We start from the raw sequence: 72,089 nt of genomic DNA on the forward strand, positions 1-72,089 counted from the left end.
TACAGAGAATGTGACACGTGCATGTTGTGACTAAGTTGCTTGGAAGGGACCTTTGAGTAAAGGAGGAAGGTAATGTAACGAGTAATGTGACTACTGTTGCTGAGTAATAAGTTAGCTATATTATCACTTTTAAATTAGTAAGTTATGATATTTTGCCAGTAGCAAAGCAAGTTTATAAAATACAATTTAAAAAAGGAAAGTAAAACAAGCTCTTGGGGTACCTGTTTATTTCCATGAGAGAAATAGAGTGAGGGAAAGAGAGACAGAGATGTTATAGCATTGTCCTTCAGCGTAGCAAGGTTACAGTTTAATGGACCCGACACAAATGCCTCTCCTGACAAATCCACCCAACTATGGCTATCTATTAGTAAAGGGACAGAGAAAGAGAGAGAAGGACAGGGCAAGACAGAGCAACATAGACTGACAAAGAGTTTTGAGCTTTTAAACAATCATTTATTCAAATAAAAACTAATCTACATTTATAATTGTTTACAACAAAGGCAATCACAGAACTAGACTCTTGAAAACTAATAAACAGTCACATCTCTGTCCTCTAACCATTTTTTTTCTCTACTTACATAAAATGCCAACTTTGCTTGACCAAAAAGGAAATTCAAAAGTTGACCTTATTTCTTTTTCTTTTTTTTTCACCATAAGAAAAACTAAATATGAACATCTGTTTAGTCAAATGCTCTCCAAAAGACATCAATAAAGTACTAAGTGTTCCAAATAAGGGCATTAATTTAGAACATTGTACAAAACAATAAAATATTGTCTCTCTTACTGAGCAAAAAGGACAATGATCTGAGGCTGTAGGATTTAACCCTGATACAAATGCATTCACTGTCACAATTCCATTTAAAACACTTCATTGTAAATCACCAGCATTTTTTGTTAACAGTGGTTTATAAAGCATGCTCCATACAGGTTTAACTTCAGATTGGATTTTTGAATGCTCTCTCCATGGTGTGCCTGCTCTGTCTTTAAGTTTTTCTCATTTAAAGCCTTGACATACCCCCAGTAAAGTGTTTTCCCCCTCACAGAGTCCAGTGACATCCATACTTGACTGTCCACTTCCAGCAGAGGACCCAGTCTTTCACAGTCTGTAAGTTGTGGCCTAATGCACAAAAAGTCAGAATCATTAAGTGTTAGTTGTCCAGTAAACCACTCTGCTGGCAGCACTCTGTCACCAGCCCAAATATTCGAACAGATCAGACCTCCAGTCTTCTTGCCAGGGTAACAGCATTATCCATGTGAGCTCCAGCCAGTTCTAGCAAATGTTGGACTGTAGTTAGCCCTTTATTTATTAGTATTTATTTGTAGTAAATTCCAGACATCATCAGTACCTTGCCCCAGGAAATGCCTAAATGAGCACCCTTGAGAATTGGCTCCATTAGCAGCCAGTACAAGGATGTATTAGGGCCTAGTCTACCCGTTTCCATCAATCTCCATATTTTTACTGCACTGACGTCAAATGCCGACAAACAATTCAGATTGAAACTTGAACAATCAAAAGTAAACAGTGTCTTTCCAATTCCTAAATTACCAATCTGACCAAAAATAAACTATTGCCTCCACTTGCCACTTGCCCACATGATAAATTTTGTAGTCCATAAAGAAAACTTAAAAACCCTAACCTAAATGCTGCTTTCATACTTGACTGGTGAACCAAACCCTGTCCTCCTTCTTTGGTCAAAATAAAACACTTTGAGGTATCCAGTGTAGTCTATCCCAAAAGAAGTCCACAATAATAAAGTGGAGGCCAACGGATTATTGATAATAAGTGTACACCCCCTATAGGACATCAGTGTTAAAGCCAAAGCCATTTCTTTAGTCTTCCTTCCATCTTTCCACCACTCCCTCCCAGTTTTTCATAACCTCAGAATGATCACCTAGGTGAACTCCTAAACACTTGATCCCATGCTTCACCGAATTAAATCCATCAGATAACTTAGGCTCATTTCTTTGCCATTTACACACTAACAAAGCTGTACTCTTATCCCAATTTACTTTTGAGGGGGAGATTTTTCCAAAACACTGTAATATTTATTACCTTTTGGACATCACTATCATCTGTTACAGCCACGATAATTTCATCTACATATACAGAGAGGCGCAAGGGTGAAAGATTATCCCTTAATTTTACCCATCTTAACTCTTTTCTGATCTGACATAACATGGGTTCAATGGCTAAAGAGTAACGTATACCAGACATTGTACAACCTTGCTGAATACCCCTGTTTAACCACCATTAACCTGTAATACACTTTCAGTGTCAAAATCAAATAATCATGGCAACAAAGCCAGAGAACCCAAATGCCTCAAAGGTGTTCCATAAGTATTGGTGCTTCACCGGATCTAATGCCTTTTCTTGCTCAAGGGAAATCAGCTAGAGACCTCCAAATAGTACCAAGTCAGGGATATGTTATCCATAATTGATCTGCCAGGGATGCAATACTACTCCATCATATGCTCTGCTCCATCACTTTTCCTAACCAGTTTGCCAGCATTTTCAACACTTTTGAGAGGATTTTATAAACAGCACATTTAATCAACACTCACTGGCCTCCAGTTCTTGATTTCACATAAGTCTCCCTTTTTAGGTTGAAGAGTGAGGACTGCTCTTCGACAGCTGAGAGGTAGTCTCCCTCCAGACAAACTGCCACTCATGACCTCTAGCAGATCCTCCCCTAACATGGACCAAAAGGACTAGTAAAAATCCACAGGAAGACCATCTATTCCTAGAGCTTTGCCATTTACCGTGCTCATTAGCGCCAACTGCAGTCTCTTGGTCTGCATTGGCACTGATACCTGTGGTGAGTAAAAAACTGCTCTGACATCAGCAAATCATCTCTGTTCTCGCTGGCATAGAGCTTTGAGGAAAAAATCCACAGCTCTTTGTCTTATCCCAGTTGACTCTGTGATCACCTCCATCAACTGATCGAAGATAATGAATAAGTCGATTCTGACCATTCTTCTTGGAGGACTTGTCGGCAAAACCCATGCACGTGTTCTGTAAAAATGAAATACAATGAGTAAAACAAAAGGCTGAAGAAAAGGAACAAGAGGTTTCTCAGAAAAAAGAAAGACAGGAAAACTAAAGAATGGGACATAAAGAACAAAAAAACTAAGAAAAAGAAAATAACAACAGATAGTATAAGAGTAAATAAAATCACCCTGATAAGAACAATGCTCAGAATGCATGTGTGTGTATATGTGTTTAAATGTATGAGAGTTTCTTGAGATTTTACCTTGTTCATTGGTGTAGAGTACTCAGCCAGTTTGTGTATGCGTGTAGGTAATAGGTATATGTTTACAATGTGAAAAACTGTGTGCATTAGGTAAAGGTGTTAGAGCACTCAGCCAGATAACAAGGTGTGCATAAAGATGCTCTTTCTGTAGTGTTTGTGTACATAATGTGTGTATGTGTCAAGTAAGTAAGTGCTCGAACAAACAAACTGTGTATTAGTGTGGTGTGAGTCAGATAAGAAAACATTCAACATGGACATGAGCAAACAGCAGAAAGAGAGAAAGAGTTTGAAAGTTAGAGTATTTAAACACTACAAATCAGGTGGATAGTATGTTTTAATGAAGTTAGAGGGTTAACACTGTTATTCAATTGAAACAGTCCCTGGTTATTCTAGTCAAGATGTAGCTTTAAATGTTGCAGCTTGAGTAAAATACTTGAAGGTCAACTATAATTGGCAATTAATCTAATAACTTCAGTCTATTATGCCACACGGGCTGCCAATTCACTGCAAACCTACTAATACACAACATCTAGATCATTGATATTTCTACCATCAAAGTAACAAACACTGATGGAAAAAATGTGTGTTCCTCATCAGCTTTCAGAAGTGATCATGTGTGTGTGTATGTGTACGTGCACCTGTCCGTGCACGCATGTGTGTGCCTGTAAAAGCCCAGATTCAATCAGTCTCGTTAATTAGAAGCAGATGTGTTGCTTCCCAAATTAGAAAGTGATGATTTAGTGAAAGCGTACCAGCCCTCTGCTGTCTTCCTCAACTCCATTATGGGGGACAAAAAAGGCAAAAGAAATCCTTTCATTTATTGAAACAAGGTGCTTAAATGAACTTTTGTACATTATTTATTTAAAGAATTTTTTTTTCATATTGTATGATTATAATGGTATATAGGAGATGATCAAAATATCATATTCCCACAAAGTACAGCCTTAAAATTTACCAGTTGAATCAACACATGGCTGGTGCACATACTGGGTATTTTCATTAAAACAGATCAAGCTAGTAACAATAACTAAATGCTCTGGTGCTCATTAAATGACAATACATGTATTTAAAACTACTTGCCATCCAGCACTGAAAGCAAAGATGTAAAACAGTCAAACAGCATTTGTTTAATAATACAGTTTGGCCTTGCATCCACTAGTTTCCTATTGACTGGTGTGCTTATTAAAAGTTGGAACTGGGGTAAAAACAGTAATTATTGCCATTGTTGCACATTTTTAGAAGGTAAGATGATCCAATTGGACATACTGTATGTTTCCCTAAAAGATGCTATTATACAGCCTTTTTCAACACTTTGTCATTGACTGTATATTTCCAGTGCTGTCTATGGTTCACTGAGTTAGAGTTGCTGTTAAACAGTTTTTAGGACTCTCAAACGGTTGTGGCATGGAACCAAACTGGTCATTAAAGAATTTTATAGTTTCAATCACTGAGGCGTGTGGAGCTGAGCACTGCGGCATTACCACCTTCCTCAGTTCTCTAGTGGAGAACGGTATGGGAAAGCAGAACACAGCAAAAGTTATGGCATAGCACTACATGGAAAATCACATGGAAAATCACATTTCTCAGCATGATGTGGTACTGTACAGCATGAAAGACCACAGCACAGTAAAGGACGACAAAGTATAGCATAGGACATTGGCTTGCTTAACTCCAGATAAAACAGGATGCAGTGATCTGGCACACATCACTGCCCCACCGTGCTCTTGCTTGAAACGGCATGTTAAAGCTTGACACGGCATAGCATGGCACTGAACTGCACATATCAGATCTGCACAGCCAAGAGAAGAATTCTGAATTATGCATACTCCAAAGATGACAATGTTAAGCGTTTGTGGCCTCTCAGGAAGCAGATCTTGAGGTCAAACCAACTCAGCTGGCACGACAAGTAGGTTACGTGAAACCTGAGGGAGGGGGGGGGGTCAGTCAGCCCATGGAGTCACCATGAAGTCCCTTGTTTTTACAATCTATGGTTGGTGCTTTACAAAGTGATGTAGATGCACAATTGATCTTTAAGTGTTTATGTGTTTAAGTGGAGATAGCACAACCGCGCCTCTCAAGTGTAGAAGGCGTGACGTGACTGCAGGGCAAAAGCTCAGAGAGAGAGCTCAGAGGAAGGTTTTTGTGTGCAGCGCTGGGAGAACGAGTCACAGTGCAGGTGCATCCGCATCTGTTTGGGAGTATATCAGAGAGAGAGCGCACGAGAGTGGGGTGTACAGCTCCAAAAATAAAAAATCAATTTGTGGTGGGCAAAGTTTTATTGTGGCATGCCACCACAAATAAATGAATGTATGGGAAACCCTGTAAAGGTATTACAAAATAATCTTCAACTTAGTGATTTTCTTTGCAAAAGGGAAAACATAGCCGCTACCTTAACTACCACAATATAATGGTTTCTTCAGTTGTATGAATATTACATTGATTTCTTTTTACAGTAACAATGTTTTCTGCAGTAGTATAATATTACTGTGATTTTCTACAGTAGTATAATGGTTACTGCGATTTTCTAAAGTAATATAATGGTTACTGTGATTTTCTAAATCGATATAATGGTTATTGTGATATTTCTATATTAATATAATGGTCACTGTGATTTCCACTAGTAGTATAATGGTTACTGTGGTTTTTCTACAGTAGTATAATGGTTACTGTGATTTTCTAAAGTAATATAATGGTTATTGTGATATTTCATAAAGTAATATTATGGTTACTGTGATTTTTTTCTAAAGTAATAAAATGGTTACTGTGATTTTTTTCTTAAGTAATAAAATGGTTACTGTGATTTTCTACAGTAACATAGTTGTTTCTGCAATAGTATGAATATTACTGTGATTTTCTACAGTAGTATAGTGTTTATTGTGCTTTTCTTCAGTAGTTGGATTATTACTGTGATTTCTACAGTATCATAATGTTGATTATTGTGTTTTTAGGCCTAATACATAGCACTGTACTGTAAAAATATTCACAGTAATTAACTGTGCAGAAACATGGTAAATTACTGTGGATTACACAGCCATTTTTTTGCAGTGTACCAGTATGGTATAGAATTCAGGGAAGACTGAAAACAGAACAGGTGTGAGAGAGAGTGGCAACAATGTACAGCAATAGGTGGTACTCTGGACCTGGACTCACAATGTGACAAGTATGTGAGATGCCCCTGCTGCTCTACATAGCCCTCAGCCCTGCTGTGCTCTGCTCTGTTCCGTGCTGAGGCGTTCTGTTTCATGCCAAGCAGGCTAACTACATTGTTATGCTTCGCTGGTGCAGAACGTCAGCTGCATCTGCTACACTGCCCTGGCTGCTTGTGTGTGTGAGTGGATGAATAAGTATGATGATAAAATAAGCAAGTGAGACCGAAAGAAAGTTGAGAGGTTAGGCAGAGGGTGAGAACTGTAGAGAAAGAAAACAAGAAAAAGCAGAAACGGAAAGTGAAGAAGCTTATAGTTTATAGAGGTAAAAACAAAACACAATTTCATGAAGAAATGAGAAATATAAAAAGCAGATGGAGAAAGAAGTTAGACAACAGAACAGTGCTCAGACTATCCATTCCATTCTGCAATCTGTTTTTTTGCTGGATGAAACTGTAACTATATGTTCTGGAGAGATGAGACCAAGAAAGATTTCCAAATTTTTGACTACATGTCTACATCACTGATATGGCTCACATCTCTATGTCATCTGTCTGTCAACCATCTGTTGCTGTTTAATGTAAAAAAAACCAAAAAAAACATTGATTTTCAAGCATTTTTTTCAAAGTTTACCACAAGTTAGTTTCTCTCTTTCCCCTCTGGGTCCATTTACCCTCACACACTGTCCTCTGATGCTCTCGTGTCTGCTGTCTCTCACATGAGCGTCATGACAGGCTGGAGTGCTGATCCTGAGGGGTTTTACTTACAGTAGTCCAGCACAGAATAACTACCCAATAAAGAGAGAGAAAGCCTTATGGGTAATTCTTGAAATCACATAGCCAGTTTTAGTTTTGAGACAAATATACTGATGAACAGATGGCGTTAGAACTGAGAATAACAAAGAGAAATACCCCACATATACATGAAAAAACATCAGTGTTTGGCATCTTGTATTATTGATGGTCTTCCCTGAGTAGGGTGAGCAGCAGCCATACGAGGGTCTGTTGACTCCTGCCCCTGGGTCTGTTTTTATGGGCTTTCCAAATAGCTATCTGAACCCTCCTGACAGGATATTTATGGAGACCTGTGCAGGTTCCTCCTCCAGCATAATTGAGAACATATAGAGAAAGAGACATAGAAAGGGAAGGCAAACATGCACACACAGATAGTAGATGTACAAGGCTTTATACATACACAACAGAATACTGCCACAAATAATGTCACAAAAATGACTTAGTTAAGGCTACACTAATCAATATCTTTATATCAACTATGGGTCACATGACTATGTATAAGATAAGATAAGATAAGATAAGATAAGATAAGATAAGATAAGATAAGATAAGATAAGATAAGATAAGATAGAACTTTTTTACTACAAAAAGAAATTCTTGTTCCAGAGATTGCTCAAAAATGAGTTCAGTCAGAGGCTGAACTGAACACAAACACACAGGCACACTCCCACAAACACGGTCAGTGCATCTGTTGCAAGCTAGCTTATAACTTATTTACAGTTGGTATTTTGGCCATTTGGGGCAAATAAATAAATGGTCCAGCAGTCAAATATGCACGGGACTCTGCAGTTCCCTTCAGAACTTCAGAGTCTTAAGTTCTGAAGGGAGCACCGTGCTGTGTCTGGGGATCAATGCGCTGTGGTCGAGGAGCAACGCGCTGTGGCCAGGGAACAACATGCTGCGGTTTTGTTGTGAAATGTGTGCTCATTACCAGCTTTGGACTACCAACAGAAAAAACAAAAGGGGTAAACTATGTTCTGCTATCGCTCTGAAGCATGTTTTATGCTCCTTTGTTGAGGAAATAATGTTATTTTAGCCGTGTATGTGTGGAGTGGGTGGCTTGTCATTGCGGGGGTATTTTGTTGTGAAATGTGTGGTGGTTGATGGAGGCAGCTAACTGTCTCATTAGCTGGAGAGCTAATATCTACAGGGTTTTTCTAGTCGGACAACTCTGTTTTTGTTGTGGTGTTGATGTTAGCGGGAGAAAGGCAAGGCACTCCAGAGCACGCAAAAACGTCAAACCCATTAGTTTTTCATGGAAAATCGGCCCAGGTCCTTCATATTAAAATATTTTGAGTAAATATTCTAGCTGGGCAAGCAACTGGCCATGGCAGCTGACAATCTGGGAGTGTTGAGCATCGCTGTGGCTAATACACCACTGGAGCAGAGAAGACCTCCTGGGAGCTCCCATAGCTCCAGATGGGCTTTTTGGGTCCATTTCCTCTGTTACTTAGCGCTTCAAGAGGCTGGAAGAGGAGACAGAGCAACTGAACCATCATCTGCCCATTGCACTTTCTTCCAGCCAGAGAGGAGATAAGGTGCTGACAAGTGTCAGCTGTGGTACCTGTTGTATGATTTGTGACCACTGTGAGGTTAGGCCATGGTTACACCCAGTTTATGTTCATGTTAACTGAGCTTGGTTGGGCCCCCTACTGCTCCACCTAAGCAGCTGGGATTATAAAGTAGTAAGAGGGCCGCAGCGACTAACCTTTAGCCGGTCGGGCTTAGTGAGGCAGTCTGATGACATGTCGCGGAAGGGCGAACATTCATCAGGCAAACATTCACCAGAACGAAGGTTGTGATATTGTAACCCTAGTTCTATAAAAACAGGCAGACCCCTCTATCTATAGACCCTGCCACTCCTATGTTCTTATAGAACTAGGGTTACTATATCGTAACCTTCGTCTTGGTTCACTCTCACTGCTCTCATTAACCAGCCACAACTGACAGGTGGTGTAATAGTGAAAAAGAGATGGTAGAATGAGGTTTTGCATAGATGTCTTACATGGTCATCAAAAGTCAGCTGAGGGTCAAACTTAAAACCCAGATTAGTGACTGAGGAGAAAAGGGGGATGTCTGGGCCATAAAAGGTGAGATGAGGTATGGGGGGTGACTGAATCTGGTGTGGAGTGCCAATAAGGACAGCTTCAGTTTTGCTACTGTTTAATTGGAGGAAATTCATGCTCATCCAGGCCTTTATCTCCTTAAGACAGGTGCTGAGGTGTGACATGACTGCAGAAAAGCTTGGGGCAGTTACAGCTGAGTATCATCAGCATAGCAATGAAAAGACATTCCAGAAGGTTGATGACAGGAGGAGGCAGAGAGGAAGAACTGGACATCAGAGAGTAGAAGTTGTTGATCTTGGTTCTGAAAAAGTCAATGAAGCTGTTACATCACTCTTCTGTAGCCTAAATTGGGGAAGATGATTGTGGCTTCAGGAGATGATTTATGGTGGAAAAAGATGCTTAGGGCTGCCAGAATAGTTATTAATTAGATTTGAGTAGAACTGTGCCTGAGCATCTTTAAGGGACTTTGAGTAATACCTTTGATGTTCACGGAAGGCTAGTTTATGGACAGTTCGCCCAGAGCGTCTGAAGTGTCATTCCAGGATATGTCCAGCTGTTTTTATTTTCCGCAGGTCATGAGTGAACCAGGGAGCAGAGCGTGAAAAATTGACCTCACACATCTTGACAGGGGCATGAAGATCAAAGACACTGCTGAATTGTAGAGTGCCACTAGTTCATCCACTGATGCAGAAGCTGGGCAGGTAATGTGCTGGAAGTCCATCATCATGATGATTGGGTCAATGCTTTTCTAGTTCTGAAAAAGCATTTAACACTTAGGTTTAATAGGTGGTGACAGGAATGTCAAATCCATTGAGACCACCTCGTGGTTGGACATACCCAGATCTGTCTGTAGGTTAGTGATGGGGGTGGAGTCAGTGATGACCAGGTCAAGTGTGTGCCCCCTGGTGTGAGTAGGGACATCAACATGCTGCTTCAGGCCAAGACACTCAATCAGACTCAGGAACTACACTGAAAAATGACAGGGGGGGTTGTATATTCATATCACCAACATTGACAATATTGATTGACATGATGCAGAGTGAGGATAAGAGGTCGTGTATGTCAGGGAGGAAAGATTAGTTTGGTTTTGGGAGGCGGTAGATGAGAAGTACCATCATGGAATATGGAGGTTTACATTTTAGAGCGCAGCATTCAATAGAAGAAAGATCAGGCATTGGTACAGGAGATAATTTCAGTTCAGCCCAGTGTATGATTGCTAAACCACCACCACAGCCGGAGCTGCAGGCATTCTCCATGTAACTATAGCCAGGAGGACAGGCCTCATTAAGCACAGAGTAGTCCTCTGGTTTATGCCGGGTTTTAGTTAGGCACATGAAATCAAGACCCTTGTCCAAGATGTGGTCAGTGAGGAGGAGTTTATTGGTGAGAGATTGTGTATTTAATAGTTCCATGGTGGCAGGAGACAAAGCTGAGGATGGAAATCTCTGCAAACTCCGCAGTACACTGTGATCCACTCCGTATTTTGCACCTCGCCTGGTGTAACAGAGTTAAAACAAAAAGGCACTTTATGATCCTTAGTTTCACTTTGTGTTGTGAATTTTATCCTAATGTCTAATTCTTATTTACCGTTTTATTAATGATTCCTGTAGAAATTGTGTTGCTGCACATCACCTCTCTTGTACCTCCTGAGCTTCCGTAGCCCCCCCTTCTGTCCCTCACATTGCCGTTTTGCAGTGCTGAGGGTAAGTTGTACGGAGAAATACTGCTGTGCTATTTTATTGTTTACATTGATAATTGAACGGTTTATGTTGTAACGTTTTATACATATTGTTTACTGTTAACACTATTGCTTTACCTAGCTGTTTTGTGTTATTTTTATCGTTAACATGAGTTTTGTAGATGTTTTCAATTAACTTTCTTGCCGCCTTGTAGTTAACTTAGCTCAGTGATAGCATCCTATTTTCGTGCATAAATTCTGTTGTTTTGCAGTGTGTGTCTTCTGAGAGAGCGGATGTGCAGCATATACCAAAAAGGCAAATTATGTTATTTTGTCTTCACCAGGTATGTGTCTTGTTTTTGTAAATGTTGTAATTTTTGTTGTCTTTCTTTATTCACCCACCCCCACGTATTTGTTTGTTTTACACACTAGGCGGCACTGTTTCTCCTTCTGTATGTTTTTATTGGTTTAAATTTAAAGTTCAGACTTTGTTGTAACAGATAAGGACAGGGAAAAAAAGTTTCCTAGCTCTTGGTTAAGCAAGTTAATAATGTGTTGATTTGTGCAGGTGTGGTAGTGCCAAATTAATGTATCTGTTACTTTGGGAAAACATTAGCCAAGTGAAGTCCCACACATTGCCGTTTTGCAGTGCTGAGGTGTGTGTCTTCTGAGAGAGAAGATGTGCAGCATTAGCGTTATTTTGTCTTCACCAGGAGCTAATAAAAAGACTGGAAACACACCGTCTGAGCTTCCTCATTACCTGCCCTGACCACATCTGTTACACTGGTGCCGTGACCCTTTGGATCTTCAGATCAGCTTGATGCTCATCGCTGTGGATACTATGCTGCTGTCCTGATCTACATTTCAGGATCATTGTGTGGTCAGGTCTATGAAAGGCTGTGGGCACTGTGATTTCAATTGATTAACCTGAGTGTGTTGATAATTTTTAAGTCACTCTTGTATATATTACTTTTGTTGTTTAGCTAAGTTGTGTTTCTGCTCCATTTTGTTTTTGTATGAATATATACAACGCAAGTACATTTCGCAGTTGAAAGTAGTTGCTAAAATAACAATGGATAGGTTTACTAGTCCCAGTTTTCCTAGTCCAAAAGGCAGAGTTGTTTGGCTCAGTGATACTGCTGACAGTAGGGATGTGGGACATTCAAAGTTCACACCTGATGGTTGTGCAGATACAGGGTTAGGTCAGAGCCCAGGTTGTACTCGTGTTAGCGGGTTGATGAGAGAAGGTCCCCACACTTACACTCCAGGCAGATGCCATTGATGCCATTGCCATTGATGTTGATGCCATTCACCACCTCACAGATATGGTAGGGCGGTTAGGTGCTTAAATTGGTGAATCCATTGTAGCAAAGTTGATGTCAGCTGGTGTTGTAACCATGACAGGTGACCACCAGACTACCTTTTCCACCCAGAACACACACTGTGGTGTTAACAAAGATGACCCTCCACATGTGACAATCCATGTTAAGTCTGATAAAGGACTCCAGACATTCAGAGGTGACAGCACTGACAAATATTCAGTCCAGGACTGGATTGACTTGACTAAAACTCATCTCAGAAAGCAAGAGATTCATTTGTATGACCGAGCAGAAGAAATCATGAGTCATTTAATGGGCAAGGACAGAGATGTTGCATAGTAATCCTGAACTTGATGTTAAACAGAAGCCAGAACTAATATACAATGTTCTTCCCCACTATTTCAGTGATGCTCCCTCATGCCTCCCTCTTGCAGACTTTTATGCTACTCTGCCCAAGCACAGAGAAAACCAAGTTGACTACTGGATAAGACTGAACAAAGCAGCAGACCTAGCTCTTGAGAGCCTGCGCAGACAAGGGAAGCGGACAGAGGACATGAATAATGAAGTGGCTCTCATGTTTGTCAAGCACTGCCCTGATCCAGAGCTATCCTGCACCCTAAAGTGTAAGCCTATTTCTGAGTGGACCTCACGTGATGTTCGGCTGAGGATTGATGATTATCAGAGAGAGTTGAGGGCTAGTGGCAGAGCCACCGGTGCGGCACAGCTAAAACGCCACATCACCACTGTCACCTCTGAGCAGCCCAGCCCACCATCAGCAAGTTTGGCTGTGTCCGAGCAGTGCCAACCTCCAAGCCCCTCACCTTCCTCTCTCCAGGCCCAGCGTCATGTGTGTCATCCTCCCTGCCCCTCTCCAACGTCTGTTCCAGTTCAAGGTGAATCCCACCATACTCCAAGTCATGCCTCTGTACCAGCTATGGCACAAAACCTCCAACAGTCAGAGGAGAGATTCCTCACTCGTATGGTCAACATGTTTCAAGAGATGATGGAGAAAATGCAGGTGCGTAATACTGCTCATCCAACTCGAGGAGGGAGGTTTCAGTGTGGCTCTCGTGAAAGACGTCCCAGAGAGGCAGTCTGTAAAGTCTGTAATGACTCAAGCCACACCACCATTTCACACTGCATGTCCGAGAGACTGTGTTTTGCCTGTCTTGCCCCTGGTCACACCAGACTGAACTGCCCAACCAATAACTCCTCTCAGTCTGGGGGAAACTAGCTGACCTGTATTCGGAGGGAGGCAGTACAGGTCACACCACAAACTCCCAAGTCGATGACATGGCTGATGCTGAGACAGTTTACACGTCTGTGAAGGACTCATTGAATGACTCTGAAGTTGTTGTTTATCAGAATATTCACAGAGTTGGCAGTAGTGACAGTCTCTTCTACACACCTGTAGCAATGGGTGGGACAGTGAAAATGGTTGGCATGTTGGACAGTGGTTCAATGGCCTGCAGCATCAATGAAACAGCTGAGACAAAACTGGTGGAGATGGTGTTCAACAGGCTGCGTGGCCACAACTTGAAGTTGGCCCCCAAAAAGTGTTTCTTCCTCAGGAGGTCTGTGAAGTTCCTCGGACACGTAATAGATGAGAATGGTGTTTCAACAGACCCCAGTAAGGTTGAGAACATCACAAACATGACAAGCACTGACCTCATGGAGCCTGATGGTGTGACCCCATCCCAGAAGCGGATAAGATCATTTTTAGGGATGATAAACTTCTACCAACACTTCGTGCCCAGATACTCTGCCACCGCCAAGCCGATCTTTGAGCTGTTGAAGGGTGAGAAAAGAAAAGGCAGACAACATAAAAACAAGCTGTCAAGCAGAAAGTTGTGTGTGTCTGACTGGACACCAGAGCAGGACAAGGCTTTCGAAAACCTGAAAGCTTCACTGGCTTCCAGTGTTGTCTTGGCTCATCCTGACTTCACCCGTCCCTTCATGCTGTCAACTGATGCATCTTTGGATGGCATTGGTGCTGAGCTGTCCCAAATTCAAGAGGGTGAATCACGAGCCAGACACATTGCTTTTGCCAGCAAGTCATTATCTCAGTCCCAAAAGAACTAACCGGCTCACCGTTTAGAGTTTCTGGCTTTGAAATGGTCAGTCTGCGACAAGTTCAGCCACTGGCTGAAAGGCCACAAATTTACAGTCTGGACAGACAGTAACCCATTGACTCACATCCTGACAAAGCCGAAGCTGGACTGTTGTGAGCAACGCTGGGTAGCTAAGTTGGCAAGTTACAACTTTGATGTCAAGTATGTCCTGGGTCAGCAAAACATTGTAGCTGATGCCCTGAGCCGTGTGCCATTTGTCAAGGAGAGCTTTGGCCACAGGCTGCTCACTGAACCCTATACAGGTCTTCTCACTGAGGTCAAGGATGTGTCATGTACTTCCGTCCAAAATGCCTTCAGGTCATCCAGTGGTCACAAGAAACCCTCTCCAGTGAGTTACAATGCCCAGTCCACTTGCAGTCCACTTCGTATGCATACTCAGTCTGTTGCAATGGAGGCTGTTTCTGCTGTACTACAGTCACACATTGAGTGGGATGCTGGTCCGAGGGCCCGTGCTGTTGAAGTGTTGCAATACCTACCTCAGTTGGTTCCACCTGGATTGGACACCTTACCTGCTTACACTGAAAAAGACCTCTGTGATAAGCAGTTGGAGGATAGAACTCTCTCTTGTGTTTTGCCCTATGTTGAGAAACGTTGGAGGCCCTCTAGGAGAGAAAGATTTAAAGAGCCTGTATCAGTCACAAGATACTTGAAGCACTGGGATAAGCTCACTCTGACTAACGGTGTGCTGTACAGGATTTCAAGGGACCAGAAAACCAAGGCAAAGCGTTTCCAATATGTTGTCCCTGACTCACTTAAGACTGAGGTTCTGCAAGGAGTTCACGACAGAGCAGGACATCAAGCTCAATTCAGGAGCCTCAACTTGACAAGACAGAGGTTTTTCTGGTTAAACCTCGACAGAGATGTGAGAGACTATGTTCGTCGTTGTCAGCAAGGCAGTCGAGCCTGAGGGAAGGGCTCCCCTGGAGTGCATAACATCAACCAGACCACTGGAACTGGTCTGTATTGACTTTTGGTCAGCCGAAGACTCCAGAAACAAGTCTGTTGATGTCTTGGTGATAACCGACCATTTCACGAGGATGGCTCAGGCGTTTCCATGGAAAGACCAGACAGCTAAGCAGGTGGCAAGGGTTCTCTTTGACCAGTATTTCTGTGTCTTTGGATTTCCAGAGAGGATCCATAATGACCAAGGTGCTAACTTTGAGAGTCGGCTGATAAGTGAGCTCCTCAGGGTCTCAGGTGTCAGAAAATCACACATGACACCCTACCATCCAATGGGAAACGGGAGTGTGGAACGATTCAGTCAGACCTTGGGTGGCATGGTCCGTGCATTACCCCCTGAAGAGAAAGCTGACTGGCCACGACGCTTGCAGACTTGCTGTGACGAGCTATGATAAGTATGTAGTATGTCTCGCTAGTGATCTGAAAGAAGCGATGGTGATTGCCCAGGACCATGCTGCAAAAGAGCAGAATAGACATGCTCAGCTATACAACAAGTAAAGGGATCCAAAATCGAAACAGGTGACAGAGTGCTCTTGGCCAACAGGAAGGAAAGAGGTAAAAAGAAGCTTGCTGATCGGTGGGAATCTACCATCTACACTGTGGTGGACATGAACACAGAGACGCACACATACAGGATTTGCAACACGATCAATGGACAGGAGAAGGTGATCCACAGGAACCTGCTGATGCTGGCCAATTTCCTCCTGTGGGGGACACATGTGACATGCCTGACTCTGCTTCATCTGTGCCTGTTACAAAGTCCTTTTCTTCAGCAACTGGTGATGCGGGAGAGGCAGGAGAGACTTTGTTTTAGAGAGAGAGTGACACTCTTTGTGGAACTAGTGACAGCCTTGACGCTGGCAGTGACAGTAATTCACCTGTTACTGTGGGCGAGGGACAGGACCCCTTGACTGATCCACAGCCTCTGGACCCTGAGAGGAGAACCATAGAATGGATTACACAGTTGTCTGTGCCAAGTCTGTCAGAGGCGGATGTTACTGACTTGCCAAGTGTGACCTCTGACCCTCAGGATACCTCCATCCCACCAGAGGATCACAGCACTGACCAATCTGTGACCTGTGATTCTAGTCCTGTGGCTGCTGTGGACATGTCAGCACATGTGAGACTGCCAGACCCTGGTCTTAATACCATGACGCAGACAGACAATACATCAGACACTCTGCACACTGTTGATCAGACCTCACCCACACACTGTGGTCATCCTAATGTTCAGACACAGGTCAGGTCGAGATTTGGTGGTCTAGTCAAACCTGTGAACAGGCTCATTCAAACCATGTCCAGGCAGGATGTTGTTAAGGACACGTTCAATGTTAGGACTGTCTGCAAATCTGTGTTCCAAGCTTTTGCTGACTAAGATCTTAATCAGATAACCTATGCCTTTGTGGGTCCACATGTTTTTTTTGTTTTTTTCTTTGTCTTGGTATAATGTTCCACTGTTTTCATTTCCTTCTCTGTCATGGGCTTGCACTACATTATGTGTTAGGGTCTAGTGGGGTGTACAAGGCACCCTGTTGTCAGTTGCTGGGTTGAGGGATAAGCGCTGCTCTCATACCACTTCATCCTTATGGGATACTTTTGGTGTTGGCTTCTTGATGATGACCCATTGTGATTTGTCGATTTGTAGTGTTTTCTTTAGTGCATACCGTGTAGTTGGTGCTCGCATTTGATAAAATTCTGTGGGGGTGGATGTAACAGAGTTAAAACAAAAAGGCACTTTATGATCTTTAGTTTCACTTTGTGTTGTGAATTTTATCCTAATGTCTAATTTTTATTTACCGTTTTATTAATGATTCCTGTAGAAATTGTGTTGCTGCACATCACCTCTCTTGTACCTCCTGAGCTTCCGTAGCCCCCCTTCTGTCCCTCACATTGCCGTTTTGCAGTGCTGAGGGTAAGTTGTACGGAGAAATATTGCTGTGCTATTTTATTGTTTACGTTGATAATTGAACGGTTTATGTTGTAACATTTTATGCATATTGTTTACTGGTTTTGTAGATGTTTTCAATTAACTTTCTTGGCGCCTTGTAGTTAACTTAGCTCAGCGATAGCACCCTATTTTCATGCATAAATTCTGTTGTTTTGCAGTGTGTGTCTTCTGAGAGAGCGGATGTGCAGCATATACCAAAAAGGCAAATTATGTTATTTTGTCTTCACCAGGTATGTGTCTTGTTTTTTTAATGTTGTAATTTTTGTTGTCTTTGTTTATTCACCCACCTCCACGTATTTGTTTGTTTTACACACTAGGCAGCACTGTTTCTCCTTTTGTATGTTTTTATTGGTTTAAATTATTTAAAGTTCAGACTTCGTTGTTACAGATAAGGACAGGAAAAAAAAGTTTCCTAGCTCTTGGTTAAGCAAGTTAATAATGTGTTGATTTGTGTAGGTGTGATAGTGCCAAATTAATGTATCTGTATCTGTTACTTTGGGAAGTATTAGCCAAGTGAAGTCCCACACATTGCCGTTTTGCAGTGCTGAGGTGTGTGTCTTCTGAGAGAGCGGATGTGCAGCATATACCAAAAAGGCAAATTATGTTATTTTGTCTTCACCAGGAGCTAATAAAAAGGCTGGAAACACACCCTCTGAGCTTCCTCATTACCTGCCCCGACCACATCTGTTACACTGGCATAGGGTAGTCTTGTGATGTTTCCAACGATGATGTCCAAGTTTGTTTTGCTCACGTATTCCACATTGAAACCATGGCGTAAGCCTCTGTGGATTTGACCAGGTCTGTTTCTTAAAATCCCAAACTCTTGGCAGCAGGTTGAAAACCCCTAGTCGGGTGTAATTCAGAAGCTGCATAAACTCTGTAGCTGTGTGGCAGTGTAGGACATCACAATTAAAGCAGTTGCGTTGTTCGGGCAGAATGGAAGTGTTGGTAACAGCCGCAGTCACAGTCACACAGTGGAGATCATTATAGCTAACATGAGGGGAGCTCCAGCTGAAGAAAAACCCCAGTCACTAGAGTCTGTCAGTGACAGCGCAGCCCTGGGTGATTTCAATGCTGATAGAGATTGCAGGGGAGCCAGACAGGGCTTTGTTGCACACCTGAGCTGGCAGGCTGGAGGAAGAGACATCCACTGTCTTCCGCAGAGAAGGGATCTCAGTAAAGCAGGTAGGAAGCCCTTTATGTTGAATAATCCAAAATCCATAAATCCCAGTAGAGAAGATAGGCAGTACTTTACTTTAGTTTATCCAAAATCCACCAATTTGATAGAACATATTCAAACTCAGAGAGTGATCAAAACACGCAGACAGAAAACAGAAAAATATACAAAGCTCAAGCAAAATGCAGGAAGGCCATGTTAATCACACGAGCAGTGAAGTTCACAGACAAGTGTTTATTCAGCAAAGAGGAGCGGCCAGTATGCACCAGCATTCTCTTGTAATACAGAGTAGCCTCTTTCCCACTGCAACACAAGCACCAAAACAGATCTTGTACTTTTGGTTGCTGTTAGACATTCTCAGTGCTCTAGCACATACAGTTCCATATTATCATTAAAATGATTTTGAAAAGTACTAGTACTTAGTGAAAAAAAGATATCATCTAGTTCAACTGCATGGTATGGGTATGCACTGACACTAATATCACATCTACTGGAAATGAAAGTCCTTCTGTGCACTCAACTCCAAGGAGTGACACTAATTTTTCTATAAATGTATAAACCCATTCACTTTTTAAATGAGCATTATAAACTAGGTACCTTGCTGGTGAAGAATTATGTTTACATAAATACCTTGTGCCATAACACACAGATTGCCTTGTTGCTCCTGGAACAGCTTTCCACAGGGAAGAGGTGGCGATGTGAACCTTGACATACACACTCACAACACACAACCCAAAACATACAAGTGCAGAGAGAAAGTCTAAAATCAAATATGTGAGTTTATATTCGGTTTGCTTTCAATTTTTTAAATACATATTGGTGTCTATTTTTTGTGTTAGGATTTTTTCACTTGCAGAAGAGAATCCTCAGTCCTCCTCCATGAATAAATAGATGCTTTTAATGTCTGCCTTGTAAACATTGAATAGCAGCTCCCCAGCTACCGAAGCACTGCTTCAAGGGCAGTGAGCATAACTACACTACTGAAGATGATAAACACACACACACACAAACTTGCATGCAGGTGCACACATAAGTGCATACAGGTATTCACAGACCTTTTTTGCATGCTCAGACTCAAATACCACTCAAACACACCAACAAACTGTCCACACTCTCTTAAACTAACATTCCCACTCGAGCACAAACATACGTGATGAATCAATGGGTTGATCATGTTAATCATATTAGATTTAGTGAAGTAAATATGATTTTTAGACAAGCAAAAAACGGGAGTTCTCCAGGGGTGCATGTGTGTGTTTGATACATGCACTGTTTGTGTCTGTGTGCATACTGCCACATGTACACACGGTACTGTATGTGTGTGCCTTCCAATGTGTTTGCATCTGTTTGTTTTATGAATGTGGAGTCCTATAATAGGAGGCTGTTATCCTTGTTAGAACAACTAAATGAAAGAGGTGAACAATAAGCTGAAAACAAAACAGGCAATATGCTAATCTGCAGTAAAAACCAGCTGTTGGGAAAATCTGGGTTAATCAAAGTATCACAAGTAGGTGGACGATTTCATCTCATGTAAAGGGAAAATCCGTGCTATTCTGCTTTACAGCACTTCAATTTAGATGTGTGCTTATGAAAACAGAGATATTAAAAATAAGCCTGAAGGCATAAGATTTCAGATTTGTATTTAATTCAGTCCACTTGTAGACATAACCCTAGGTTATTTTTGATGATATAAATACAGATTTTGATTCATAGCTGTTTGAAAACAAGAGAGTCTACAGCCACGTTCGTGGCTTTGTGAGGCTGGGGCCTGTTTCTTGAAAGTAATTTGTGAACACTGTTTACACACAGATCACAAACGCGTTTCACAAATGATTGTCACTTGCAAATTGCAGATACATTTCTGAATCCTACAATTCTGTCAGATCTTAATACGTGGCCAGCAGGTATGGGGTTCTATTTGATTAGTTTAACATGTCAAAATCAATAGAAGAGGAAATTATGTCTTGTTGCAAATTGCATCTTGTATGGGCCCCTGTACAGCAGGTTTGAGCTAATTGCTAACATCTGCATGCTAACACATTCATTATGACGATGCTAACATGCTGATGTTTAGTAGATATAATTTTCACCATCTTAATTTAGTGTGTTAGTACACTAACATTTGCTAATGCTTGACCATGCTCTCCAGAACAACACACAGGAGTGTTTTCTAATCTGGCGCCCCTGTCAGCAGTAATCACCAAGCCAACATCATTTGTCTTTGCTTTCCAAAACTGTTACAAATCACTGTTAAAAAATAATTATGTTTTATGGTGTGACAACACTATGGTTAAGGTCTGGTTAGGTTTAGGCACAAAAATCACTTGGTTAGGTTCAGGGAAAGATGATGGTTTGGGTTAAAATGATCACTTTGTTAGGTTAGAGTGATATGGGTTAAAGTTACTACTTCCATAAAATTACGCTGACCCTCATTGTCAGGGCTAAAATGATTTCCATGGGGTCAAGGTTAGGGGATGATTGTAGTTACATTTCTTTTTTAAAACTGTCCCAACTCATGGTTGAAAATGTGAATTTTGCAGTTGGAAACAGGAAAAAAACAGCGGTGTCCTGTAGAAAAGTCTTTGTTGGGTTAATGCCTTGATCCGACCCACCTTCTCTGAATGAGGAAAATTGCCAACTTTTATAGATGTCATCTGAACAGCACCACTGCTCTGGGTCATAATTACTATGGCCTTCAGATGGCATCTGTCAGTCAAATGTAACTACATGTAGTTTTGGGGCGACTTAATTACAACCTACGGCTCAGGGATGCCATTAGTTTGGCAGATATTTGGTCATAAAAGTACAAAAAACATTTTTGACCATAGGATGGTGCTAGATGAAAAGTGATTACAATTTATCCTGAGGTAGATGTGAAAGTTTCTACCAAATTTTGGCAATCCGTCCAATAGTTGTGGAGACATTTCACTCAAAACCACAAATGTCAACCTCATGGTGACACTAGAGGAAAACTCTGTGGATCACTTAAGTCATGTAAGGTTTCATCCTCTCGGCATGAACGTCTGTACAAATTTCATGGCAATCCATTGAATAGTTTTTGAGATATTTCAGTCTGGACCAAGTGGTAGACCAACCAACCAACAGGCCGTAATGCCACAGACACACTGCTAGTGTGGCTAAAAAGCTAGTCATCATTAAAACACATGAGAACTGGAAAAAACAAGCATAACAATTAGGTTGTGCTTGTTCATTTTGCTTATGGGCAAAATGAATCTTTCAACAAGAAAGTGTTTGTTTTTTTTTCACATTAAGATTTTCCCCAAAAACCTATTGCTTATTTGTAGACAAGATTGTAATTAAAACAAAGGAACGACAACATCATTTTGACTACAGTCTGCAACTCTTTGACAGGCAATTTTAGGATAAAATTCAAGTAGCAAACATTGTTTCTCCTTATGCCACTGAGTTGATTTGTTCAGATTCAATAATGGGGCACAAATGGTTTCTTCAGGGGATGGCGCAGCCATTACATAACTAACCTAATAGAGAGGTTGTCATTCTTCTTTACACACCAGTCCTTTCTGTTTTTAGCCCCGCCACCTTTACCTCCTATCTTTTATATAACTTTTAGCTCATAATTCATATTTCTGCCTTGTTTTTGATGCCCTGTTAGTGCTGAATGAGATGGACATGCCAGGAGGCTGATTTCAGGCTAGATTCATAATTCCCCAACTAATTATCTAGGTTAGAAAAGGCATTTTGCACATGCAGCCTCTTTCCATTGTTTGTTAGTTACTTGCTTTGATTATTTTTCAGCTCTAATATGTGTGAAAGAATCAAGGTATGCTACACTCCTGTGCCCATGCTTATGTATCTGCTTTTGAATTGCAAATGGGGATTCAAGTATCTTTGAGTGATGCTAATGTGTGCTTATGTTCATCTTGTAGGGATAGCTGTATTTGTCTCTTCTCCCTTAGCAATAACAATGTATCGACACAGCACCGTCACCTTTTAATACATTCAGCATGCCACTGGGGTGAAGTATGGAAATGTGGCGCCTTAGACACAACAATGTATGAGTAGTCTGATGATAAGCAGGGACTTAGCTGAGACTGACATTAACTTCTAGCAGAGGAATATGCAACACTCTCTCAAACCACACAGCATCCTAATTTGAATCATAGATTCTTGTACTTTCTCTGAACTCAGTCATAAAATGAATACATTTAGATATGAGAATAAACAGACTAGTACATGCAAATGAATAAATCCTGAAATAAGACCTCATCCCAGGATTTAATAAAATTCTGCCCTCATGGGATGAGAGGTCAGCAGATGTCTAAACATTGTTAATTTCAGTGAAATAGGTGAAAAAGTTAGCATGTACAGTATATATAGGACAATATCATAAAAAACCTTCAAACATAAAGCTTACCGTTGTGGTTAGATATCATTTTGAATCTATTCACTGTCAGCTGTATTCACACCAGTCCTATATTGCATGATATAATAACACCACAGTTATAAATTACAAATAGCTATTTGGCATTTGCAAAGAAAGCTTTTGCTGTGCGTGGCATAATCCCGTTTTGATCTGTTCAATAATGTAATACTGCTGTGCCAGCCCTATGCGAGGCTCTGAGGATATGGACCGCTAAATGAAACCTCAGCTAACAAGACAGAGGGCATTTGAGGACACATCGGCTTCTGATTACAAACCAATGCAGTGAAGAAGAGATCAAAGTAATGAATGTTCCCTTGGTGGCCAGAGCCCTTCCTTGTAACCCTAAACTCAAGTGCTCTCTCATGATTGCATCTTGAGAGAACTGTCATTAGGGTCACTGAGACAATGTTTAGGCTAAATGCAATATTAGCCTAAACCAAATGAAACACAGTGAGAGTCTTAAATTGGATTAACTGCTACTGTGCAAGAGAAAATGGAAATCATGATTGAGTTTCACTTAATTTTGTTTTGTTTTTGTTCATTTGTATTGTTGGTTCTTCATTATCATAGACTATAAGACCATTCTCTTGTAACATTTGATTAAAAAGTTCATTTTCCTTCAACCTGTGCTCCGTATTGTTCTTATTGTTCTTGTTATGGTCACTGAACATTTAAGGTTTTTGTCAAAAGTAGTTTTTTGCTTGTTGCTCAGAGTTGGAGAGAGGGATTCTCCTTCTCTGCTGCACCTAAATATGCGCACCTAGCCAGCAAACTCCCATTTGCAAGTTTGCTTACTCACTATTTGATTACTGCCCCCATTACACACACATTTACTGAACACCAACACTTTTTCTGAGGTGCACGCACCTTGACAGACTTCAGATTGACTGGGTCTGTTTTCAAATCTTAAAGTAGAATTACAGTACACACCCATTTATTTATTTATGTATTTATTTTTTATTTTCTCTATTTCATTTTCCTTTTATACAGTTTACTCCACAAAATGAATAACAGCAGAAACCCTGCATAGACCCTGCATACAAGAGAAGGTGACACGGCAAAAGCTAAATTAATTTGTGGTTATGTAATTTAGAAAAGGTTAGTATATATACTTATGAAATAAACATATATCAGTGAACATATACTGGATTATTGAAATCAACACAATATATGTCTGTCTACAGCACAATTAAACATACTGTATATTTTGAAATACATACCACAACATTACAATTTTTCTTCAAGAATTGTACAAAGTAAGACTACATTTCTTTCTATTGGAATCACAAATGGTGACACATTTGGCATCATGTAAGAAGTGGTATAAGTAACTAGTGTAAGTAACAGTATTAGTTGTAATCTGTAGTATACTGCAGAAATGTGATATATACCGTGGTACACTGCAAATCTATCTTGAACATATGCCAATATGTTAGATCTAATATTCAGAAAATCCATTGCATAATGGTTGCTAAGCTAAATGCAGTCTACTAAGCAAAACTGGCTCAGTGCTTAACCCCCTTGCCACAGCTGCTAGCCTTTTAAATATGTAGCAAAAATGATCTTGCTGTTAAGCTATGCTATAGCCACTACCTGAAGCCAATAAGTGCTAAAGCCGCCAGTCTTTTAAATAACCACACTGTAGAAGGCTTTTGTTGCTTGAGCTTGGGGCTAGGTGTTAGCTGTTTAATATGCAGGCTGGTGGCATTAAGGGGGTACGACTGCTGGCGCTATTATTAATATGCAGCATAAGGCTTGTGATGCAGAGTGCTAAAGCTGCTAGCTGTGATGCCGAGGGAAATCCCTGCTGCTGACCTTTCACTGACAGGATGAAACCTGACACAGACACACACATGGTAATGAGGGCTGGGAGCGGAGGAGGAGAGAGTGAGTGAGAAAGGGGGTGGAAGGGAGAAAGGAGGGAGGTAGTTAGGTGAGAAGAGCTGATCTGAAGTGCAGGGAATGCCCATGGTAACACTGTCTATAAGATTAACAAAAGATGTCATCAGAGGAGACCAGTAAGAGGGAAAGATAAAATGATGATGCAAGGAGACAAGAGAAAAAGAGATAATGGGTGGGATGGGCCAAGTGACCCAAGAGGACAGGTGTGCAGACCACATGAGTGGATGAGACAAGACATGCGATGATAAAAACACAAAACACAGAAAAGCAGCAAGCAAAAGTAAAGTGGAAAACAACAGGTGAGAGGAGAACAGGACTCAGAGCGGAGATAAAGATAAGTAAAGATGGAGGAGAAGAATGGAGGAGGAGGAAGGACGGTGAGAGGAGGAGAGGATAAGAGACAGCAAGCAGAGCACACAGCGATTCCCTCACAGCAGTTTTGGTGAGGCTGTAATTTAACGCTCCGTCAGGTCGCAATCAGAGCCTGTGTGTGCATGCATGTGTTTGTGTGTGCATATGTGTGTGTGTGTGTTGGTGAGTGAGCGGGGGGGGGGGGCGAGTTAGACACACACCAGAGTCGGAGGGAGAGGGAGGGACGGGGGAACACAAATAAATGAATAGATGAGCAGACGGAAAGGACTGGCAGGGCAGATCCCTAGGCTTTGTCAAGATTTTGTTTCTCCACTTCTCTGTTTAGAGACATGTCGCTTTGGGACGGGAGAGTGAGTCAGATGAGAGAAGTTGAGAAGTAAAAGGTCAAGAGGGGAGGAAGTGGAGGGGAATGAGAAATGGAGAAGAGGTTCAAGGAGAGGGAGGGTGCCAGTAGCAGTGAAAAAAATGGAAAATATTAAGAATTATGGAAGCAAACAGGAGAAGTGGATGGAACAGAATACAGTAGCAGAGCAAGAGAAGTGATGTAAAGAGAGTAAGGTATGAGTTAGGGAGAGGAGTGACGGGAGAGTGGAGAAGAAGTGAAGACAGGAGAGGAAATAAAGAGCCTGTTAGAGGATCAAAGCCAAAATTGGAGAGGGAAGCAGAGAGGAGGAGATGAGGAAGGAGGACTAAGGGAGAGGGGAGGGCAGTGAATGAGAAAAGGGGATAAGGGGGAGGTGAGGATTGGAGAAAATAGAGGATGAGATGGGACAGTAATGGAGAGGAGAAAAAAGGGAAAAGAGGAGAATGGAGGGGAGAGCAGAGGAGAGGCGATAGGATTAGAGGAGAGTTGGAAAGAGAAGAGGGGAGGGAGAGCCATAAGGGAAGGGAGATGGGACAAAAATGAGTTTCCTTTTCATCCAAAGTAGAATAATCCATAAAAACTGTGGAGATAAAGAGAGTTCAAAGGACTAGTTAAAAAAAAAAAGGGGGGGGGGTAAGCATTTCTCTGCATCTGAGCTCAGAACACTGAGGAAAGCAAAGGGTCCATTTTTTAGATAAATGTCTGCTTACAGATAGCAACAACACGACTAATCAATCAACTTGATAATTAATGAATTACCTATGAATTTCCCATATAACTTAAAGTATATGACTAAAACAGACATCGAAAAAAATTAGGACAGTTACAGTACATGATATAGTTGAAAAGTCAAAAGCTAAATGGTACTACTGTTTCCAAGACCAATATGTACCTCAACTTTTAAGTCAACATGGATGGATGAGTCCTACATTTAAAGTCTGAATATCTACAATTCAATGGCAATTGAGCAAACTCTGTGCCGATGAGAACAATTTGATGTGATTGAAAGGCTTTGAACTGCCACCTTGAGGTGAGATTATTTTGTCAAGTGCTGTTTCCAAGGTCAAGAATGAGCTTTGAACCTTAAACATGCAATGACTGCATTTTGGCCACTTGGGGGCAACAGAAACACTGACATATTATCACATTTTACATTTATATGGCGAACTTAGCAGCAAATATTTACACATCAACCAGACATATAACAACATTAGCGTTCATTTAGGTGATCACCTGGTGAATGTAAAGCTAATATTCCAATATCCAGTATTGTCCTTTTAGTTCTTGTTTGGTCAACGATTTGGTGTTGAACAGATAGCGTACAGTGGATCTTTTAGAGCTTCTTTGGTGACACTGGTAAGAGTGGTGAGAGTCAACCAAAACATTAAAGCTGCAGGTCCTAAAACCAAAACAATCAGCTGAAAGGCACTTTAAAGCTTCATAAAGATGCGGAGAACTGCAGAGTCGGGTGATGATTATCTGTTGGTTCGTCAGCCCTTTTACATACAAGAAGTCATGTGATCCATTGTTAATAGAGAAATATTGATTATTGCTGCTTTAGCAAATGAAATTAAAGAGACTGCAGAAGTTAAAAGTCCAGGTTAGGTTGAGGATGAGGAGATATTTTATGTATCTAATTTGACTTATAATATGTTCATGACCAGTTCATTACTAACACCGTCCGGTTCTTGAACTAAATTGCACCTACCTAAAGTCAACGTGCATCCTTGATTTGAGTTATGTTTTTGATAAATATTAGATCATATGATACATTCATACCCTACCATGCACAAAGCACATCAGCAACACTAAAGCTGATGAACACAAAGAAACAAACACACATACACACACACGCTTGAATGATTTATTTATATCCACATCATGACCAGAATTGGGGGAACACATTAATATTACAGATGTAATCATAAGTCTTGTAACCCTGCAGTTACAAATGTGTTCACAAAAAGAGACCAAAAACAAAAAAAAAGAAGCACAGAGCAGATTGCATGGCTACCATTTCAGGCTAACTTTGAAAAGTATCTTACCAGTTTTTTTCTATCAATAAGTGGATAGATAATTAGGTAGACTGATAAATCTATAGATAGTTGCTGACAGTGAACATCTGGCCAGCTGTTTGTACAGACAGAAGGAAAGACATACAGCCAGACAGAGAGAGATAAACAGAAAACATATTATTGAGTAATTTGTTTCAGCCTTGTTTCTCCTATCTAAGTGATGTAAGCTGAAGGCCATTCCAAGCTGCAAACATGATGCTTAATTCCATACCACATTTAGGCAAAGACATAAAACTGCCAAGTGTGCGTATTTATTGCTGAGAAATGGCACATAAAATGATATTATGCATAAGAGAAGCAAACACTTTGCGCTGCAGGGTTCGTCCTAAATTGCTTTTAGTTTGAGGAAAACACTTAGGACCTTGTTTCATTCAATTTGTTTGATACACTCTACAGCATGTAAACTACATCAAAGTAAAGTACATTCAACTATTTGCCTGAGATAATTGTTAATGAAGATTATGTGGTTGAACATCTCAAATATTTTGGCATTTCTTTCTTGTTACAGTCTTTTTATTTCTTACATAATTTCTTTTGTTAACATGAATTCAAGAATTATACAAACACACAATTCTATGTGTCGCTCCTGTTTTCTTCTAAGCTCTGGGAGGTTTCTGCTATTATTTTCACCCTAAGGCACATGCAGTAGTGTTTGGCAAAGTTATCTATTATTGTATTGTATTAATAAATTAAAAAACCTTATTTCCCACTGTGCATAAAACTTAACATGCAGACACACCCATACTCAGTGGGCGATAGCTACAATGTGGAGGAAGAAAGCTTAAAAGAAAACCAACAATCGCGCATGTACGCAGTATGTGGCAACATCTGCATGTGAAAATATTCATATTTATGCAAACAGAAAAATAAATGAATAGCAAAAATGCGTCTGTGTGCTCAGAAAGCATCAGAGTTGGACTAAAACAGTCGTATGTTATTTCATGTGTCAAGGAGAGCCTCCAAGACTAGATATAAATGTGTAGTCTTTTTTCATACACAGTGAACAGATGTGGCATATGACACTGAATGGCAGATTCAGTTTTATGCCTTAAGCATTTAATCGTGTGCATTTCAGAAAGTGAGGGAGAGGATAAGATAGTGATACAGTAAAAAGAAAGCAAAGAGCAGAAGAAGACATAGAAAGACGTTTTGGTTATTGCATTTCTGTATCCATTTAATCTATTACAGTCTTTTCTCCCTGAAGAACATGTGCTTTATTACCCTCAGGTTTGCTGGCTTCCTCTTTCTCATTACCCTTCACAGAGAAAATTGATTAATCTTCACCAATATGCCATAGCAGAAAATGAATCATCTATACTGTATGATGTACAGTGTGTACAGTTTGGTAAATAATAGCCTGTACACAAAGAAAAAAAATAAGGATATAAGAAGGTTGATGTGCTGTATGTACACTCACACGAACAGGTAAACAGAAAATGCTGCCACACACAAACACACACATTGAAATGCCCACAACAAAAACAAATCTATACAAGAACCCCACAGCAAATTAATCATCATGGCATATAGCTGTGGTATACACAGACTGGCCTGTCCCAGCCTCAAAAACACAGTGACTAATCACACACTGGCTTTTCATACAGCTCATTTTTCATGCTAAAGAGAAAATAAACAGTACGTTCACAGAATAGAGGAAGAATGCACAGAGATATTCTCCAACAAAAACAGTCAACAGCAACAATGATGTGATTTATTCTTTGGCATTTTGGATACAGCACATTGAGCTCTACTGGGCACTTAAGTTTTTTATGCTGCTTTCTGATTTGTTTCTGGGTGTTTTTGGATTGTAATGATGATGAAAAATAACATTTTGCATCACTACAGGGTGGACCTTACAGATATGTGACTGCCTAGTTCACACAAACAAATAATAAACGATAAGCTCCTTGGGAGATGGAATCATTCCACTTGTTAATGTATTCATATAGAATTCTAACAATTGTTTAACATTTCCAGGAGGTAAAACTTGGGTTATATACTTCAACAGCCATTGTAAAGCTGACTCCACCCCATACAGAACAGACTGAAAGTGCTACAGAGCTAGCAAAGATGACCTGCTGAAAGCTTGTGTTTCATATTCTCTGTCTAAATAACTGTACGGAGCTAAGTTATCTTTGAGTGAGCCCCTCACCCATCAGGTACATCTTGCTGCAGCAGGAGGTGTTTGGGGTGTTGGCAAGAGGTCAGTGAGGCAGGAAGAGGGGAGGTGCTGTTTCAGTACAGCAGCACTACCCTGGACAACTGCAGATCCAGAGAGAAAGACAAGAGGAGAGGAAACTAATATAATGTTTATTGGCTGCCTTTTCAGCAAAGTGCGTAATAATATGACCTCGAACTATAAAAACTTTGAACAAACGCACTTAAGTGGAACAAAGTCCAAAAACCCGACAGAACTCTGGCCCGTCTTCCTACCTTACCCTCTAGGTTCTTCCGCAAGATACTGCTGGGGGGTGGGGTGGATGTGGGGGGTCTGTGTGGGCTCCTCAGACAGACAGGGCAGAGAGTGCAGACCCCCAGGAGGTTTGAAGAAAAATGTCTGACTCACTGCACAAGCACACACACACACACACACACACTAGAGGAAAGTGGAGTAGCAGGAGAAGATAACAATCACAGCAGGACACAGTGGTTGTGGTAGACGGTATTAATCAATAAAAGAATGTATTAGTGGAGTACAAACCTCCGCACCAAAGTACTAGTCCCCAGTTAACTGTTAATCACTGGTTAACAGGAGTCTATACATAAAAGGTGTTGCACCAAGACAAATTAGTCACAACAGACATCCTTGGTAGGAATCAGCTAAGCAGGAATGCCTCTTTTTGAGTAGGAATTACTGAACGGCCTTGTCAGAGCTTTAGGGAACACACAAATCAATAACAGAGAACTAAACTAAACTAAAAACAAGCTGACAATGTTGCAAAGCCTGTGTAAATCTGCTCTATCTGTTACAATACTTACTCCACCCTAAATAAGACTGCACTATGAACAATAATAACTAATGTTGGTGCTATTGGCATCTGAAGTGATCCGCTCCTCTTTTCTTAGATCCTTACTGCTGAACTGAAATATTATCACTTCATTCTTGTGATTTGACTCTTCTCTGCCCACCGTTTTCTGTATGGAATGCTGACTTGTCTTGAATGAATGACTGCTTTCATGTGCAACTTGTGAGATGAAGTTTTTGACAGTTAATGACAAAAGTAACTAAACAACAGTGGGCTCTCACATTGTCAAAAACATCACTGTACGTCACAGCTCGGAATCTCAGAGCATAAAATGCTCTCTGAACCTGTCAGAACTAAAAAAGTGGGTTATTCATGCTCATTCTTATGATGAATTGAATTAACTGAATTTTGATGATTTAAATACAATATTGCATGAAAACATTTTAAATTTATCCTTATTTTTATATTATATATTCATTATTTTGGAGGCTAAATGTGCATAAAACTTCCCAATATAGCCAGGAAAGTATATGTATTAAAATATGATCTGAGTATCTGGATGCAAGACTTTATTTTTTAGACCAAAAATGAACTTTGCAACCCAATTTGTGTTAACTCTAACCTCTAGTGCACTCTTCTGTTTTCAGTGTGGGCAATGTCACAGAGAGCCATGGAAATGACAAAACAGGCACAGACAGGAAAAAAAAATCTGCTTTTCCCCAGAAAATTGCCTCTTTACCAGCCAAAGGTCACCAAGCTTGATCTGCACAGTGGACAAAAACTTTCAAATCTTTCAATCAAAAATTGGACCTGTAGTCCAAAGAGAGTAAGAGTGCCCATTCAACCAAATTTAAGCATGAAAAATGGCTCTTTTGTGTTGTATTTGATGCTGATAGCCATGATGAAATAAATTGTAGAAAACTATTTGGAATAGAATCCCCCAAAAACACCAATATTAGCACTCTATTAACTGTTCGTATGTTAGGAGTTCTTGACTTTAGGCCTAAGAAAGAGGTTGTTTCATTCACATCACGGGTTTCATTATTGGATTTGCCAGAAGCACAAGAAGCGGTAAAATTGCCCATGTCACCTTTGTTTTCCTCCCATTACAGTTGAAATTGAGGTAAAAAGTGCCCTTTTTGAATGTCCTGCAGCACAGCATTGAAATGTGTCTCACAGTCACCATTTTCCCAAAATTACATTTCACTAATTCCAACAATAGAAACCCACCCATGACCGTGTGTCATCAGTTACCTTACCAGCACACCAAAGCTGCACGGTGAAGTAAAAAATGATAAGGACTAAGCTACAGTGAGAGCTCACAGCTTTGATTTTCTCATGCGAGAAAAAATTCATGGGGAACTGGACTCAGTCTTTGACCAATCAGGCATTCTGTTCTATGCATGCAATTAATTCGCCCGCTTGACTCAAGCAGCAGATCAGCACGTGTGTGTGCATAAATAGTTTTCTTAATGAATGTGTATGGATTTGTGGATGCTTTATAAAGGACAATTAAATTTTGTGTCTCATGTGTAAGTATTGAAGTGATTCATCTTCACTAGAGGCCTATCCAGTGTGAGAGAGAATATTGAGGGAAAATGCTTTTTTCATCACTATTACCATTGTTACTGGATAGCATACACCATTATAGAACATGTTTTCTTCTGTGCTGTTGGATCAATAATTTTAATGTGTTGGACACTGGACACTGGTGCCATACATTATTTTCATAGCAAATTATAATGTGATTACAGTACCTCAAGACTTTCCCTTATCACACAACAACTCCTGGCTATGAGTTATTATACCCTATATATAGTGACAAAGAATCAAGGTCTGTACTATGAAAGGGTACATCAACCAGGTGGCTGCTGGGTCACAAACATTTTGGTACACTGATTGAAACTTCAGATACAACAAAACGATTGGAGCATGCCATTTAATTAGAGTAACACATCTTCATCTAACAGGCTATACGAAGGTCACACGTACACACACAGAAACACAGATACAGATTAGCTGGAGAAAATATCAATATCAATATCAGGACAGGTGTTCAGTATTGAACTGCTCGTGGCTGTATGTGATGATTAAGAAGTGAAATCATTGCACCTTTATGCACCGCTGCTGGCATCCTGGGTGCAATGTAGGCGGTCCAACACTCACTCTCAGTCTCCCACTGAGACTCGCTAGAGGATGAAGAGTGTAAAAATATTACTTATTTGCATCCGCACTGGCAAATGTTATTAATAAATGCAGTGGTATTCTTATCAAATCCCAGAACTGGGCCCACATGCAAGCTTATATGTATTTGTCCATTCATTGCTACTAAGGTAACTTGTACAAAAACAAGCATACTTACAATAAATTCATTCTATCAGTGACAGAGGCATGATTTAAGCCTGTCATCCACAGCTGTCTGCCTCCTTTTATAAAATACATTAAGAATAAGTACCCGCATTGCATGGAGGGTTTTCATGGTCTGAATATGAAATGAACATGACAGAGTGAGAGGTGACAAGAAATTAAGGGAAGAAAGAGTGGTAAAATAACAAATAAAAAAGCCATAGCAATTAAATTGTTAGACATGTTTATTCTCATTACACACAGCTAATCAATCTTCTTCCACCTGATAGATATTACCCTCATAAACATCTTAGGAACAATCTGAATGCTCAGCAGCACTCTGTGAATGCAATCCATCTTTCTTTAAGACCCATCTATCTCTATCTTCACCAGCCTGCTGCACATCAGCCATAACTACATAGTTACAGGCAAAGAATTGGAACGGGTAGAAGGGGCATCCCCATTAAAATCCTCTTGCTTGAATGGTCATTTGGCTGGTACATTGAAAATGACTGCCACAGAGATGCTTTAATATTGTCATGGATATCCATGAACTTCATGAATGAAATAGAGTCAGTGCTTCATATGGCACCGTTTGCGCCACGAGACACACCTGAGCCTGGTGTATTTTCATATATAGCACCTGAAGCCAGCTTTTAGTTCAATGAGCACCTCTCACCCCAAGACAAGAGTGGCTTCTGTTGGGTTTTTGTTTGGTTATTATTGTTATGCCTCACATTTAGCATATTCCCATTCTATTTGTATTTCTGTGTGTATTATTTTCTGCTAAATAAATTAGATTTTTAATTTATTATATCCAAATTTGACTATGAGAGGGGTCTTGTCGGGTGGTGGTTAGTGAAGACCTTTTTTGCTTTTCTTTTAACCATACTGTGAATGTAATTAGGATTTTTTTTTTATTCTGTCCTGGAGACAAAATACTTTAATTTCAAAATGAAAGCAAATCTTTATCTAAATTAGGCAAAATTAAAACATATAAAGAGGGTGTCCATACTTTTTATACACACTGTGGACACATCTGTAATTTGTCAAAAGAAAAAAAAAGATTGGGCCCTTAAGTAATTCATAATGGGCCTTATACATTGCTGTATTACAGATCAGAAAAGCAGCAGCATGTGCCAACTTGCTGAACAGTATGCAGTGCAGCTCCTGATAGGAAACACATCATAGCTATCACTTTCAGCTTCGCACCCCTCCCAGGTACTTTCACTTCAATGATACTTTGCACAGAATTTGCCGCCAGTTACCAAAGCCATTCCCTAAGAAGAATAAGGAACCAATTTACATAAAACGAACAGCCCTCAATTACTAATGATGGATTATGGTTTCTTATGTGCAAGGATAGCTGTCAGTGGGATATTGGATAGAGTTTCAAATAGACTGCTATGCTTTGGGCTGTGTTGTGGTTTTGAATCCAAGGGTGACTCTGCACTGATCAGTCTATGGGTGGAGGAAGGAGCAGTGGGTCGAAGTTGTTTCTATACACTCGGCAGACAATTCAATAGACTTGAGTCCAAGATTCTTCATGTAATATAAAAATAAGACTTGGAAAGAGTCAGCTATAAGCACTCTGTGGAGTGGATATGGAAATGAGCAAGTGAATTATGCTGTCAGAACAAAGTGGCCTGTGGATGAGGTTTTCATGCTTGACAACATGCTGCTCCGTTCAAAAATAAATGCTTTGATAAAGGACAAAGGTCTCTCAGAACAGGGTTGTATTTTTGCTATTTACTGTACCATTTCCTTGGTGAATCAACCATATAGTACCATTCATGTGTTCAGTATCCAGTTGTTAAGTCTGACGTAAGTTGTGATGTATCGACTGTTTTTGGGTCCAAGCCATACCAAGGCTCTTGTCTTTTTAACAGTGTCCCTTGTTTGAATAGATATGAGTAAAAAAAAAACAAAAAAAAAAAAAACATTAGTGGTAATGTTAACGTTAGTTCACTAACGTAACATTACAGCTTTGGTAACTTTACACTTGCCTTTTCAAAGTCTATTTATTTTATTAGAAACTTCTTACTGAGCAATGCTGACTAGCTTAATGTAAGGTTAGCATGCTAACATTTGTGTCTGTATCATTAGCTTGCACATTACTTAGACTAAAACACTAGCTAAGTGATTGTTAACTATACTAGAGATACCAAGATAAATTACAGACATGTTTACACATGTTTAACTATATTTTAGTAATCTGCACCAGACTGAACTTCACTGACTGCATGTTGTGACAATATAACTTTACAGGTAATTAACATATCAGCTGTAACATTATGACACTAGGAAAAAGATAGTTACATGAATTTTGCTTTTTAGGCTGATAATAAAACCTTAATCTCTTTGTACATACTGCGGTGGAATACCTTAAATTAGCCTATAGCTGTGTGCATTTGGACCCAGAAAGAGTTGATACATCACAACTGATGTCACAACTTAACAAGTGGATAACCTCTGTGTCCCTCATTTACTCAAGTGTTTCATATTCATATTTCTTATCAGCTTTGAAATATATCTGCAATGGAGTAAGTTAAAGGGAACATAACATACTTTTTGTGATTTCCTGTTCATCAAAACATGAGAGGAACATATGTAAAAATGTTGTCTGAAAGTCCAAAGTCCAGGCTTCAGCCTGCTCTGAACACTCTGTTTGCAAAGTTACCTCTACTTCCCCATTGCACTGACATCATATTGTTTGTACATGCCCACAAACAACTGTCCGTTGCTGGCGCATAGCTTTGGCCCCATCTACTTGGCACTCAAGCCCACCTATTCAGAATTCTTCCACTTTTGCTGAATTATCCAGTGAATAGCAGTCAATGAAATAATGTTTCAATTATGTGACTACATGACCAATAAAAATAAAACAATTCTTATTTCTTGCTACCTGTTTACCATATGATGATACTGATAGGTTAGATTTTTTGAGTGGCACTGCATTTCGCAAATGCCAGACACCTACTCCTGCGCCAGTTTCTCCTCAATAAGTGCCAAGTAGTAATGACACCTACATGGCTGCTCATTCCCCGTCAGCAGCAGCAGCAACAAGCTGTACTGTTGAAAGACTCTTTTCAACTGGCATCAGGGCATCATGACATACAGACTGAACTCCCTGCTCTCCTTTGAAAGAGAACTGACTGAAGCGTTGGACTATAATAAAATAATTTCAGTATTCAACGCTAAGCCCTGTCGTCTCTTGCTGTAATCATCAAAAGTAAGCTAATAACATTTCAGACTGTAGTAGCCTATTGCCTATTTCAATATTATTGTTTATTGGGTATAGTTTTGTTGGGTGTACAATTGGATTTTATGCTGATGTTGCTGCGTCTGCTGTCTATGTGTGTGTGTGTGTGTGTGTACGTGTGTACGTGTGTGTGTGTGTGTGTGTGTGTGTATGTGTGGTTTATGTGGCCGCTGTGCCAGGTTATGTTCAGGTGTCATTTTTAATGTTACTGAGAATGTTGGTGCCTGTGTACTTTTATCTATACTCTTGATTAATGTTTTGTCTGTCAGCTCTGTGAGTGTGTGTGTGTGTGTGTGTGTGTGTGTGTGGTTTATGTGGCCGGTGTGCCAGGCTATGTTCTGTTGTCATATTTAATCTTGCTGAGCATTTTGGTGCCGGTGTACCTCTATCCATATGCTGTGCTATTGCATCTGTCAGCTGCTGTTAATGTTCGTCTTGGTGCCTGTAACCTTACCTCTGATGATGTATAAGGCTTGTATGATTAAAGTGTCGTGCATTCAGGCCAGTATAGTTGTAATGGCCTTTTTTGGTTAACATATGTGTTTTCATATGTGTTTTAAATATGATTGGTCTTGGACAGGCTAGGACCACCTGATTTTCTCTGTGATTTCTGCCTATGCTACTGGTCCATCTGTAGCCTTTGCTGCTAAGGTTGTTTCATGGTTTCCTTATGTTGTCCATTTGCATATTTTGGATCAGATTTGAGCTTGAACATGTACGGATGTATATGAGAAGTTGACATTTTGAGTAAAGAACAAGAAAAAGACGTGAAAATCTACTTCTGCTGTTTGTTAACCAACCAAGTGCAGTAAAGAGCCAGAAGTTAAGACGACTTTATTTAGTGATTAGGAAATTGGTGCGAACATAGATATCTGATGTGCACATGAAATAGTGAACGTGAAATATCGCTTCAGACTATCCGAAAATGACTTCACACCGTTCTGATGATGGCTATGAAAACATGACATTATTGAATAATTATTAAGTCACTATGTGACCGGGGTTAAATGTGACATTTACTTAACAATGACCTAATTATTTGTATAATTTACTTCATAGAAAATTATCAGCTGGAATGTGTTTGTGCTGATGAGATTACACCCAATCTAGTAAACCATATTTACGCTGCGAGCTTAATGCACTGGCTGCACCATTCAGCTACATGCCAGAAGTAATTCTGAGATGGCCTTGTTTTTGTAAAAGGTTCCCCAAAGATCCTGGACAAAGGAAAGCTTGGGCCATAGCTGTCAGATGGGAGGATTTTGAGTTACTACAGTTCTCTGTAGCTGTCATTTCAAGGCAGATGATTTTGACAGAACTGGGCAAATTGTGCGTGTGAAGGAATGTGTGATTCAGTTTTTGCATTCTTTCCAGATTATCTGAACAAGGTTAGTGTACTTTCAAATCATAGGATTATAGTGTTCTTTGTGGTAAACAGTGTTATATATATATTGGAAACTGACTGGAATGATGAGCATACAAATGATCCTTTGCTAGCATAAATGGAATAACCACTAAACCTGATATTAAAAGTAAATGTTCCTTTTAGATTTTTCCAATATTGATTTCTTACTTCATTTGAAGGTGCCCAATAAAGCCAGGTCAACTAGGACATCAACACAAACTGGTGAGGTAAGTGATGATCATGTATCTGTGTCTGAATCTCCTGAAGCACTGAATTCGTCAACCTCGCTAAGTGTAAAAAATTAGTTCTTATCCATAGCACTTTTGCAACATACTTGGAGTACTTGACTCTATTGGCAATGAATGATGGGACACCAGTATACCACTCAGAGTTTTTTTGTATTATTCTTCCTCAGTAAGGTAAATGCCCCTAATAAGCCTGTAGGAATCTCAAATGAATGGTAAAAATTCTCCTTTTAAAAATTGACGACATTAAAGATTCATATTTCATATCAAATATAAAACAACTGTTCATAAATACATTGACTGGCCCATGATACTTAAATTATTATTATGTACTGAGTCAATTGAAAAATGCATAATATACTGTATGTGATCTTGAGTAAAAATTTAAGGAGAAAGGTTTAAGTAGCCTATATGCTGCTGATTTTTCATTTGCAATATCAGCAAATTTATTCATTTAAAAAATGCATATTTATATAAATGTACAGACATTTTGACTCTTGTCTCTCATTGGTCTTTACGTTTTTGTAGTATTATTTGCTCTTTAAAGTTTTTGCTGTTTGAATATCAGTTCTATGTTCAATGAAGTTCGATGTTCAGTTCTATGAAGTTTGTTTGATGTTCCAGTCTCGTCTTGTTTTTGTTGCCTTTTATTGTTGTCTATTCCCAGAAAAATAAGAGGCGCTTGAAATGAGAGGTATGTGTGTGTGTGGGTATAATATGAAGGTGCGGTGAAGTTGAAGTACATCAAGCAACATACTGTTTCATCATCGGTATGTTAAAACATCTCTGGTTGAACCTTTGCAGTAGCACAATTTTTTGGTTATTACCGAAACATTGTTGTGAGCAGGGTTATTCTTTTCTCAGTCCTTTTTCTATATATATTTATAGTCACAATCACATTTTTACATTAAAATAGTTCAACCTAACTATCCTATTTCATAGAAGGTAAATAGACTACCAAATGGGAATGAGATCAATTTCACTCCCTCTCATTGAAAATAAGTGATGTGGAAATTTAATTTGTCAAATAAAAAAGTTTCATTGTTTCAGGTATATCTTGTTAAAGTTATAAACATTACACACACAGTAAGCTGCATCTATTAGATTTTAGATGTAACAATTAACAAAGCTGAATTCAGCATCACTGCAGTTTTCAGTGAGAGCAAATGTCATTTCTGTCCACTAATGTGACAGAAAAATGTGTTCTGTTTACATGATACTCTCATAGTGAAATGGGGCAATTAGACTGAGATAATGGTGATACAAGTATTTACAGCATTGCCAATTTTTACTATTTTAATTTGATTTATGTTCAATATTTTTTAAAGGTACTTATCCGTGACTGGCTTCATCATTAACATCGACACCTCAACCTTGATGATTCCACAGCTGTTTCACTCACAGTGTTATGTCTGCACATATTGCTTCAGCCAGGACTATTTAGAGCTCCTGTTCAATTCCATCAGGTCATCAGGTAGGAATTACATTTTGAATGTACAATACTATGTTATTACTAAGAGGGATAAGGGAAAAAAAATATCAGGTGATACAATACAGAACTGTAATGTCACTTCATGTGCAAATTACAGGTGGGTGGAACAAAACCCAGAGTTCAGCCCAGTTCCAGAGAATTTTCTGCCATCTAATGGTCCACTGTGGGGTTTCTCCAGGGAACACTGGCGGTGTGACAACCGAGGATGTTACAGTCTTCTTGTCTGCTGAGGACATGTCATCTGTAGTGCCGGCTGATGACTCTGACACTGCCCCCTCTCCATTTGAGGACGTGAGCAGTGTGATACTGGACCACAGTTAGCTGCCAACTCACTCCAGGGGTCTGACAGAGAATGCACTGGTGTATAAAGGAGGATTTGTTGTTTGACAGGTGATCATCATTTTCTGAAAGTTACCACCTGTTGACCTTGAAGAACAATGGAGGCCTGATCATTCCATCTGTAGCTTAGCAAAGTGCTGCATTCAACAAACCACAAACATTTCATCAGTAGCTCAACAATGCGTTTCCCTTGTCAACCACATGGTCTGGTCCAACATAAGTTCAGAAGATGTGTTCAATCTTGGTGACCATATTGTTGGAACTCAGGATGGGATTGGCAAACATCATTTTTGCATACTGTCATAAGTTGTCAGCAACTTCCACAAGTTGAGGCAGTACCGCATTGCCAAACTTCATACTCTGCAATTGCAAGTGGTAGTGGTAGTGGTAGCTTGAGAAAGAAGCTCTGTAAAACTATACTGTTTCAAGGATATTAATCCTTAGAACAAAAGGTGTTCCCATGTTGCAGAAAAGTGTGAGATGGAGAGGAATTGAGTTTGTCCAAGACAGGGGACTGCTTTGACACCTAACAAGTTGCACTAGAGCCCAATTATTTTATGTTTACATATGGCTGCACTGTATATCTGAACATTGATCTCAAACACTCGATGCACTACATTGTATGTAGTATTGTATTATTATATTATAGTACTGTATTGTATTATTATATTATAGTATTGTATTGTATGGGTCAGTTTCTAAAGTGAATTAATGAAGATGAAAATAAAACAATTGAGATTTACGATATCTGTGACATTGTTTGTGTAATGGCAGCTGGCTAGCCTGCAGAAGTGGAGTTATTATACTTATTATAACTTGAGTCTTGGGAACAAAAATAGTCTTGTTTATTTTATTGATGAATTGATTGTTTTATCTGTCTATACAGAAACATGCTTTCAATTAGAAATGTCATTACATAATTTAAAATGTCTAATGGAGTATGTGGTGGCTAGTTTTCATATATTTATTGTCCACCTATCATAGCAGCAGTACTATGAAAATCAATTTTTCTATTTTTAATCATATTGATTAGTTCATAAATTCAACATAAGGCAATTTATAGTTGCAGCCAAGACTGTTAAATATGAAACATACTACTAAGTAAGGTACATGCACACAAATGTGCAATACACATACATGCAAAGTCAAACAGTGACCCAGGAAGCCTGTCTGTTTGTCCTCATCCTTTTACTAATTTCATTCTATTGAGTTCTCTTTACCTGTTTTTTTTTCTGTTGCTGAAATGCAGTCCTTAAAGAATTCATACTTGTACCCCTTTCATTTGCATTATTGTAATAAAAACAACCATTACAGAGTAGAGTAGTATTTTTCTACAGAGGGTGGACACAATGTCATGGGCACCTGTCTAATCTAATCCAATGAGATCCAATGCAACAAATAATTTATGAACCTTATTATGAGAAATTGCTGTTGACACTGTGCCAGAGAGATGTTTGCTCAGCTCTTTGGTAATTTCTGAGGCTGCAGTTTGTGAAGTTGTATCGGGCTAAATTACATTATAACGTGTTTATGATACTTTGGCAAACTGATTTCTTTCCGCCTGCAGAGCACAGTCGATGTCTGCTCCAAATTTATTGGACTCCCTGTTAGAGCCCTCTCCACCCTATGTGAGCAACAGATGCTAAGGGCAGCTGGCAGGATCCTACAGGACCCCTCACATGTCCTGTTCCCTGCATTTGAGTGGCTCCCCTTAGGATGCTGGCTTTGCTGTCCAGGCTGCAGGACACAGAGGAGAACGGCAACCTTCTCCAAGGCTGTTCAGCTCGTCAACTCCCAACCATTCCTCTGCTCACCCTGCTAACCCTCTACCCCCTTCACTCAGACATGGCTCATGCATTGAACCAACCTCCTCCCCCCACACACACCCACATCCACAAAGGGACTTACACATGGCCATGACCATGCACCTACTACTGTGTATACTGCACTATACTAATAGTGCACTATTATTAGTATTATATTTGTATCATAATATGTATAGCTTATTTTTGCACTGTACGCCATACAAAGAATTGAACTGTATTATATTGAATTGAATTTTTTGTATTCTGCAAATGAAGGCCAAGCAAGAATGATGATGGAGAGCTTTCTCAGCTGCTTGGAGACAATATAGAGAGAATCTGAGGTTAATCCAAATAATAATCTGAAAACACAGCAGGACCAGGACATGAGGAGCCTGGCACAAGAAAGTCGTCGCCACACTCAGCCTCACTGTCATCAGATCAGTGCTTTCTCTCTGGAGAATAATGGATGCACTTCTGTCACTGCTGCTGTCTTGCCATTGACGAAGCCTGGCAGTCAGTGTACTCCGTTGGGTCTGCAGTCCCAGTGGTAGTGCGCTCATGGCTGACGACCAATTGATGTGGATCCATGACAGCGACTAGGCAGTATTTCACAAGTTCTGCATCATACATTGCCTAGTTATTGTCTCAAAGCTCAAGGGACATTGTTGAGGAGTTTATTTTTGCCAAAAAGGTGATATTTAATAAAAGATATTTTTCATTTACTAATTTACCTCTAAAACACAAAAAAGCAAAAACCCAAATGGCTAATGGTCTGTTAAATCCAGCATCATATTTGTCAAGGACATTAATTCTCATAGCTGTCTTTAAAGTGTCTTTAAAGCCCTGAAAAGGGGAGTATTTGTATGAAACACACACGGACACAACACTACTCCATAGACAACAGAGTGGTTAGCATTACATAAGGATAGCATGTGGTTAGCATTACATGAGGATAGCGTGCAGTTAGCATTACATGAGGTTAGCGTGGCTAGCATATTTATTAATTTCATTACGTCACAATACACAGACATACTGTAATACATTATGGTATACACATTCACCTGACACACTCATGAACATGAACTGTTTGTATGAAAGGACTCATACCTGAAAGGAGAGTATTTGTATGAAAGATGCACGGATATAAAGTTTCCTCAGGTCATTTATGTAACGACTGAGGGGAGGAAGTAAGGTGTCCCTTAATGAAGCTCAACAGCTCTACGCTCTCCCTGCTGAAGTCCTCTGGTAACTACAACTACTCTTAGTACTCTGGTGGTAGGGTGACATTGTCAACATAAAACAAGAAAACACAGAAATGACTGTGCTCAAACTGCTGAAACTGACAACAAACATTTTAAACATAATAGAAAATATAATGTGAAAATACTCTGGTATCAGTATATGAAAAATACCACATATTAGGCCATTCAGTGTAGAACATTGCTCTGCTACTGATTATAAGTTAATGCTGGTAATAAAAAAATATTATGTCACATTTATTTCTCTTGTTTGATACAAAATGGTGGTTTAATAGAAAAATCTTGGTAATCTGTGATGAATCACTGTTAATACTCTGCTTTCATTAAACCAAGAAGAAAAGATTTACCGTAAATTTATTCAGTCAAGAAGTGGTGATAAGACCAAACCAAAATGCTTATCGAGAGCTCTGTTCCCAGTAGGAGAGCCTCTTTAGCTCTGATCAACATGTTAATAAACCAATCAGGTTCTCATTTGGTGCTAATCAGCCAATCAAACTATTTGTTCCTGTCTCCTAATTCATGCTGGGAAAATGCCTGGCAGAAAGATGACTGATGGGCACAGGAGGTTGTGTGTGTGTGTGTGTGTGTGTGTGTGTGTGTAACAATCTGTGTGTGGGAAGTAGGAAAGGAGAGAAAAGCAGGATAAGATAAGAGTTGATATATGGTGAAAATAACGATGGGCCACCGCACACCACCATCTGTCCCTTGAATTAACAAACCATATGTAATTATAATGGCAGGGAGATCAGGTTTTGAGTTTTGGATACAAATCAACTGCAACATCCCATTCTCTGTGATCAGATTAGCCAGGTTGCACAGTCCAGGGCTGTCGCTCTAATTGAAGACTGAGATCATCTCCTCTGTATTGTCTATTGTCTAATTAAAGACAGATTACATATAGATAAACATACATATACTCTAGGCTCTGAAGACTTGTGATATTTTTGAGGCTCAGGCATAGGCCTTTGCTTTTATTATGCAAAAAAACAAATTTTAAGGCCATTTTCAGACCTGTGCTTTTTAGTCTGGTGGAATCTGACTCTTTTTGTTTTTTTCCTCCTTGGTGTGATTTGTTTAGGCAGGTCTGAGCATAGCAATCGTACTCAGGTATGATTGAAAACAACCATTCTGAGACCCTTTAGAGAAGGTGAACTCAGTCCAGTCCCAAATCTATTCTGGAGCGGTTTGTTTGTGGTAGGAACATGATCCGACCTTGATCCGATCCAACTATTAAGTGTACTATGCACGTTTGATGAGCAAATTTAACAGTTGCCAGCAGCTAGCTGGAGAATTAATCAAGGAGCGATATGGACTAGTGCAACAAAGAATGCTGCATTTGGCCAAAGGACCTCCCTCAGCACCTTCTTCCTGTATTTATGTTTTTGCTCCTGCCCCAGTTTTTAAGTTTACCAACTTATCTACTGATTCAGACCAGAGCAAACAAGTTACAGGTTTGAAAATGCCCTAAGAATAATTTAAATGGATTAATACCATGGTCTGGGTGAATACTCTTTTCTGATTGGCCAGCAAGTGTGCATTAAAACCGTTTATTGCACACGTAGTTCGACTCAAGGTTAATCACCGTTCTAAATTCATCCACTACCCAACCTGTAACCATAGCAACATTAACGAGCACAGCTGTCAGAGCTTACTCATTATAAAGTTTTGAAGAAATGGATGCAGCAGAGGAAAAAGAAATGGAGAAGAAAGAAACCAAGCAAAAAACAGAACAAGGAACTGACACCTGAAGAGCTTAAAATGATAGAGAAAGAGAAGGATGAGATTAATACAGGAAAGGCAACAAAATGGGCAGTTATACATATACAATATACCGAGAGACTTTCTCTACGAAAAAAAAAGAACACTGACTTAGAGACATAACCTACAGTTATACTTAATGACACCTTACGTGAAGTTTATGCCTCGGTTCAGGTTGGCGACGAGTACAGTGTGGCAATTTGTCATGACAACAGTAAGCCTCTGCTTCATAACCTTTCGATTTTGAGCGCAAAACTTTCACCAAAAATTTGCAAATGCTTTTATTTTATATTGTTGGCAAATGACCATGGTATAAGCGGGATAATCAACTGGTAGGTGTGCGTTAAATGGTTTTAAGGCACTTTGCGTCGGGTGGTTCTTCGCCTCCACGTCGTAACTTAAAACCTTTTAACACACACCCACTCGTTGATTATGCCTTACTTAGTATTTCACAAACAGAATTACTTAGAACCTGGATGTGTGGCGAAGGCTTTGAAAGAGCATTTATCCTGGTGGGAGAGAAAATGTGTAGAAAACATAATTGATCAGTTGAATTAATGTGGAATGTGGAAAAAAAGTGAAAAAGGTTGGCATAAAAGGATTCTGCTCTTTGAAGGAGCTCTTAAAGAATCTGAGCAGCAATGAGGATTCTGGTAGAGAACTAATCCACCCTTAATGAACACATACATGAACATTAAATCTAAGTTAACAATAAAAGTATAGTGAGTAAAGGGGAGCTTTGGATGGTAGAGGTCACTCCAACAACAATGGCATTGGTAGGAGGAATCAGCAGAGTAAAAGTGAGCAGAGTTCAACTTCACCTGGATGAATATGATTGGATAATCTTATTCAGCCAGTAGCTAAGCAACTGATGACTGAGCCACTAATGATGAATCAGCTGATGCCTTTACTTTAGTGCTCTGCCTGAAATAAGGCTGTGCTACATTAACTGCTATGATACTATATAACTCTCTATTTTAAATCTCTCTCTATGCTATTTATTTACCTGTGTGCATCAGTATAACAGAGCCATTAGAGGTTCATTAAAGGCCTCAAGCACTGTAGGTCATAGCTCTTGATGCTCCCTCAGCAGCTACCAATCATTCCCTGCCAGTTCACCTAGTTCTCCCAAGATGATGATGCTGGCCCCAGAGGTGACGTCCAGCTGCAGCCCCTTAGGCAGTAGTTCTCCCAGTAGCCTGCTGGATGGGAACAGCCTGAGCATACATCAAAGTCCAGACCCTCAGACCCCAGCAAAAATGAATGAATGGTGGCACATTATTGATGTCAACTCCTAATGAACAATGCTTTAGTGACAAGTCTTCAATAAGGGCTTGTCCCTTTGATTTTTGTCAGTGGGTAAACATGTATGAGATGAGAGAGTAAGAGAGATTGCCTGTTTGAACTTTGCCTCCCAATAACTTTCTTTGCTATTTCAGGGCTATATTTATGGCTCTTTAATCTCTGTGTGTGGCTGAAGCCAAAAGTCTTAAAAGTCCCCATATTAGTGTTAAACCCATGGATGTATAAAGAGAACTGGATACAGCATTGGAGGCAGGGCCCTGTTCATTCCTATGAAAGCTGCTCAGTGGCGCATGAAGCCAATACAGTTGGACTTCCGCGTATAAAATTACCCGGATCTTCCGGGATCATTGGGCCCATAGAGCAACTTGTGGCTCTTTTAGGCTTTCGAAATGTGATCGGACCGAACGGGTCAAATTCTGATTGTGGGATGGGTCATTTTGTGGGGGTTGTGATGCTCAAAAAAGTTTATCCGCTGATTTACGGACATCTCTTTCACAATGTAAGTCTATGGGAAAAAGTCTTTTTGGGCCCAATAGCGTCATATGATGTTGTAATTACACAGTTTGGCCGCTATGTCAAATTGGCTTCACAGCCCGGTGCTGTTTCTGGGGGCTTGGTTAAACCTGGTCAAAACTCCTTCCTGTAATGAAAAAAAAACAACAACTGTGAAGGCCAACAAATACAAAGACTCAGCAAATTACAAAAGAGGGATGTATTTACCCAGAAGGTCTCCTAGGCTGCCTGCTTTGGAAATGATTCTGTAATTGGTGCACAATAAGGCTACAGAACTTGATTTCTTAATAAGGGAGATGAAAATAGAGCTGAGCAATGCTTTGATTAAATCATTAATCAAATACACATCAACCAAGTCTATCAGACAGGTAGTGTAATGTTTAGCAACATTATGTTGTAATAACTATAAACTATACTCCCAAACACCACCATAAAATTGTTTTTCCTTTTGCATCTTTATTTTCATACATCTGCTAAAAAGACTGAACTAAAACATTAGTTGTGGTAAGATGTCTTTCTTCCTTCCTTCCAAAAAAAATGCCTCAGATTAATTGACAAGATAACACAGGGGGTTGTGAGGACCCACGATCAGTATCCTCCTAATCAACTCTGTGTTCACTTTCCTTCAGTCCAGTCCAAAGAAAGTATAATTGTGCCATCTGTTCCAGAGGCAGAATTATCAGGATCACAACGTAAAACTTCCCCGTCAGTCAACCCTCCTGCACTCTACTTCACTGAGAAAGCCCCAGCAAGGACTAAGTCACACATCATGCAGTCAAAAGAGGAGTATGTGTGAGAGAGAAGGAGAGAGAGAAACAAGAGGAAAGTTTGAGGACTGAAAGAAGAGGAGAAGAGAGGGTGTTTAGAGCAAGCAGTTATGCTTGCATGAGGCTTAGCTGGAAGTTTTTTGCCATTCATCTCTGTCCTACCATTTCCGGCCCACTGACAGAAGGTATCCTGATGGCAGGGATGTATTTTTGTCTCTTATTCTGCTCCGTTATGTAAAAACTCTTTGAACTGTGGGACTGACTGAGTGACAGCACAGAAAATTAAAGGACTACACAGAGCAAAAAAATAGATAGTTTATACTGTAAGTGCCCCACAGCAGGATACCTGCCTGTTGCTATGGACACAAATCAGTTGATATGACTTCTGTCTCTATGTGGAAAAATTAAATGGAAAATATTAATCAGCTAGCTAAAGTGAAAAAAATACAAACAGTATTATTATCCAGTTCCCAGGCCAATGGCAGTAGGTGTTTTATTTTTTTGTTGTACATTCAGATAGCAATGCATGTGAACCCCATGTGGTTTGGAAAGTTCTTCTCTTTGTTATTTCTTATGAAACGCATCAATTAACAATTAACTTTTAACCCATGAACTAAGCAGAACAAAAAGTGTGAACATTTCAACACTCATAGATATGTTGCTAAAAGCTTATTACATGGGTAATGCAAAGTTGTTCAGTTAGATGTATATAAAGCAAATAAGTATGTATGAATGGAGTATTTCTGCGATTGTCACAACGAAAGATAAAATAATTGCCACCAAGATAACTTAAGACTTGTAAAATACTGTGTCAGAGTAATATCCACCACTGTGCAGCCTTTTGGCATCTGCTAAGCCTTCAAAGTCATGGATATGTTACTCAAACTGGACTTTCTGGATGGACCAATTCATGTTTCACTGGTACCTGAAGCAATACATACTCACCAACTTAGCCTCTTGCCTTGTTTTAACACAGGGACGCCTGCTAATGTTCTGTTGTAAAGGTCCTTCCTGGATGACACATGACCCTATGTTGAGTCATATACAAAAGTTCTTGATTTAATTAACTGTGCTTTCTGTATCCATGTGCAGAGAACGTATGCACCCTGTGGACTCAAATAGTGGCATGTCAGTCTGAAGGGCTTTTTGCGTTTGCCTAGATGTAAACAAGAACCAGTGCACAACAGATTTACCCTCCCTGGCAATCAGAAAACACACGTTAATAAGATGCTTGTTCGAAACTGATGGTATGCAAGAGTTATCCCCGTGTTTGCAGCTCAAATCCCAACCGACTTGAATAACTTGACTGATCTGTGCTGCCCTAATGATATCAAATATGTGGGATATTTATATAACATATGCACTGCCTTTAGGAAATGGTATCTGTTGGGAACACAGATACAGCTAATAGCCACTGGGAACTGAATTTCGAGTGAGGTGTGTATAACTATCTGCCTCTACTGTTGTTCTGATTAGTGTCACGTTGGGGAGTACTACTTCCTGTGAGACTAAGGGTCCTGCATCAGTGAACCTGGGTCCATTCTTTAAGCTGAGTGCACACACCAAGACTTTAGGGCCCTTTTAGCTATTCAAGAGAGGTATGTTTCTCGGATGTGAGGCAACATCCCCATTTTGGAACCAACTCCCTCAAGACTAAGTATAAGCAGGTCAGGCATTTAACCTGACCTGGTATTTTTTGCCAGTTCAGCCTGATATTTTCAGAAATTAATTAGAACAAACTCTGCAATTTATCTTGAATTATTTGGTAAGTTTAGAAAACTCTGAGTAGCAATATTAACGGAAGGCTCCTGGGAGGAAAGGTGAAAACTCCAAGATATATCGCCGTGCATTGCAATCTGCCAAAATTTTCTGATTCTATAGTGGCTTGTTATATTGTATTTAGAGTTTATTTGAGTCACATCTAATGAATGTGTGTGGTGGTTGCTGAAATACTGTATAGTACACACAATTTCCCATGCTGATCTGTTGAAATTTGAATTTGTTTCAGTTATACTATAAATTCATGTAAAGAAAAAAAAATTAAAAACTGGGATTTTCAAGTTTGAGATGTGTCTAATGTTTACTATTATGAAAGCCTCAAGAAGAGATGATGAGCAGGCTACAGAGGTCTGGTAACATCACTTCTTTCTGATTCAACCTCCATTTTTTTTTTCTCATTTTCAAAGTCTTCAGTCCCAACTGACGTTGACTCAAGTTACATCACTAGAGGGAATTTATCAGACTTTGGCAGCTTCCTCTGGACCCAAAAAAGGATTTACACCACTTTTTTCACATATGCAGTAGTACTCTTGCACACCTGCAAACAGACCTTAATTTGTAAAATTAGCGTAGTTCACTTTTAATGTTTAAGATCTTAGGAATTGCCTGACACATATGTGCTGGTGGCACTACAAGAGTTCATAGAATTATTTCCATATTTTCTCCTTTTCATCATTGTAGTTTTTAGTATATTACCATGTGAATTTATGAGCTTATAGTGGAAACAATTAAAGCGTTCTTATCTGTGCGCACTGAAATGCAATATGAAACACTGGTTTCAACTATCCTAAATGGGATCACCTTTCTTAATTTCAGGTGAGGTCAAATAAGCTCTTATTTCAGTACCAGGTGAAAAGGCATCATCAGAGCAGGTTGGCCGAGATAGATTACATGTGTCAGTTATTTTGTTTTCCAGTTGGTTTATTTTGATGTCACATCACTTTGACATTATACTCTGATGTAGACGTCCGTGATCCCTCCCTTGCATGACTACCTCATTGTACACCTTTTCAGGCACACTGGTTTTCTTTTATCCACCTGTTTACATTTTGGATGCACCACCAGGGTACATTTGTCATATTACTCTCCTTACTTACTCACCACACATACACAAGTTCTCTCTCTCTCTCTCTCTCTCTCTCTCTCTCTCTCTCTCTCTCTCTCTCTCTCACACACACACACACACACACGCACGTGCGCGCACACACACACACACACACACACACACACACACACACACATACACACACACACACACACACACACACACACACACACACACACACACACACACACAGATTCTTTAACCAATTCCCTGATAATGTTCAAATTTTTAATAAAAAAGGTTGTGACAATATATATGAAGTTATGTTTGTCATTGAAATAAAGATGCTTTCTTTTAGCCAATCAATTTTCAACTACTTCTAAAACACTGAATTTAATATATTAATCAAAGCAGGCTGTAACTCATAATCATTATTATGCTTTCATCTTCTTTTTTATGTTTCTAATCATCTTGAAACTTTTCGAGAGTTAAGAACAGTTTACATTACTGAATTTTTGATTTTGACCACAAATTCCCAGAACCACTGGATGAAGAATATTTTCCTCGAAATTTTCTTATTAGAGGACTACATTATTTTGCTTCTTCTTCCTATCTAACATTTTAAAATAATTTAAATTCACTTTTTCCTCCCCCGAGATATTTGATCTGTTTCAGTCAACTGAAACTTCTGGTCAAAAACATTGTACTACAGTTCCAAAGCAGCCTAAATTCTATTGATTGTCACCAGCCGCTGAATATTAAGAATATAGCTTTTACTTTTGAACACAGTACAAATGAGAGTAAAACCATGAAAACTACATTCAATTGAATATTTTTCAGAATTACAAACCAGTTTTTTTGTTTTTTACGGTATTTTTTCATGTGGCTCAAAATGTCACCTGTGCATGGTTTTAGGATATGCCAGATCTCAGATATATTATGTGTTGTTTCTACATGTACTTGTATTTGCATTTCAACTATTTAAAATTTCATATTCAGTCAGTTTGTAGTCTTTTTATACAACTATAAAAAGAAAAATTCAGTACCTATAATGGTTTATTTCAAGGACACAAGACTAGAAAGAAAAAGAAAATATGAAAATCTACTGTACAATATGTGCATCTCTTCATGTGGGTTTCTCCGCTCAGATGTGTGTGTGTGTGTGTGTTTGTGTGTGATGACATTGTCCAGCCCAGAGAGTCCATTATAAGGATTATGAAGATGTGTGCAGCCTCGCTGACATTCGTTCAGTGCTGGAGTTCAGAATATTATGGCTGCCATTATCAGATCTCCAAGCCAACGAGACACGTTACACATCAGCCCACACAAACAGTACATAGTAAACAGCATTTGATACCATGTCTCACAGCACACCACTGCCCATTAGGAGGAATATGGGCAACTGCTAATGGACTGTCACTCATTATAGAAGTACTAAGCCAAATGTCGAGAAAATATTACACATACAGAACCTGCCAAACACTCATAAAACATCATACATTAGCGTATAGGCCAAATACAAATGCCATAGTGCTAAGAACAAACAAAACATCACATGGAATGAACAGGCTGATATGAGTGGTGCATACTGTAAGAGATTAGAAAGAAAAGGACAAACAGTAACTGAGCATTATGCATACAGAACAGAGCCACGCGCTAATGCAGCACAGAACTGAATAGAGCTAATGGGTATATGGGATCACATATTAGACACAACAGGCCAAATGCTAACAGAACACATTATGAATAAGCCTTCAAGGGAGAATTTAAATGAAAATGTTGGACTAATGCTAATACATAACACATGAAAAACACATGAAAAATACATGACTAAAAATTTTAATATTACATTATACTAGTGGTAATAGCGTCTATCACACAAGAGTTATTCTTGATTATAATATATTAGAGCATCCAACATGGACACAGCGTAACAGAGCCTTAGGGACACAAACAAGTCAGAACAAATTACAAAGACTACATATGAAGCACTTTTTAGGTGGGCAAGGGCCAAAACAAGGAGCTGAACTTTCTTCATGCTCTTCATCATCACACATTACAGGACATTGCACATCAACAACAGAACAGCCTAATGCTAAGTGGATGCCACACATTATGCTAAGCTACAATAAGATGCATCATCGTATCAGAGACAATTTGCCCACCCTGGCAGAAATAGCTGCAGCATGTTTGCTCGTTTCTCAGAGAACAGAACATTGGACAGTGAAAGAAACCAAGTTGAAACATCAGACAGGATATCAGAACAACTAGACATCATCCTTGTCAAGTGTGTTTTGGTAACAAGACAGAGCAGAGTGTCTTAATGACAATGTGCCACAGTCAAAAACCCTGCTAATGTGATCCCATATGCAGCACTGACCATCATTAAGGCAAAGTGGATGAAAAGTTACAAGAGGTAAATGGCTTGTATGAAAGGATCCCTATAAGACATGGGGTCACGTAAAATCTAAATGGATGTAGATGAGGCTGAAGAGACTTCTCTTTGTCCCTATTCTGCTGCTGTGGCCTTCAGTTGAAGAGAGAAAAACAGAAGACACAGAGGATGTGAAAAAAGGAGAGTAGAGGAGGGGAAGGAGAGGCATGAGCAGATTGTGGAGATTCTTGCAGAGAGGAGAGAAAGGGGGAGAAAGATGGAGAAGGAGAGGAGCACATGGGAAAACTATAATAGTGGAAGTAAAAGCATGTACAAGAAGAGAGGAGGAGACGAAAATAGTTTGAAAGGCAGAAGGGAACAAAGGACAACAGGATGACAAGGAGGGATTAGAAAAGGTAGAAAGAAATCAAAAGAAGAGGAAGACAGAAGAAGAGAGAAATGACTGGAGAGGAGATACAATGAGAAGAGGGGAAAACTGGGACTGGAGTCTTAACTACTTTTCAAGTTATTGTTTGTCAGCTTAAAATTTGAATTCATAATTTGATTGCATCAGCAAGTAATGTTATCAGATTATTGTTAGTTACAATTGACTGCAGCAGATTAGAGGAAAAAAGTCAAGGAAAAAAGGCAGGAGACAACAGAAACAAGGCGTTTACATGTGTAATTCATATGATTTCATGCTGCATGCCTCTGTTCCATTTCCAGCACGAACCACCCCTCTCTTCCCCTGAAGTCAAGCTGTTAATAATTTCTCCTTAACATGATTTATATTCTATCTACATTAATTAATCTTGAACACATTGTTAAACAAGTTGCACCCAGTAGGATTTCAACTGACAACAGAACTGAAGGCGTGTTCTGTTCTGAGCAAATACAGCGACGTAGCCAGAGATAGAATCTGTTAAAAATACTCCTTGACATATTAGCATATTTTAATAACTTGAATTAAATCATTAAGTCCCATGAAAAATACAATTTGCACTCGCTGATAATTCCATAATTCCACTTGTATAAAATCTTAAAGAATATATAATTCCATGAATTATTGATACGCTGCAGTGCAGTTGTTCTTGTTGATGGTTTTTCAAAGCTTCCATCAGATAAGATCATATTTCGCTTTTAATGAGCAAGTACTTACTCATTCCTGAAAACATGGCTTGTTTCCAAAATACTAATGTCATTCACTGAGCAATCCACCTTGTTTAATTCTTGTGCATCATACTTAAACAGCATTTTAATTAATAAACTTGGATTATGGAAACACCTTTGTTACTAATCCACAAAAGATGATTGAGTGGTGTTTGTTGGATTTTACATTCTATACTTACAAAGTAAGTACAAAGACATGTGCTTATTTTTGTAAACTATAGTGCCACACACAAGGACCCGTATGAACCCGTTTCAAATGTAGCCTAATTAAACAGCTTTAAAATTAATTCAGTGTTTAAAGTTGGTGGACCTGGATGGTCCTTTTGGCTATAATTTACTGCCCCCTAAAACAGTTGTCAGTTTAGCCTTTTGCAAGAGATCAGAGATCTTATGCAGTCTTGTATTAAATTATAAGTTGTTGTTTTGGGGGGATTTTAATATTCAATGAAACACGTCTTTGAATTCTTGCTGTTGATTTTGAAATCTCTCTACATCTTTCTATTTTGAACATATGCCTGGCCAAAATCTACATTGACCATATCCTGGGCCTAATTTTTAGTGTCATATATATCAGTGCATTGTTTTAACTGCAAATTACAAGCTACAAATAGTACTGTCCTACCCTGCTCCATATGCACTCTTATCATTAAAATAAAGCACGGTGCCTTAAAGTGCCTCTAAGTGCCTCTAAATTCTGCGCATCTTCTAAATTGCCTTCTATTTCTAAAACTCTTGAGAAAAAGTGTCCAAGCAACTTCATGCTGCTGTGAAAAATAGTAGCTAACGTCACTAACAACCTTTAAATGCTGATACAGGTGTGTTACTTACATGCTACCTTTGATACAATTCAGTTCTTTTAGACAGACTGGACTGAATGCAATAATGTCTTTTTTTCTCCACCTAGTCTGTCAAAGTTCAGTTTCACCGATAGCAACTGAGTGCTGAAGTACTGTAGTTGCTATGTGTTTATGACAAGCATGGTGTGCCTCAGGGGTCAATCTTGGGGCCAGTTTTCTTTTCTCTTTTTATGGTTCCCCTTTTATGACAGTGTATAGACCTCAGTGTTTGGAATTCTGACTAAGATTGCCTGGTTTTATATGAAAGGGGACAAAAAGAACCCTACGTCTTACTTCTGAATAAAAACAAAACTTCTTGTCATGCATGTCTCAAGACAAATTTATCACTCTACTGGTTTCCTGGCACAAGACATAAGATATTTTGTATGTTTAATGGTAATGTAACAAATCTTATATGTTTTTATAGTATCAGAATTGTCCCCAAAAACTTGCTGTTATGTCTTAATGCCTTGATTATTGCAACAGCTTTTTCACTTGTCTTAATCAAATTATACTGACTACAGGTTACATGTATAGCTACAGAAAAACTAAGAGCCTTTTCACCTGTTTTAGTCTCTTAACAATGGCTCCCAACATTTCAGAACAAATTTTTACGTGCTCTTCATGGCCTGGCACTGTGCTTTATTTGAACTTTTATGCTCTATAGGAGGTAGTGCAAGGGTTAAGGTCCTCAGGCAGAGGTCTTTTTTCTCTTCTAGAGTTAAAGCTTAAATCGCAGCCTTTGCCATCAGGGTCCCTGAGGCTCTGGAATGACCTGCCCGGGGAAATAAATTTGGCTGAGTCATCTTTCGAATCTCTCCTGAAAATATTTCACTGGAAAGAATGTTCTGGTTTCACACAAGATGTCTTTATTTTATTTAGCATGAAGACATGTTATGATAGGATTTTAAAATGCTATAGTGTAAAGCATTTTTATTAGTAGTATATTATTAGCAATGCCTCAGTCAGACACCTCTTTCTCTAAACTTAAAGTTATTGCAGTGTTCTAGGGATTCTATTGTATTCTATGTGTATATTTTATAGCAGCAGGAGCCAGCTGAGACTGCTGACCTTAGCTCAGAAACACCACGTTTATATTTGGTGAAGCAACCCCTACATGACCTCCAACTTGCCCTGCAACCACCTACACACACGCACACACGCTTGTATTTTCCACTCTTATTTTGAGTCCACAATAGCCCACACAAACACATACTCCTCAGTCATTCTGCCCACAGCCCACTGTCCTTTAATTACTAATTAGTTCCACTAGATTTAGAAGGAACAGTACTGCTGAAATGCACTGTGTGTACATCAGCAGTCATGGTTTTTTTGTTTTTTTCTATTTGGCATGTATCTTTTTTCTGCATTCTTGTGTGCACACATGTTTTTGTGTGAAAGAGACAGACAGGTCTAGTGCCTAAGGCGATCACAGTCCTGAAACATTTATTTCTCATCAGACAGAGAGAGAGAGAAAATGGGGGGTGGGGTGGGGGGGTGGGAAGGGGGGGGGGGGGGGGGGGGGGGGGGGGGTGCGTGCAAGGGTAGGTTATGTTGAGAGTTCTGTGGAAGTAATAGACCTCCACAGGTGTAACTAATGACATACAAAATGCTGCATTTGGTGTGTTTCATGTATGTGTCCATTCCACAGCGCTAGTCTTGTGCATGCTGGTTCACAGTCTCACTAGAAAACCTGAATGGAATGGAGCCAAAAATGTTATTAGTTACATCTGTGCTTTTCCCACTAAGTGAAGTTAAAATGTCTTCCCTGAGAAAGGTCTGTTATAGGATGAATCGCCTTTATAATGATAGAAATTAAGTTAGTTACATTAATTAATTATTAGTTAATTAGTTACGTTCCACCCCTGAATGTCCTCCACCTTCCTTCCTCTGTGGTGCATGTTTAAGATGTTCTGCTGCATGATGCTTGATTAGCGTCTATTTCATGACTGCTGCTGCAAGAATTGAACAAAAGCTGAAATTATAAATATGCAAAGACAAACAGTGTAGTTACATCGCAGTATGCAAAAACATCCAGGTTTGAGGTTCCCTGTACTTATTAATTATTCCAGTCAAATATCAATATAATATATATATGTAAGTGCCAGTACTGCACAGGCCTATGGCATGGGGTACACTTCAGAATGCATGTGACTTTAAGTTAGTGTGAAGATAGTCTCTGTTCACTCGCATTGCTGTGTGTTAGGAAGGGGTAAGACTGCAGTGACGGTGACCTTAAGTGACAAGTTAGCAGTCATGAATTGAGAGAACCTGCATAGCTCTGCCACTACAAAACAAAATAGCTCATCAGACACAGCCCAAGTGTAATGGCTTTGGGTACTATAACTTCCATTTTAGCAAATACTAGCTTACTTGTAGAAGACTTTAGATAGAGGTAAGACTGCTGATTTTTTTAAGTCCTACTAAAGTAAAATATAACTTTAAGATGCTTGAATACATTTTTTTTTCTCCCCCAAACATTTACTTGGTCATAAAAATCCTATGGATTTGAATGAAAGTAATGCCCACGCAGCTCAAATTCTTTAACTCCATTATAACATCATAATATCAAGTGGCCAAGGCTGTTTAACATCATAATGCATCATATAGTTTGCTGCTTGACCCGCTGATTCCAATATTCTCATTCAACAAGCAAGCAAAATTAATAAACTTCCATCCAATGAAATTCTATCAATTGAACAAACCCTTTTCCCTTCTACAGCAAGATTTTTGCTACCACTAACCTTTCATTTAGAAAATGTTGAGGTAGTGAATGTGAGTGAGAGTTATTGCTTCATAAGTTTTAGTTGTCTCCAGAGGCAGTTTCTGCTTCTTCCCCTTCCCCTTCATATTGGATTTTGCCATCATCCAGTTGGTGAAGAACCTGATGAAACAGAAATTGCACTATTTAGAAATGACATGTGCATGTGGTAATCTATAGCAACGGTAGCATGGGTGAGAATGCCAAGACTGGACTAAGGAGGTTAAATTAAACAAAACCTATGATGGGAGGTGACCATTTGATAGCTCCAATGACATACTGTCCCTGCACCTGCTGAATCCCCTCCACTTGACCATCAAAGTCAGATTTCTACGCAGGCAATTCACCTTAGTTAAATTTGCTTTATTCACATGCCTGCCATTTTGGTCGACTGTGACACAATGAGGTGGTAGGACACAGAAGTACCTATTTACTTCAACATTCATTTCTAACCACATTAACGTTTGTATTTTGAAATATATGCAAGCGAATTTGTCATCTGCTCATTGATAATCTGCTCATTTTCACATCAATCTAGGAAACAGTTGTAGAAAATATTCAATCATGAGTCTCATGATTGCATTTCAGAGAATTAAACATAATTTTTAGAATTTTGATTTTTGATCAATTTGTTGTTTTTATGAAATACAAAATGGCAGTCAATGCTGTTCTCTGGAGGTCTTTCTGTTTTTCCATCGCTATCTTGTTTCTGATTTAAGACAGTGGCCAGATGAATAAAATGTATAGCACAAGGGATAGACATCCTGTCTATTGGCAAATTGTGACAAGAAATGTAACATTACCTGTTTGACAAGTTCTATATGTAGGGATTCTGTTGAAAATACCTTTCCAGAATTTTGTTGACACAGTCCATTACATCTTTCCCTCCAATTCTTGCAAGTTGCAACATTTTTAAATGAGAGGGGGCTTATTCCTGTCAATGTTGGAAAAACACTGGGCTATAACAATTTTCACTGACATACCCCAGAATAATATTGATAAATAAAACAGAGCAGATCATATCAGGGATTCAAAGGTTTGCTTGTCTTTGAGGTGTTACTCCTCTCTCTCAAACTCCTCCATCGTCTCCAGCTACTCTATATGGGCACATGAAAGGGGAGGCTCGCTTGTTCCCAGCCCTCTGACCTCCATGTGGATATCCATCTATTTAGTCAAGACTTTTTTTGAAACTCTGAAAGCAAAAAGAAACACATTCCTTCTTGCATTCATGTTCCCATCCCTCACATCTCCAAGCCTTCTCCTCAACCCTCTATCCCTCCTCTCTTCCCAGCCAGGCAGTCAATAGCTATGCTGATTCACTATAGTTTTGATGAAATCAGGTTTGTTTCTGCCAGTGGCTGGGTTCAATAAAGGTAGAATTTGGGCAGAAAGACAGGGTAAAAAAGAATTATCATCTGACATGAAGGAAGGATGCATGGCAACACCTTCCATTAATATTGAACTATAAAATATTGAAGAGCCAAGACAGCCTAAATTCAAATTAAGGTCTGGCTATTCAGATAAGATAATGTTAAGTAACTACATACATGGTCTTTTTGCTGCCCTAGTGGATGATATTTTGAACATGCTACACACTCTGCCCCACCCCAATCTGTGGTGTCAGAATGCCTCTTTTGATGTACTATCAAAGTCTGTCTAGGAAAGAAAAAGAGGTACTCTGACATCAACATTTGGGGTGGGGCAGAGTGTGCATCAGGGTGAAAATATCAACCACTAAGGCAACAAAATGACCATGGTTTAGTTACTCTTTAAGATTCTCTGCTATATGGTGCTACGTGTTAGACCTTTCTAAGTCCATATGCTCATCCAGCCCATGCCGGAGCCAACCTGCAGTCACCGCAGCTGTACAGCAGCTTCTGTGCCATCTGTAGTCTGAAGGCTGCAGTTCTGGACAGAATGTCTATAAGCCCTTGTCCTCCCTCTGCCACAGAGAGATACAGGGCTGATGCCCACAAATGTGTCCTCACTTTCAGAGTCAGAACTGGGAGGTATACTCCTAGGATTTTACTGGAATGTTTGTGGAATGTTGGATAGAAAAATGGAAAATTGAAAAATAGAAAATCAGAGAGGTTTTAACTGTATTGGTGTCTTGGGCTGCCTGAGAGGGTCTAAGCGCCTGACTAAAATTTTGTCTGGTTGGCTGGCGGGGCCGCTTGTCTCGCCTATCGTCACGTCTACATTCAAGGATTACATCCTGTCATGGCTGTGCACAGATCCTGCTGTTGTAGTTGAGTCTCGTTGGTTTTTCCCTCTAAATGCACATTTGGCAGAGGCAATGACTCAAGAGGAAGAGTCTGTGTTTATTTCAATATATAGTTAATTAAAATCCCTCATTTCCCTCACACATGTCCTGTAGTGATGCTGTGGTCATCCTGCTCCCCGCACATCCTCTTATCTCAACTCAGGGCATTCCTTCAGCACTCCTCTGCAACACTCAGCATTTACATGTTTATAAACATTCTTCATTACAAGTTTGTCCATCATTTAGCCGGTAACCAATAGCTGCAAAGATGACCCATCTTTTGTCTTTTATACACTTCAGTCCAAATATTAGATGTGTCTGAATTTTCTCAGGTGAAACTAGTGTTAGGCAGACACAGCCTTTGATTTTGTACAGGTTTTTGCCCACTAAAAAAAACAAAACAAAACAAACAAACAAAAAAAACCAAATGGAATGATGCCTCCAGTCTCATTCCTTTTCTTTCATCCTGTTCTGAGCCTGGTTCAAAAGGAGCTTTTTTTAAATCCATATTGTAACAAGTTAAATTAGAAAAACTTAATAACATTCAGTTTACACATATGTGTATGACTGATATTCTCACTTTCTTGGTGAATGTTACTAGCAAGGTAGGTCTTCAGAGTGTGGTTGCTGAACAAATCCCCATTTCCTAAAAGCATCTTAAGGCTGAGACGATCTTAGTCCAATTGTAACTTCATGGACTGAGATCATTTTAGCCTGAAGATGATTTTGGGAAATGAAGCCCAGTCTAGCAGTGATTAATGTTGCAAATAATTTTGTGTGTAACATAAAGGGCACATCTTGCAGTAAACTTGTTTAATTCTAAACAATCTGAGGCAATAATCCTCTTAAACATCTCAACATTCCACACAATATACTCAACAGTAAGTTCAACAGCATATTCAAGTAATTAACAACTGCAACAGCTTGGGGTCTGGGACTTGGGATCTGTGCACAGACATGACCAGATGTAATACTTGAATGTAGATGTGACAATAGGCGAGACAAGCCGCCCCTGCCAGCCAATCACACATAAGTAGAGTCGAGCGCTTAGACCTCACACTCTCAGGCAGCCCAAGACACCAACTGAAATAAAACCTCTCCAATTTTCTTTTTTTTTTTAGTTTTCCATTTTTCAATCCAACATTCGACAAATAGAAAAGTAGAAAAATGACAATGAAAATCTTGATTATACATTGACCTGATGAACGAAAAATACAATTTTAGAAAACTTAATTCAATTTTCCAATTTTCTATTTTTCATTTTTTATATGGAGAATTTTACTGATAAGCATTACAAGCGCCACTGACCCACCAAACAAGACTCACTTTTTCCCTGGTCAACCCTGGCTGAAGAAGCCTTTTCATATAAAACCAGGCTTTCTTTTCATTCCTGGACATCTCCCTGATCCTGGATAAACATATTAACATCATCAGCGTATGCTGATACAACAACGGGAGGGGTCTTAGCCAGCTCTGGCAGAGAGAGACCCCACAGCCTGCTCCTCAACCTGCAAAAGAGGTTTGATGGCAATGCAATAAAGCTGCCCTGCCTGTTCCCTCTCCTAACTGGCATAGGACAGCTCAACCCTCCCACCACCTTCATTATACCCCTATTATATACAACATCTTTACCCAGGACAGGAACCCCTCCCAACACCAAAAGCCTACAAGACAGAAAAAAGAAAAGCACAATCTACATGATTAAAAATTTTCTCTTAGTAAATAGGTATCATACCAACATTGGTATTATATAATTTACAGATATCAAACATATCTCTCATTATTATCTGGAACACAGTAGAATTGATCTGTGTCAATCAACAGTTCAATAAAGATTTCCAGTATGTTTGCTAAAACCTTTGAGAGAATCTTATAGTCTGTGCATAAAAGAGCTATTGACCACCAGTTTTTTTAAAAGGGCTAAATCTCCCTTCTTAGGCAGCAGACAGAGAACTGCATACCTACAGGAAGCCGGGTGTGTCTCTTTTTTAAAACACTCTTTAAAAATGTCCTTAAACACTCCAGAAATGTTTAAAAAAGTCTGATGGTGAGCCATCTATTCCTGGAGCCTTGCCTGACACCATCTGAGACACAGCAGTGTAAACAAACAAACAAATACACATCTGCCTTCATGCTCCTTTAGAAGCTCTGCCCCCCGAATTCATAGCCAAGACAATGACCAAAAGAGAAATATGGCAGAATCCAGAGCAATACATCAGCTGTAGAGTTACTGCTGTTCTTCTCGCACATTATCATGAGTGGAAAAAAAATTTCATCTCATGTGAGCACAACAGTCTATCCACACTCTCCGCCTCTCAGCGGCTTCCCCTCTTCTCTCTCAACCTGCATTCAGTGTCTCTGTCCACATAAGCAGCTGTCTGTCAGCTGCAGCTCTTGGGGAGCTGAGAGGACAGCATCCAGCCAAACTGCCTTCATCAAACAGACAGAAATTTCCTGAACCAAAATAGTTTGCATGTTGGCTCCAAGGGAAGAAATTGACAGTATTTGAATTTATTGATTCAATGATGTGGTTAATAAGTTGAAAAAACTCAGAGACTCGGAGTGTAAAAAAAAGTGGTCTCCATTTGATTGTCTCGGATTCAGTGTGGATTGATACATTTAATGATATTTAATTATACATTGAGTGGGTGCTGTTCATTGGCCGGAGTAGTCTTGTGTTGCTCATTCCAAGCCACTTTTTTTGTTTCCCCTTGACAGAGCTAGTGCTGTGTATGAACACTGGATCTTTGTTCAATGCACACACAGAATGGACAGCTAGCAGACTGTGAGGAGATATTTGCTGAATTTGACAAAAAGTGTATTGGATTAGAATCGCTGACTTTACCTTTAAGGTGTCCCGATCCTCTGGACTCAGCTGAGGAGGCCCCTGCAGGAGGCCCCTGCAGAAGCTCCGTAGCAGAGTCCGCATCACAGCTGTCTGCCCTGAACAAGTCTGTGTAGAAGTCCACTGCATGTTTCCTCATCTCAGCTGGATCTGTGGTCACCTTTCCGTCAGACGAACACACACCATTTGTTTTCTCAGGACAAATGACTTTTCTAAATTAAAGAAGAATGTGGTTAGTGCATCCATGTCCTGGAATCTGGTGAAGCATGCTCGGACTAAAGTTCTTTTGATTCTCACTTGCAGGAAGAAGCTCCACTCCTGTCTTTTAGAGTGTAAGAGATCATTATTGTGCTGATCAGACCTTTCCTACCTCTCAACACTGAGTAAGGGAAAGATCTAGATCTCCAGTAAGCCCAGAACAATTTAAAATGCTCACAAAAGTTAAGATCATATAATAATTTAACATTAAAATGCCAAAAACTAAATGATGGTCTGGAAAATTAACAGTGAGGATCTGACATTTAACAACTCGAGCAGTAAAAAAAACAGACTCATCAGACAAAAAAAGGCAAACCTGTCTAATCTAGTTACACTAACTACCATCTGATATTTTGACCCAAGTGTACTATCTAACTGAAAGGTGTTTCATCCTCCACACATCAATGTTCTTTAAGACATGAGAAAAAACACAAGACGACTGAAGGTGTGACTCCTCTCCACTCCTATCTAAAGTAAAATCAGTGCAACAATTCCATTCTCCACCCAATACAATACACTCTCCTGGATCAATACTACTTAATTTTTCTTTCAATATTTTCAAAATCCTTTCACGCCCAAAGCCTTGGTTTGGTGCATAAACATTGATGAAACTAAAGATAAACTCCTCTATTTCAGCTTTCACCATAAGGAGTCTTCTCTTAAAATAAAATAGCAACTCCAACACTAAAATTTGTCCCATAGCTAAGGACATGCTGCCCTCCCCTACATAAACCATTTGTGCTATCACTGTGTTTCTTGTAGAAAAACTACATCTAGTCTTTTCTGCTTGATTACTTCTGTTATTAAGGCTCTTTTCTGTGCATCTCTGCCCCCATTTATATTTAATGAGGCCACCCTTAAACCTTGCAAATAAGGAGAGGAGAGACAGACCAGTAAGAAGCGAGAAAGAAAAGAACAGCAGAGATGAAAGACCCAGTGTTGTATGATCAAGGTGCTTTTATTTTGAAAGTTTCTTTTTTTTTCTTTATCATTTTAGCATTAGGCACTTTTTAACCTTTCCTTAGACCAGCAACATGTTTCTTGAGAAGATAACGTTTCTTGCCATCCAGTGAATCTAACCCAACTCTCTGAAATGTAGTAACTGACTAAATTAATTCAAAATATACATTTACATAAAATGTAGGTTTAGAATCGCAACACATATATTAGACTTGTCTAACTGACTACTACTTTCATAGATGGCAAGATTTCATCCTGAGGTTAACCATTAGTTTACACTCCCACTCCATGCCAAAGTTTCATTTTAAGGCCCTAATGAGCAACTCATCTTGCTGGGTATGCAGTGTGTCTCGTACCAGCAACACATGTCTATGGAAGAAAAGATAGACACATTAGTAGATGTTAGAAGGGAGTATATGTAAGCACTGCTAGAATCAGTGTTGCTGGATAGGAAATAGAGTTATTGATATAGAACAGGGTTTTCACTAGTGGATAGAAAAGCCAACTGGGTGGAAATTGTAGTCAATAACCAATAAGCTCAGATACTATTCAGTTTTTAAACTCATTTTTTGCCAAAACAATGAGGCAGATAGCGTTCTTATGTTATACATGATGCACAAACAAGTTTTATTTCCAGGGGTGGTAAATAACTGTACTCAAGTACCAGTGTTTCCTCTGCCATCACCTTGGAGGGGCAATGAAACAAAATATGTTTATTTATGTTATTTACCTAATTTATGCCCACTTCATTTTAGCTCAGTGTGAGAGTCTCTATGTTTTGCTGTATTTTATGGTCACACTAGTTTCTCTCCTCTCCTCTGCTCTCTGTGTTTCACTGAGGGCGGGCCTCTGCCCCTCACACACACATGGAACAGAGCAGAGGAGAGACAGTGAATCAGGTGAAGTGAAGATAACGTTACTCAAGTTGATGACAACTACACTTGTTATGTTACTGTAAGTGCAATAAAAGCTTCGCATCATCACACCCCTTTTACTTTTGACTATACAACATTTTTAAGAGTATAGTCCACTACACCTACCTGAACCCTGCACTAACTACTTTTTTGCATACAAAACATGCTGCAAAAAGTAAAACTATGGACTATAAAATTACACTTGTAGAGGAAATAACTGTACCACCCATCACTTAAGCATAGTCCTTTGGGGTTTGAATTAGCCTACATAATAGCATGTAGCTACGCTTTTATTTTAAATGAATGCAGTTAGCTAGACAGAGACATTGAAGGTTGGGGCACACTTAGCCCTGTTTGGGTCTGCACAAGAGAACAAACCACTTGTGCTTGTCCCAAACAGGGCTAGGTCACGCTCCTTCTCAGAAATTTAAGGCTGAAAATGCCCCAGTCTTTTGCGAACTAAATCTAAGAGCCAAGAGAAATTAATGCTAGCTAGTTAATGGTACCTCTCAGATGGTATTTTTAGGTCACAGTATCATTATTATGATAATCATGTCAATCAATATGATATTATTTGGGCTGTAAGCAGATGGAAGACACAGTCAAATAAAAAAGCCAATGGAATTCAAATCATGTATTGTAACATAGCTAATGGTTGTTAGCAAGACTAACAAGCCAAAGTCATGAGTTGAGATACCAAGAATTAGCAAACTAATCTAATCTATTGTGTTACACTGTTTATGTGCTGGTACCTGACAAAATAAATGCCCAACTTTAAAGAAAATTGGAACCTAACAAATTCAGCCTTACCTTTTCGCTGTAGCTTTCTGTGTTGTTCATTTGTTTCATGAAATGTGTACTTTGTCTGGTTAATGTAATGTTACTGTACACATTTTGCTAATTTGTTTCCGGTGGTGTTTTTGATTTTGTTGTATGATTTAATGAATGCTAAATGGTGTTTTCCGTTTTGTAAAATAATGTGTTTTTGTACATTCTGGACACAGCTTATAACAGTTGCGGTGCATTGCATGGTTCATAGATGGACTATGAAGTATTTAACACAGGCTATGCCTCAGGGTTAGAAAATACTTCTTGCAGACAGGTGATGGAACAATTATGTAGCATCATGGCACTTGTCTGGCTTCATGATTTAAGTTATCCTAATTCTGCTCCAGCAGTTTAATTGTAGGAGAAGTACATCTAGATTATAGTAGATCATCATACAGTAATTTGTGTAAACATGGCAGTGAGATATACAGCATTTTAAAAGTAAAATAAAAAAGTAAACAAAAAAAGAAAACAGCTTTGACACATTATGGGGGGAACTAAGAGCTGAAAAACACACAGATCAACACATTACATATCTTTTTTTTAAATGCTGTGGGCTGCTGCATCCAAGAGATGACTTTGGAGTGCTATTGGCAAAATGATAAACAAGGCTAGTTCAAAATCAAGTATATGGCTGTACCATGTATGAAACGCTAGCGGGATTTTAATCAGGGTTTTAATCTGGTAAACAGGGGGTTTTAATTTGAAATGGATACAGGAAGTGGTGGCATTCAGCTGACCGATATTACTCAGTCACTCAGTCACAGACTTTTGTGTTTATAGGGCTGGCCCTACTGTTGATTTCAAGCCAAAACTAATTGTCCTCTAAATGATTGTGATTGTATTTATCTGTGCTAGAAATACTCACATAAAACCTTTCCAATGAGAGCACCCACAGAGGGTATTTAATGTGTTTGGCTGGCACATTTGAGGAGAGGTGCAATGTGCATTTTCTGTTCATCAGTGGGCAGTTGAAAAAAATTGTGTTGCCTTTATGCTTTACTTGTGCTGTGACCGTTCAGAATGTGCCTGTGTGGAAATAGTGGTGCTTCACAATTGCCACAGTCTTGGAACATATGGGACAAATTGGTTTTGAACTGCCCACGGAAGTACTTGCTCTGTTTTATGCGTGTAACTACAGTCATTGTGTATTGGGCTCGGAGCGCTTCCAAAACGCGAGTGACCTATGCTCAACAATGTACCTGAACGCTTCCTGTGTAGTCACTCGCTGCTGCTGATCCGCTAAACATGCTGCTAACACTACACTATTGTCTAGACACAGGGTAAGAGTGTCCATCTGTTTTCGCTGTCTACTTTTCTCTTTTTAGATCACTTTTCTCTGACTTGTGTCACGCCTTGTCTCTGCTCTCTCTGACATGCTTGAGTCAGTCGACAGAGCCCTGAAGTTCATTCATGCCCCTGCACAGGGGGAAGAGGCTCACTGATCGCTGGTTTATTCAAAGTTTATTAATATTAAATGTACCACATGTCCAAATTGCACCGAATTCAACACTGTGTTTCTCTTGGGTCCACAGCCATACACCCCCAAAATGTGAGGTCGATCAAATGAATGGTTCAAGACATACGCAAAGGATATGCAGACATACAGACACACAGACATAGAGACGTACAGACAGAGATTCCTTCCTTTAGTAGATAGATAGCTCTGAAATGTAAATGTTACAGCAGGGTTATGTTTTATTTTTGTTGTCCCTCTAGTTGTCCTCACTGGTTTAGTCTTGCCCCCCTCCTGTGCAGTCAAATTAGTGTTAAGTGTTTGTACCTGTGTTGGTGCAACAGACTTTCCATCATCGTTAAGGTGATACTCAACCCAAAGTCCATCTTTTTTGTGTCAAATACTCATCACCTGTAGGCTTTAAAGGTGTCTGTTAAGTGCCGGTATTCAAGCAATTCAAGCAAACAATAGTTGTTAGCGATGAATGAAAACAACAAGCCATGCAAGCTACAGTGTATTTAGTCACATATTGGCCTGTTTACTGAGATATATTGAGAATAGGAATTAAATATTCTGTAGGAGCATTTTGAAGAGTTATGGTTGATACTTTTCAAGCCGAGCTGGTGAGTTTTTAAGATAGATAAAGATAGGGGTGCGCTGTGTAAGTTCCTTTGTTCAGTTCCTTGACATTAAAGGCCCTCTGCAACCATACACATCTTCTATGACAGAAGAAAGAGCTATAATAGGGATTATGTGAGATCATCAGAGGCAACGTACTAAAATGATAAAGGTGTCCCAACAACTGCAACAAAGCTAACCTGAAACTCATGGAGATGCCAATCAAACAGAGTCTGTTTGTACACACCCACACAGTACTATAAGGCATAATTAACCAAAGAAGTTAAATCACTCGTGGGTGTGCCACACGAGTGCAGTGAATTGTACAAAGGTGACACAGTTATGGTATATACCGTAGCTCCACTTTGTAAAAAAGCTGCAGACAGTTAGGTTATTCTGTTTTTGTTCAGTCTGTTGCTTTGGCATTGACATTTTTGTTTTGAGTTCCTCCTTTGTGTCTGCATTGTGTAAATATGCCCATGTGTAAAAGCAAACCTTTGTTACTTCCATCTGCCTCTCTTTGTGTCTCTACGTCTGGCAGCTCCCTCCTCCATTGTATGATTAAGTTTGATAATGTTTTCACACAGTATTATACTCTACCTCATTTTGTAGGTAATGCTCCCTTTTTATTTGTGCAACAGTTCTGAAATCTTAATTCAATTGGTCAAAAACAAGTCCATGCAACATTTACATATGTGCCATTTTATAACAGCATTACTGCAGCAACATTTCTGTAAAATGACTGAAACATTGTAACAGAGCATGTATCATAATTCATTATTCAACATACAATTGATGTTGCCTGGCTGTGATAGTGAGCCAGGATTGTACAATATCAGGACCCTGAAACTGAAGCAGCTACTGTGAATGGAATTCAGCCTCCATTCATTTTATTATTTACACCTGTGCTTTTCCATCATAATAAGATAAGATCATAATATAAAAGGATTTTATATTTATTTTTTGTCTATGACAGCAGTATTGTTGGTTGTTATGGTTAAGATATGTTTATATTTGCATAACTAAAACTTCATGGTTAAGGTCATAATCATGAAGGAAACCAGTGTTGATTGTCTGTAGGAGACATGTGTCAAAGTCTTCATCAACACTAAATCACACTACTTCCTTCTTTGTTACCAATAGGACAGACAAAGGTCACTTGTCAGGGTTGTTTTATGTATTCAAAAAAACAGCCAATGCTGTTGTTTTTTCTGATTAGGACAGTCTCGCATAAAGTGTCTTGTGAAAAAATCAGACACCTTGTGAAAACACATTTTCAATCACTTGCAATGAGATGATTGCAGTCTCATGATTTCTGCAGTCAACTGCCAGGCTGCTGGCAGTTGATTAAGCTACATCATTGTCTTTATTGTTTATTATATGCTTCTCATTTTCATCAAACTGCATTATCAGCTCTTGTACTGTGGCTCTGAAGTTAATAGTGTGCTTCTTTGCATTGTTTTCTGCCTTTGATTATTTGAATTGTGCATTCCTCTACTAAGTCTTTTTATTTTTTAATTCTGGTAGTGTGAGCATGATCTGACAGTATGTAGCAAATTTATTCATTCTCAATGGAGAACCTTCAAGTTACTTCAGTGAAACGAAGACTTTCACTGATAAGTCTTCTTTTGTCACATTTCCCTCGGGCCTGAGATGAGTATTTCATACTATGGTATTTCATAGAAATGTGCTGATTCCAAGTCTGTCGTACTCATGTTTGGATTCCCAGGCTGCTTTGTGTCTGTCTGGTTCTGTGTGGTGTGTCCTACAGAAAGTGGACAAAAAAAAGAAAATATGAACTTTGCTAATAAGATAATGCAAATTTGGTGAGTTCTTCAATTAAAAACACGGGAATTGTTCCCGCACCAGATGAGCATAACACAGTCTAAGAAGAGTCAGCTAGCCAAACACACACAAACACACAGCCCACAAAAGCCTTGTAAAATTAAATCTGGTAAACAGCATAAAGCATGCAAAAACACCGGTGTGATCCTCAAACATTGTTCTAAGCATTCAAAAATGAACAAGCCAAGTACAGTATGTAGCAACACCAGAGTAGAGCATAGGACACACAATGAGGACACATCCCATTCTCTCATGATTTGTACTGGGATCTGATTGAAGTGGTTTACCAGTCTAGTGTGCAGAAATGAAAGGGTTGTGTACTTATTTTTGCTGGATCCTAGTGCCATGCTGGAAGATTAAATGAATGCACCCACACTGAAGCGTGCATAATTGCGCAGTGCTTTGGAGATGCACAGCACATCCCTCATATTAGAGGCTGCAGACTGATGTATACTGATGCATACAGATGCAGGGGAGTCTTGCAATACAGCTGCCAGCCAAAAATGGCACCAATGAGCACAATGCAGATGAGCAGCACTCTAATCTATGAGCGAAGTAGAAATTAACTTGAGTTTGACATGGTTTGTGTGGAGTTTAATGAAATTCACATGGATCCATCAGAGTAAGCTGCATTTTTGTTTCTTTACACACGCTTAATATGAATGTGAATTTCACTGACACTGAGAAATTAATCTTCCCCCTGATGTGATGGAATTTGAATACATTAGTTCTTTATTAGCATTTCACACCAGAAATGGGTGCTTTACCTGAATAGCCACACAGGACCATGACAATGCCACAGTGTCAAGGGTATTTCATCCTCACTCCTCATCTTCCTCTCTGCCACAGAATCCTTCCTTCCACCTCGCCTATCCCTCTCTGTCTGCCTCAGTGTCCATCTCTCTATGTCTCCTTTACCAGTGGTATTTTATAGCTGATCTCTCTCTATCTATCTCTCTCTCCCTTCTTCTCTTTCTCAGTCTCTCCAGTATTTTATAGCTGTTGCAACAGCCACCTGACCTTTCTTCTTGGTGATTACTTTATAATGAGACCACAACTCCCTCCATCCCTCTCTCTCCTTCCTGCTCACCACCTCTCTGTTCCTTCTATTGGCTATACATGTGTCATTTCTCCTTTTCAAGATTACTTTTATAATGTCTGTTATAAAACAGAGTACAGTGGAGAGTGGCATGAAACAGAGGATTGTGAAAGGAGAGCCAGATTTTAATGCATAAACTTGCAAATACATATAATGTACATAAATATGGGGATCTAATAGAATAGATATTTGTTTTGTCAGTTGGCCTACCACTGGACCAACCAACCTCTAAAAGAAATTCATTGTTTTTGTATTCCCTGGAATTGCCATTGATAGGAAGGAAATAAAAACATCTCTCCTAATCAAAGAATTTAATAATCAAACCTAATGAGCCTGTTAAAGGGCAAAGCCTGTGTGATAAAGAATGGCCTGTCAGAGGCATTTAACAATTAACAATCACTTGTTATGTACTGAACACAATCTTGAAGCACAACACTGAATTCATGGCAACAGACTTGGAAACAATAGCTATCAATCTACAGTGCATACCAATGAATGTGTACATACAGTCGATAAGGCTGTCATATTTAATTAACATGTAGTTGATATTAATTTATATTGTGTGTGAGTGCATGCACTAAACGGGTTGTTCAACCATCCTGCTCAATAATTGGTTTAATGATGATAAATAGTTCACTCTATCTGCTACCATGGCAACCTCCCCAATAACATAATTACTGTGATTAACAGAGCCCTTGATACTGAGGCGGTGAAGGCTTGTGTCTTACTTGGTCAGGAAGAAGTAGCTTCCGTTCAACTCTGATGTGTTAAATGTACCATGTCTGTCAAACATGCCAAGTGAAGCTATGCATCCATGAGCTCTACTTTGACCAATAAGCAGATCCAAGATTAAGAGCAGCAAGATCCTATAAATTTTGATCTTTAACCGGCACATTGAAAATGATGGGTGCAATGTTGCTGATCCTTCTTCTTCATAAAGATGTTTTTACATGAAAATAGTCCCTGAAAAAAAGGTTACATTTGGTGTAAACTATTTCTTTTTTAAAAAATCAGTAATAAGTCTCATAGTGTTAGAAAACACATTACATTGGGTGGCGTAGGTCATCCATTAATAGCAAGGTTGTCCATCTATCCACATATTAAAGTGTCATTGAGCAAGACACTGTCACAAATTACTAATTTGCCCCTATAGTGTTTGCTCTAGATTTGGAACATTGTGTACCTCACGTTGGTCATATCAGCATTTAAAGAGCAAGAGAGACTGAACATGTTACTCCCCCAGAATCCCCCTTCATGTTGGACATCTTGATGATTGAACATCACAATGCTATCAAGAGTCCTCCAGTAGAGACCAGGAACAAAACTGTCTCCTGACCTCTACTACAGCAGCAGGAGTGCCAATCCAGGTATTCTTGGAGAGCCTGGCAGGAGCAGGGTTGTCCCTGTTTGCAGAGGCAAAAAGACAAACATTGGTTTCACTGGCCAGCCACAAGTCCAAGCAAAGACTATCATTTACATCTTAGTGATGGATTAAAAATGCATCTGGTGGAAATGGACAATTGGAAACCACGCTTGCTGATTGAGTGCAAGTAGCAAAATTCAAACTCAAAACTTTGAGAACAGCATGAGGAAATCTTCAGATAGACACACACACACAAAAACAAACACAATCAGAAGACGTATGATGTGGCAAAATCATTGAAAGACAGTGTTTTGGTTGTTTTGATTCCCATTCACACATACCCATGCAACCCACCCCATCCCTGAAAAACACCACCCAAGGAGAAGAAATCAGAAGAGCGCAATCAAGCAGAGAGGATATGTCTCCACAGGAGGGACAGACAGAAAAAGAAAGAAAAAGACACAGAGAGAAGAAGAGACAAAGACAAACAAATTGAGAGATGGGAGGAATAGATTAAGAAATACTGAAGCAGAAAGAGAAACAGAATCAGAAATCATAAATATCTGAGCAGAGGAAAACCTGTCTGAAGTCTTGATGATATTTGTGTGAGTATTGATCATGGTC

The 72,089-nt window shown here is 39.5% G+C and overlaps 1 long non-coding RNA gene across 1 annotated transcript; it reads left to right on the forward strand.

Moving 5' to 3' along the window:
• Positions 1-10,762: 10,762 nt before the first annotated feature.
• Positions 10,763-17,220, forward strand: LOC121898275. Its single transcript, XR_006096401.1, has 3 exons — positions 10,763-10,960; positions 11,208-11,279; positions 17,167-17,220. It is a non-coding gene; the product is annotated as an uncharacterized LOC121898275 (long non-coding RNA).
• Positions 17,221-72,089: the final 54,869 nt, after the last annotated feature.

Source organism: Thunnus maccoyii, chromosome 6 (genome assembly GCF_910596095.1).
Source record: "Thunnus maccoyii chromosome 6, fThuMac1.1, whole genome shotgun sequence".
Taxonomy (NCBI): Eukaryota; Metazoa; Chordata; class Actinopteri; order Scombriformes; family Scombridae; genus Thunnus; species Thunnus maccoyii.